General features: G+C 40.4%; 4 pseudogenes; 2 read left to right on the top strand and 2 right to left on the bottom strand.

Moving 5' to 3' along the window:
- The window catches only part of LOC140669605 (uncharacterized), a 2,732-nt pseudogene extending 1,962 nt beyond the window's left edge, over nt 1–770 (bottom strand).
- Nucleotides 1–11,016, top strand: part of LOC140669229 (uncharacterized) — a 22,902-nt pseudogene extending 11,886 nt beyond the window's left edge.
- Nucleotides 11,017–39,140: 28,124 nt separating this feature from the next.
- Nucleotides 39,141–40,514, bottom strand: LOC140669629 (uncharacterized; annotated as a pseudogene).
- A 1,327-nt stretch (nt 40,515–41,841) lies between these two features.
- LOC140669628 (uncharacterized) lies at nt 41,842–51,877 on the top strand (annotated as a pseudogene).
- The last annotated feature ends 20,212 nt before the right edge of the window (nt 51,878–72,089 follow it).

Raw genomic sequence — 72,089 nt, 5'->3', positions numbered from 1 at the left:
CTATTTAATATTTCTAAAACTTCGTGAGGTCCTGTATAGTGGTCTCCGAATTTTCCCGGCTTAGGCCCTTTTAATAGAAATACTTGATCTCCCGGTTTGAAGCTTTGAGGATTGATTTTTCTGTCGTAATAATCTTTGGATCTATTTTTCGCTTTAATCACGTTTCCACAAGCGTTCCCCTGCATGGTATGTAACTGTGTTACTAAATTTATTAAGTATTTGTCGTAACTTGCCAATTTGTCCTCGGAGGCCAAAATTTCGTTCGAAGGTACTCTTGCTATCTTTCCGAAGACCAATTCATAGGGCGTATGTTTAGTAGCTTCATGTACGCTAGTATTATAATTAAACATTGCTAACTCGATCCATCTATCCCACTGTTTTTGCTCATTCACATATTGTTTTAAATATTCGCTTAAGGCGTAATGCGATCTTTCCAAGGATCCGTTAGATTGCGGATGAAAAGCGGTTGTGCGGAATTTTCGAATTTTAAATAATTTAGCAATTTTTCTCATCAGATCACTAATAAAATTTCTTCCTTGATCTGTTAAAATGATTTTCGGCGCTCCTAGTATGCAAATAAATCGATCTACGAAATCTTCTGCGATTGTTTCAGAGGTTTGATCCTGTAACGGTATACCCATGCAAAATTTCGTTAATTAATCTTGTAATGTTAAGATGTACTCGTTGCCTTTTTCTGTTTTTGGTAGAGGACCTACTATGTCCATAGCTACTTTATCGAACGAAGATCCCGGTGTATCCGTAATTACCATGGGTTGTTTTGTTTTTACTCGAATAAGTTTTTTCAACTGACATTGCAAGCACTGTTGTATGTATTTTTGTACATCTAATTTTAAATTTTCCCAATAATAATTATGCTTTATTCTGTTATACATTTTTGTAACTCCTCGGTGTCCGCCTGTGGGTAAACAATGCATTTCACTTATTATGATAGATCTCAAATCCTTCGGAGGATATTTAATCTGCCTGTGACAAATAATTAATTTAGTAAAGGCGTCAATAAATTTTAATTGTAGTTGTGCTTTAATATTGCTCCATGGAACATTGTTAATAAAGTCAGTTTTAACGATGCTAATTGTATCCAATTTCAGGTCGTCGATTATGTATTGTAAATTTTTTATAGTTTCGGTAATTTGTTTAAGAGTAACCATAGGGCCTTCTTGTAGTCTTTCACATGGGCATAGCCACATGGTAACGATGTTTATATTTTATGGCTTTAGCTTTGCCTAAGTCGAGGATGCCCAGGCTCGGGATCTTGTTGCGCTCAAAAAGTTTTAAAGGTCCGGAATCCAGAGGCCTTCCTTGAGTCTCAACAAAATACGCTAAATTATCCTTTCGTAGGAAGAATAATTCTCGAGAGTCTATGATATTAATTTTTACTATTTTGTTTTCTATAATTTTTTATTTAAATTTTCCTTCTTTAAGATTTCTATTAATAATAATTTTTTCCTCTTCATCTTCCGTTTCGGTTTCAAGGTTTTTATTTAATAGATCGATCTTTTCTCCAAGCTTTTCGATTTCTTCCTGATTATTATGAATTTCATGTATTGCTTTAGTCTTATCAATATTCTGTTTAGTAGTTTGGCTCCTAGTTTGAATTTTATTTTGTTGAGGAAGATCATATGATGTAATTTCTGAATTTAATTCTTCCGATGGAAAAATATCGATGTCATTATTGATTGAATTATCAAACTGTAATTTTTCTTCATTTTCAGAGTCAGACAGATATAATTTGAAGTCATCGTCTTCCTCTTCGTCGTCGCTTTCTTTCAACATTTGAGAGATTATTTGTGCGTCTTCAGAATTATTCGGGTTTAAAAATTTTTTATTACATATAATTTTACAGTCTGCTTCATCAATATTTATAGGATTCCTTGAAAGCGCATCCGCGTACGTTAGTTTTTCCTGCTTTATATATAACTTCAGAGTCATATTCTGCTAATTTTAATCTCTAACGAAGAATTCTCATATTTGCATCTTGTGCATTTGTAAACCACATTAAAGGTTTGTGATCAGTAACCATAGTAAATTTTCTTCCATATAAATACAGTCGAAAATGTTTGACACAATAAATAATAGCTAGTGCTTCTTTTTCATATGTGTCATATTTTAATTCGTTATCTGTCAGTGTTCTTGAGGCATATGCTATAGGTCGATCTTTATTTATTTCTTCTTGCGACAATATGCCTCCTACTACTATTCCAGAAGCATCCGTAGTTAAAATGAATGGTTTGGAGAAATCTGGATATTGTATAACAGGTTCTTCACACAATTTTCGTTTTAGGGCATGAAAAGATCCTTCTTGTTCTAAAGTCCATTCGAAACGAGTGTCGTTTTTTAACAAGGTTTAAGTGGTTTAGCTAATTTAGAGAAATTTGGTATAAACCGTCTGTAACCTAACCCGCAAGTCCTAAAAATTGTTTAATATTCTTTGGTGTTTTTGGTCTCGGACATTTTTCTACTGCTTCTAATTTCTTCGAGTCCGGTTTTACTCCATCTTTGCTGATTACATGTCCGAGGTATGTCACTTCTGTCTTTAAAAATTCGCATTTGTCTGGTTGTAATTTTAGATTAGCTTCGCGGAGTCGTTTTGTTAAAACGTTATATTTCCTCTCATGTTCTTCTAAAGAAGTGGCATAAATATCATCCATGTAAACGAATAATTCTTCACCTTGCAATCCGACTAATACTAGATCCATTAATCTTTGAAAAGTAGCAGGAGCATTTTTTAAGCCGAAAGGCATTCGGTCGAATTCATAATGTCCAAATGGAGTGGTGAAAACTGTTTTATGACTGTCCATGGGATTCATCTTAATTTGATGGAATCCAGATGCTAAATCACATACTGAAAAATATCGAGCTCCTTCCAGTTGATCTAATATATCGATGATATTAGGCAAAGGATATGCGTCTCCGATAGTTTTATCGTTTAGCGCTCGAAAATCGAGAACCATCCTCCATTGTTTGTTTCCTTTGGAATCTTCCTTTTTTGGCACGATCCATATGGGAGTATTATATAGTGATTGTTTTACTATTTTTCCTTCCAGAAGTTCTTCTACTTGCTTATTTATTTCTTCTTGTGTATTTGAGGAAATCGATACTGGCGAGTGTTTATAGGTTGGTCATCTATCGTAGATATTCGATGTTGTAAAACATGTATGGCAGTTAATTTTTTTCCAGGAATATGAAATCGGTCCAAACTATTCGTTATTAATTTTACTAAGCTTGTACGTTCGGTTTCATTTAAGTGGTCTAAGCGTAATAATTCGAAAATCGCTGTAGGGCGATCCGTCTCTTCCTCCGCAGACATTATGAAACATTGGCAATATTTTGAATTTACTATTTCAACTTGTTGTTTCTCTTTATATTTTGATTTGCACTCTCGCGTAAATCCATCAAGAAGATTTCTTGAGACTTTTCTAATAATAATTTAAAAATTTTTGATGAAGGTTTACTTTTGAGTTTAGAGCTTTGAAATTTTCCAATTAAATTTTCAATATTTATGTTGTATTTTTGTGCCTCTGTCAAGAGGGTTTTTAATGAAATATGAGAGATTTCTGATTCATTATCATTTTTTCTCTCAGTTAATCTAATCTTTGGAAATTTAATATTTAGGAAGGGTAAAAGACTTTTCCTTTTTTTTGGAAATAAGAGTCGAATGAGGTAGTGAGGTTTAGTAATTTCCCTCCTCGTAATCGACGGAATTAGGATTTTTCTATTGAGGTTTGGAAACTTCCCTCAGAAATCCTGAAATTTTCCTTTCCTTAGGAGTTTTGACAGTTCTTCCCTTTAAGGATTTTTAAATTTTCAGGAGAGGTTTGATAATTTACCTCTCCAAGAATGATTGGATTATTTAAATTTTCAAGAAAGGATGGAAAATTTATCTCTCCAAGGATAATTTGATTATTTAAATTTTTAGGAGAGGATGGAAAATTTACCTCTCCAAGAATAATTGGATTTAAATTTTCAGGAGAGGATGGAGAATTTACCTCTCCAAGAATGATTGGATTATCCATAAGTCTGTCACTTATATTATCTTGGGTCTCCTTTTTGTTTTGGTTCGTTTTTATTTTATTTTCATTTTCTTTTCCATTCCCTAGAGTTAATATTTCCTCTTCGCCTTCACTATCAATTTCTTCAATAATGACATTAATCTGCTCTTCATCATCGGTTTTATTTTCCGTGTAAATTTTGCTTTTATAGTCGTTGAGTATTTTTCTCCCACTTGTTGGTTCTTCCCGGTTTAAGGTCTCGTATTTTGATTCGTAATCACTAAATAGGTCATTTAATGGATTTAAATGTAAAGTTGAAACATGAATTTCTGTCTCTTCATCTAATGTACTTATTACATTCAAATACGCCTTTCCAGATATGTTTTCTACGATAGTACCTCCCAGATAAATTCCATGTGTTATTTTTATACGCGGTATGTATCCTACGTTAACTTCCGGATTTTCTATTCTTACATAAAATAACGATTCGGAGCGCGGAGGTACTATAATCGTTTCTGGCGATAAGAACGGTATCTTGATTGCGGATACATCCAGATGTCCTCGTGCGTAATCTATTTTAGATGAGGTTTGTTTGAAAAAATCATTTCCCAAAATTCCGGATTGCGAGATCGGAAAATCATTCGATACGATATGAAAAGTGACTGGTATTCTGAATTAATATAATTTCTCCTAGTGTATAAACGGGATATATTTGTTAATACCATTTAATTTTAAAATGTTAGAATAATTAATATTTGTTCCTTCAGGTACTAAATTTTCTTTGATTATATTTGGTTCGGATCCTGTATCTAACATAAAGGTTATACGAGTGATTATATTTTTGATGTTGATTTGAATAGTAGGCACGCGACTGTGTTTGTCTAAATTTACCGTGACGAGTCACACTTTTCTTTCAGGGCTGTCTAGCTTAGCGCTTATGGTTTGGACGGGTGCGTTCCCTTTTTGATCCCCTGTGATGTACCCGACGTCGAGGGACCGTTGTAGTTTCCCGAATTATTTTTTCGATTATTAGTAAGGCGTTTTTGACAATCTTCGAGAAGATGCCTTTGTTCTTTACAATAACGGCAGAAAGAAGAATCTTTTGATCCCGCTTGTTGATTCATTTTAGATCGGCAATCTTTGGCGATATGTCCAAAATTATTGCAAATTTGGCAGACAGTTTTGTTTTTATTTTCTGCTCTACGTTCTTTGTTTTGTTTTTTCCAACAATTATTAGCCGTATGATCCGGCTTGTCGCACCACTGACAAGTTATAGTGGTCTTATTGCCTTGATTTTCGAATTTACTTTGTTGACACGATTTTGCGTCGTGATCAGATTTTGAGCATAATTGGCAAATAATTGACTGTTCTTGAATTGCATTTACAGTTTGGCGAGATTGAGGATCTCTTAAATGGCATTTATCGGCACTGTGTCCCCGTTTCTTACAAATTTGACATTAAAATCTCAGTTCCTAGCCCTGATTTATTATAATTTTGCGGGAGGGATTGAGTAAGTTTCCGGCAATTAGTAGCCACATGCCCGTCCTTTAAACAGATTTGACACGACTCTCGTGCTAGGCTAACGGTCTTATTTTTGCTAGTGAGATCTCCTGTTTCTCTTCGCAAGTCGGTCATCTCTCGAAGCTCTCTTTCTATCCTTAGAGCGTCGGCAACGGTACTTTGTATGTCTAGATTTCTCGTTATTTTTTGCTCTATTTCAGGTTTTAGTCCCCTTATAAAGCATTTATTCATGTCTCTTTCTAATGAACTTTTGATATTTTGATCCGGTAGAGTATTTCCGGGGCCTTTATGTCCCTCTAAAATTTGTTTACCGAGAAGTTTAACTCGATTTGCATATGTAATTACATCCTCGTCAATTTTTTGATAAATGCAACCTAATTCCCCTTATAACTGATAAACATTTTTCGATGGCCCATAAATCTGTTTTAAGTATGAGGTTAACTGCAATACGTTATTAAAATCTTGATCTTGTATTGTACGTCGAGCTTCCCCGACAATTCTAGTTCTCAATATCTTTGTAAATTGTGGTTCGACTTCTCTAGGCAACATAGATTTTGCCTCCTCACATCCCTCAATAAAATAACTTAATGTGATAGCATTACTGTCGAAGAAAATAACGGCTTCTACCGCATATTTTAAGGTCGTGAAAGGGTTATAATTTGATGATCCTGAACCACCACCCCCAGAATTACTGGTTGCCATATTAGCTTTATTTAAGGTTTTAATTGGTTTGGTCACCATAACAATCGAAGAATCGTCAGAGTTTGGCTCGGACGTATCAGCAATATCGGCAATTAAAGTACTATTCGATAAAGTTTCATCTAAATCAAAATCAATTTGTCTAGGTATTGTTTTTGAATATGTAATTGGTGTAGATGTATGAGGTTCGGTTAAAGGTAACGTAACTTTAGATTTAGATTTATTCTGTTTTCTATAACAGACTTATACAGAGTATCTATTTTATCTTTATCAGTTTTACTTCTAGTATCGTAACTCATTCCCGTTCGGTAGATTGCACAAATCATTCCGGCTGAGCCTCCAAAATTTATGGATGTTACGTCCAGACTCGGAAAAAGAATGAGATAACAGAAGGACGGAACTTACCTTTGTCGAAACGCGTAAAATCTTAACGCTCTCGACTCGAACGAATCGTGCAAGGCCGGACCTGGTCAAAGACCTCGAAGATCTCTTTTACTGGGTCAGTAGGCCGTTCGTTCGGTGATCTCTTTTCGGTAAGGGAATTTAATCCCTGTTACGCGAGATGGGACCTTGTGCGATCTGGGAGTCAGGGAATGTATTTTTGAAACGGTTAATAAATTAATAATCGATTAAGATTTAAGTTTTATACACTTATTAAAATAAAATGAAAATATATATATGAGATTTAAAAATTTATCAACATTATAATTAGATTAACTTAGCTTATTAATGGGTTGAGTGTGTGTGTGTGTGTGGTGAATGTGTGGGGGTTCGCGGGTGTTACATTAATTCGGAAAGACATCAGTCAGATAAATTGGAAGTAGAGAAAAAAAAGGACTTGTTACCTGACTAGTATTTATACAATAATACTTAAAATTTTAAGGGAAAGGGTAGGGAAGAAATTATAATTCCTCAAAAGTAATCGTGGAAAGGGGAAATTTCTTCCAGAGAACCTCTATTGGAACGGCGAGGGGATATTTATGACCAAGCAGGAACCACGGGATAACGGATCCCGTAGGGTTGTAAGGACGGAGTACAGTGTTTCTAAATCGACAGCGCCAGACCCGATTGTATACGAGCCGTCTGGAAGGGAATGTCAGATCTCTGGGAGGTTGTTGATTAAATATTGGAAAGGATCAAGAGGGGGGGACGAGGAGGTTCTTGATGCTTGGAATTATTGGATTGTTCCCTTTCGGTGGAATTTGCGTTTTCTTTCTCGAGGTCGACGACGACCTCGGCAATCTCACGAAGGGTCTCCCAAATTTAATCTGATTCTTCTTGAAAATCAGGTAAATTGTGGGAGAAAGATGGGGGTGAATCACTCAAGACGATGGTGGAAGCTGCTTAGGGTGGACGTGGAGGAGGTTCAGAGGTAGAGGGAGTTTCGTTGGAAGGGCCCGGTAAATCGAGAGAAGATGGGGAGGATTGCTCGTGAGAGGACGATGCTTTGGGATGTGAAGGGGGAGGAGATCGATGGTGATACGAGGAGATGGCTCAGGTGAGCGAGATGGTTCCGGCTCTCTTGAAGGAGGAAGAGGAGGAGGAATGTTTATTGAAATAGGAGGGAAGGTGTCAGTTTTTGTTTGCGGTTTTGTTCGTTTAGCTATAAGTAAATTAAATAACTATACATTAATTTTTTAAAAGTCTTCAATGAAATTCTTATCCGCTAAGGCCCTAGCCGCGACTCTGACTGTGCGATGGTTACGGCGCTGTTTGTTTACTCTGGCGCCCGACTTAATTCTCTTGAGGGTGGCAGGATCCACTGAACCCCCTCGAGGAAATGTTAATATTTTATTTTGCTGTGGGAAAACAGTTCTTAGTTAATTTATTTGTTAAATTACAAAAACTAGTAAGAATAATGGGACAAACCTAGAACAAAATAATATAGAATACTGTCGATAACAAGTGCAATATTATAAAAAAAATTGACACTAATATTAAAATAATAGGCTTTAAATTAGTTGTAGTAACAGTACGACTGTACAAATAACAAGGTTTTATTATCAGTATTAGGATGAACGAGGAAGGGGTATAGGTTCCCTTAACTATATTTAGTAACCTGAGTGGGAATCCCGGTATACATAAATACAGGTAGGAAGAGAAAAACAGAAGGATTACTTTCAAATAAATTTAGTAACCTGACGTGTGAATGTCGGTGTATATAAATACAGGGGTAAAGAGAAAAAATAAAAAGATTACCTCTAACTGTATTCAGTAATTTGACGTGTGAATGTCGGTGTACATAAATATAGGGGTAAAAAGAGAAATAAAAAAATTACTTTTAACTGTATTTAGTAATTTGACGTGTGAATGTCGGTATACATAAATACAGGGGTAAAAAGAGAAATAAAAAGATTACCTCTAACTGTATTCAGTAACCTGACGTGTGAATGTCGGTGTACATAAATACAGGGGTAAAGAGAAAAATAAAATGAGAGTAAAACAGAAGGGAGGAAGAGGGGACAAGCAAACAAAAATTGAAATATTAATACTTAAATTATTTACTGATGGACCAAGAACTGTTTCAATGATTTTAAGTTTGAGAAAGGTAGCAATCATATAAAATTATTTGTTAGAGACTCACTACTTCTTGAGTGCGTTGGTCGGTTTTAAAAGCTGTAGAGGACCTTGGCAGCGGATTTAGCGGCGTCGGTCTGAATTTGGCAGGAACTCTTGTTAGCGGTCCAATCCTTCGTGTTAGATGGCACAACCACTTACAATGATTGACACTCGTTACCGTCTTGAACTTTTTAATTTGCACGCAATCACTTTACAAAGAGTCTGTATTAATTATGAGCTGAAACGCATATCGCGGATTTGAAAGTATTAATACTCGTAAGTGTTAACACCCGAAGAATTAATAGCTGAGATGGAGTATCAATTCCGCGTCTCGAAGCCGAGGTCGAAGAAAAATAATTGTTACTATGCACGAGAGATCGAACCGTAGTCTGATCGCGGCGCATTTCTTCGCTTTAAATACTAGAATTCGTACCTCCTCTCCATTAGACAATTTGATGAATTAGAATTTTAATTAACGCCCCCATATGCTTAGGGGGTGTTTCTTTCGACTTCGAGTCTCAGAAATTTCTTCTCTATTAGTTCAAGAGATTTTTTTATTTGGCCAATGAGGAGTTTGGTACCGTCAGAGTCGCTTATCGCTATTTAGAAATTTATTATAAACAGCTGTCACTTTAGGTGGTCCGTCAGGCGAGCTCTCTTATCGAATGCTTCTTAAGTTTTCGTCGCCGTTTCAAATTTATGATTGCAGTTTTAAACAACTCCTTCGAGTTACGGTGACTCTGTTTTATTTAAAATTCTTTGAGAGCAGTTAAAGTGTTTATACTTTATTCGATTTCTAAGACTTCTTTGGTTGTCTTATTTAGAGTTGATCTCGCCTTACGGAGATTTGTTAAAAATTTTGTTATCCACGTAACGTAATATTTGTGGAGTGTGACTAAAGTGACAGCTCTCACGGTTTGATATTTCGCCGTAGAGCGTTCTTAGAATCATTATCTCTAAATGTTTATGCGTTCCTCTCGAAAAGAAAGAATCGTGAAGTCTATAGGACGTAACATTGCTTATAACTTAAAAATTACGCTTCAAATCAAATTTTGGTAAAGGAAAAATTGTGTCAGAAATACGTCATTTTACGAACGGAAGGTTGTTCTGGGACACCCTGTATATGAAACCTATTTATGACAGATTATGTTTTCGATATTCATATATTCAATCTTCAATTATCAATAGATATTCAAATAGGTTCGTATTTAGAGTGTGCTAATATCTTTGTAAGCGTGTTCTGAATACGAACCATAATAATAAGAGTACAAGAAATATATCGTGTATTTGAATATAGTTATAAATTTTATGCAAAGTAAAATTTATTTTATTGATATTTTGTGTTTAAAATTTTTTTTCTTGTTATTTATGACAGAGGTGCGCAACAAAATTTCATGGCGGGCTGAATTTGAAATTATTTCGTGAGCTGTACCAGTTACATGTAATAGCTTTTTTTTCTCTCACTACCTCTGCAGTTATGCACTATATACAATTCAGTTATTTTTCATTCTTTGGGCTGGAACGTTATGGGCCGAATTGGAAAGCTTCACGGGCCCGACCTGACCCGTCAACTGCCAATTACGCATCTCTGATTTATTGTATTACAAATTTTAAATAACAAATTTCAAAAAATTTTTTGATATTTTATTAATATTTTACTTATTAATTTTTTTTACACAATATATTTTAAAAGTCTAATTTTTAATCATTTTTTAATCTTGATTTAACGTTACGAAAGTAACAAAAAAAGTAACAAATAGTTATTTTTTTAAGTAACGATAACAGTAACTAGTTACTTTTGATAATAAGTAACAAGTAATAGTAACTAGTTACTATTTCGACTCGGTAACGAGTAACGGTAACTAGTTACTTATTAAAAGTAACTTTCCAATCCCTGATAATGTACCTGAGAATGTAAATAATAGAGTGCAAAATAAGAAAGCTGTAGACATTGTTACTGAGACCAACAACATACTTCAGAAGAAAAAAGTGGTACCAGCTCCAGATTGATTTGCAGTAAAAAAGCAGAAACTATAGATTGTGCCAATTTTCTCATGCTCTCAATATAATGGCAACAGCATACTTAAATCGTGCTACTGTTATGGAGCAGCAACATCCATATATTATAGCAATAGCTGAAGCAATGAAACGAGTAGCAAATAAACAGCAATTGAATTGTTTCATGTCTATAATGGAAGTAATTTCAAATCACTCACGAGACAAATAATTACTAGATAACTAAGATATTATTAATACACTAGGCGTCATTAATGCCTTCCCATTTTTCCCACTATTTTTATATAGTATACGTTATGTATACTGATAAAAATAGAGAAAAATGACGCCTAATGTACAATACAGTTTTTATACGTTTCTGTGCCTCTCAATACAGTAAAAAAAAGATAACTTAGTTTATGTTAGTTTGACACATATTATTCTTTTTTTATTTTAATATCTTTTTATTTCTTTTATTTTAATAATATTTAGAAATGTTTTTTTAAATCAATGTCCATTATATTTGTTTGAAAAAAGTAATAGAAAAGAACTACCCATCCTTCGACCCATCCTTTGTACGTTATCACAAAGAACCGCGTAGGCGCAGCGATCAAGACGCGAGCGAAAAAGTAGTTCCGAATGCGTAGTAATACATAAACAATATAAAGAAGCGACACTATCGCGCAGTAGGCAGTATCGAACGGGATCTCTCTCTGTAAAGTTTGGTAAAAGTCAAGTTCTTAGTGACACATTATTATAACGTTCTTTTGTTTCTATCTCAATTTCTTGGTTTCGGCATCCGATAAACGTTTAAGGGACATAAGAGTCCCAGAACCACAGTACCTTTTTTTCTTTTTAACGCAGGGGAAATCTCCAAGGAGATACCTGGTGTCCGCGGGGACGGAGCACCGGGTTATGTGGGTTTTAGGAGCGCTAGATGTTGTTTGCGCCCCCGACCCACTGAAACCCCTGCGGTGACCTGGCCTGGGCTTGCTCGGGGCCCTCCGGGAACGAGCGATTGCATTACTTCCGGAGAGCCCCCTGCCAAATCTTACCCGCGGGGCCGCATCCGAAGTAGACGTATCGGATGCGGCCCCGTAACCTCTCCCGTGGTGGCTAGGAGAGGCGGCTTTCTTGTACTGTTTCTGCGGCGCAGGGGGGTCACACCCCCACGCTGCACCCTCAGGGGGAGGAATATGATTTCCCCCGGGGGGGGACGAGGATTGGAGTCTCCCGCTCGAATCCCCGTCCCTGCTGGCATCCCCCTAAAAGGGGAGGTGCGGAGTCCTCGGGATATTTGGGGGGGTCGTTTGACCCCTCCCTCTTCCTGTGACTAATGGAGGAGAGACTCCTCCTCCTTTATTGAATGTCGCCAAGGGCGATATCGATCGGATGGCGGCGACAGGATCTGTGACGGGGGCGTCCATCTCTTCTTCTTCTCCTCCTCCCGCCATCGCCATCGTCCTGCTCGTCTTCGCTGCTGCTGCCAATAACAGCACCCCCTCGTGGGCACACCTTGTCGTGGTGAGGGGGCTCTAGTAACCGAAAGGTGAAGCCAACGTGCCCAGACAGCATTGCCACGAGCCGGTGTCAGCTTGCTGAACGAATGGCTCCTATGTGGCAAGCGCACCTCGTGCGTTGTTTAGACGGTCTACGGCCGCCCCCCCCTCCCCTTTTTTTTTTTTTTTTTTTTTTTCCCTCCCAATTTTATGCGGGTGTTCCCGCGGGATGAGGGTGCGGAGCGGTGGGTGCTCCTGCCGTGAAGCGTCCCTCAGTGGGGAAAAGTGGGAGCCGGTCGGGACCTTCGCCCGAAGGACTGGATGGGTGACTTAGTCACCCGCCGGGCCAGAGGCGGGGACCACCCCGATCCCAGTGACTCCCACGTGTGAGTGTGTGTGTGTGTGTACGTGAGCGTGTTCACTAATTCTTTCTTTATTTTCAGGAATTTTATTTTCAGGACTATCGGGTTAACGTCTAAAGACTAAGGTGTTAGGAACCGTGCTTAGGGTCTGCATGATCGCGTAGACGTAAAAAGTTGCGGTCGCGAACGGTCCGTCCCGGGATACCTGCCGTCCTCCCGGTGTATCTAGGCTTGGCGGCGTAAAGGTGGCTCTACGTCGCTCGACCACCCCTTCCACCGTACTCGTAAGAACAGTTATGGCGTGTAAAAATAAAATCTTCGACGTGGTGAGGAGGAGTGCCCGCCTGGCCGACCGCTTCCGGTCTGGCGCGGCTGCGAGTAGGGAAGCGCGGGGTGTCTCCGTCGTTGAGTCGCGGGTCTGCTCGACCGCGTGCTCGGTGGCGGCCTCCGCCTCCTCGAGAGCGCCTCACCGAGCTGTGCGCGGGCGGGCCCGTGACACAATACGCGATGGCGCACAGCCCCGAGATTGCGGCATTCCTGCCGCTAGAACCGCGTTAATGAATCGCGAAGCAATCGGGATTAGAGCCGCGTACGTCGTATTAGAGCGTTGTTTCATCACTACGATTAGGTCGGCGTCGGTCAATTTAGCGCGAGAATCGGAGACCGGCGTCAAACAAATAGCGCGCGAGATAGAAAAGCCCGCGATTAGGCCCGCGATTAGACCCGCGCTTAAGTCCGCGAACATTGCGACAACGGTGCGAAAGACGGTTAGATTCGCGGACCCAACCTCACCCCACACAGCGAGTGGCCCGGCGCCACAGGAATTAGGTAGGATAAGCTCTAGCTTAGGTAGTGCGTCCACGGGTGTTAGGATGCTGCAGCTGAACATGCGACGTTCGGCTGTAGTAACGGGTGAGGTACGTCAACTCGTAGTCGAAAAGCGACTTGACGTTTTGTTATTGCAGGAACCACACGTCGGGAAGCAGGGTTCGGGTTACACAATCGTAGGATTAGGCATAGGGATGAAGGTTGCCGCAGTGCGCTCCCAACGTCCGTGGGCAGCAGTGGCGATTTGCAATCCCAATTTTGATACGGTTTTCGTCTCGCAGCTTAGCACTACGCATTGTGTCTGTGTGGAAGTGCAGGCCCCCAGCTTCTCCTTCTACGTTGTCTCGTGCTACTTTCAGTACAGCGACGAGATTGAGAAGCACCTCAGACACCTCGAAACGGTGCTTCGTTCACTGAGGGGGGAGAGATTTATTATAGGTGTAGACGCCAATGCTCGATCGTCACTCTGGGGTCCCCAAGAGACAGACGATAGAGGTGCCAGATTCGAAGACCTCATCAGGGCATTTGGCATGTCAGTGGTCAACGATGCTGGACAGCCACCCACCTTTTGGACGACAAGGGGTTCGTCATTCATCGACGTAATCCTGACGTCGCCCTCCATGAACAAGTTCATCTGTGACTGGAAGGTAAGATGTGACCGGACCACCAGTGACCACAGGGCCGTGGACATAAGATTGAGATTGCCGAAAGAGTCAGGTGCCGATCGGGGCGCTGGGAACACGAGGTTCGACACAAGTCGGGCCGACTGGGAACGGTTCTCTGTCACCCTGACAGATCTTTCAAGATCGCAACTGGAGGCTATCGATCTATGCTCCACAATAGAAGTAGAGAAAATGGCAGAAACGCTCACAGTGGTGCTCACAAAGACCTGTGTTGCGTCAATGCAGTCCTGGGCAATGCCCAGGAAGCGCAAATTTAGGAAGTCCAACCCGTGGTGGACAAAAAAATTAACTATAGTTAAGAAACAGGTATATAGGTTGCGTCGTGCCCTTCAAGGAGGGCAAGAGGACCCTACTTACCTCCGGGTACTGCTGGAGTATCGTTCTTCACAAAGGCAGTACTGTAGGGGGGTGAGGCGGGCGAAACTCGCGAGCTGGCGGAAGTTCGTCACATTGCACGGCAACCGGGAGCCCTGGGGCTTCGTTTACAAGCAACAGGCGAGCAAACTCCAGGTTGAGAGGGTGCTAAGCACACTCCGGTGTGGCGAATATTCCACAAAGTCACTAGGGGAGACCGCCAGTTACGTCCTGGATGTGCACATCCCAGATGACCGGGAGATAGAAGACACGCTTGAACAGCGTGAAATTAGAAACGCATGCAGGGTCGCTCCCGATACAGCCGACGCCTCTTTCTTCACAGAGGAAATGGCTCGCGCGGTGAAAACTTTTAAAAACAATAAAGCTCCGGGTTTAGATCTAGTCGAGGTCGCCGTACTCAAGGCGGCCTGTAAAATAATCCCCGGTCAGTTAGTTAGGCTTTTTAACGGGTGTCTCCAGTGGGGCGTCTTTCCTTCTGTCTGGAAGGAGGGTTCACTCCGAATCCTCCTGAAAGGCGAAGACAAGGACGAGAGAGACCCGAAATTCTACAGACCCATTTGTCTCCTCTCCGTAGTAGGAAAACTTTTCGAGAAACTTATAAAAGCTCGTCTGCTAGACGCGTCACTGGCACCGGGGAAGGTCTCCGATCGACAATTCGGGTTCATACCCGGAAGGTCGACGGAGGGAGCTGTCGTGGAGTTGCGACGGATGGTCTCTGCCTCCGAAAGGAGGTACGCCATTGCGCTTTTCTTTGACATTTCCGGGGCTTTTGACAATGTCTGGTGGCCCCTTGTGTTAGATAGTCTTAAGAAACGGGATTGTCCGCGTAATATCTTCGAAGTACTCCGGAGTTACTTCAGCGATCGAAGTGTAAAAATTTCTCTTAGCTCCACGGAAGTGTCCAAGCGGCCCGAGAGGGGGTGCCCTCAGGGTTCCGTTCTGGGCCCGGCCTGCTGGAACCTCATGTTTGATGGCCTATTGAGAGTACTGGAAGACGTGATTCCAGATAGATTCGCCGCATACGCGGACGACCTCGTGGTCGTCATAAACGGAAACTCGCGAAGGGAACTCGAGACAGAAGGCCAACGTGTAGTTAACATAATAACAGAATGGTGTAGGTCCGCGAAACTTCAGATTTCCGAGCGTAAAACTGAAGCCATCATTCTGAAATCCGACGGGAACGTGAGAAACCCGATAGGTAGACGGAGAGGAGCACGACCGGATAGGAAGCGAAAAACAAGCAAGAAAACCGTCGACTTCGAGAACAGACCGCCAATTATTAAAATCGGTGAAACGAAAATAGGATTTAAGCGAACGGTTAGGTATCTTGGCGTCTATTTGGATAGAAATTTAAAGGTCAGATCGCACTGCGAATATTTAAACAGCAAAGTCGGGCCGCTGTTCGAGAAATTAGGTAAAGTAGCGAGAGCCCAGTGGGGTCTGCGTTTTAGAACACTCTCCACAATCTACCGGGGCGTGTTCGCACCGACAGTGGCTTTATGCCGCTGCGGGGTGGGCCGACCTGTGTACGGAGAGAGATATTAGAATTCTGAAAGCCTTGCAGCGTCAAGTCTTAATTTCAATGACTGGCGCATACCGCACGGCCTCGTGGGAATCACTTTGCGTCGTCGGAGGAGCGACTCCTGTAGACATAGTTCTTCGCGAAGGCGCCGCGCGTTATAATGTTAGGTCGGGAAAAGACGCCAAGATCGGTAATATTGAGATCTCCGCCGGAACCGAAAAAAAAACAGCGATCGTAGGAATTAAATACGAGGCGATATATATGTGGCAGATCCGATAGAACTCTTCAAATAAGGGTCGTACCACGTTCGCCTTCTTTAGGGACGTGCGAGATAGACTAGCTGCGCGTTCGTTAGAAATAAATCATTGGAGCACACAGGTCCTCACTAGACACGGAGATTTTAGGGAAAGACTCGCGTCGTTAGGTCTCGTGGAAAGTGAAGTGTGCATTTGCGGAGGTGAAGTTGACTCAGTTTAGCACTTCTTGCTGGAATGTCCCCTCTTTGACGCGCAGAGAGAGATCCTGCGAAGCGTCGTACCGGAAGGTGAATGGCAATGATCGGATGTGGCACGCTTCTTCGTGTCAAGCCCAGAGGCCCTTTCCGTGTTCACCGATTTTTGCCAAGAATCTTTCTGGCTAAAGGGATACGAATCGTAGATTATATATTAGGTAGGCGCGTTGTTCAACCGAAGAGGTCGGAGCCTTCGGGTATGGGAGTGTGACCCCGTAATCTTCTCGGGACAACCACGCTCTCGAGCAGCGTTCGCGTCGCGTTAGATGAAATTAGGTAGGACTCCATTTACCTTGATACGCCCACCTATCCCACTATTCCCTCCGCCCGACAGGGTCAGAAGCGTTCACCCAGGTCGGGATGCAAATGGACAGGCCTCCCCATGGTCCCCGTGGGCACGACGGATAAGATAGCGGGGTGAAGGAGTCGGATAGTGGCAAATGCCAGCCGGCGGAGTTTATGTCACCCTAAGGAAGGAAGGATGGGCTTATTCGTCGTGGCCAAACTGTCCATCCTGCACAAACAAACCAGCAGGCGCTACTGGATTTTTCCATCGCCCGTCTCGGGGCGGTTCCGATAGACAGTGGATGTAAAAATGTGGCGTATGCCTGAAAGGGCGAGGTAGCACGGGCCTTTCCCATTCGTGGGAACGGCTCACACATTAATTGCCAATAACAGCAGCAGCAGCCTCTCTCTCTCGTTCGGCCACCTCCTTCTGCGTCATTACATTTCTGCAGAAGGAGGTGACTGCCGTCCAATTCTCCTCGCTCTCGACCATTTTCTGTATTATGGTCGGGAGCGAGAGATCCTCCCCGACTATGCTTTGGAGGACACGGCGCTCGTTTGTCCACGCTGGGCAGTGCTCCAGCGTGTGTTGCGCCGTGTCCCTCTCGTCCTCGCAGTGGTGGCAATGCGTCGTGCTTTCCTTCCCGATTTTACCCAGGTAAGCATCGAAGCAGCCATGCCCGGTGAGTACCTGGGTAAGGTGGAACGACAGTTTGCCGTGAGGTCTCTCTGTCCATTCCTGAAGGACAGGCCTCACGGCCTCGGCGACTCTGTTCCCTGATTCTGTTGGGGGAATGGAGATACGTACATACCCCTCCCACTCCCCCATTATTTGTTGCCAGGCTTGGAGCCTCACGTCACCCCGAATCCTGGCTGTAATTGGCACCTCTAGTCCATCTTTTATCCTTTCATACGTTCGAGCATGTGCTCGAGCAAGAAACTCCATGGGTGGTAGACCCGCCAGGATCGAGGCCGCAGCGTGCGACACCGTCCTATATCCTCGGACGACGTGGATGGCCACTCTGCGCTGTATTCTTCGCAGAATGTCACGAATATGCTTCGTGGCCACCGCCTCGTCTGCCCATACCGGATGCATATAGGGCAACAGAATTGATGGTGTTCACATAAAGGCTGCGCACCCTGTCGTCTGGCCCTCCCAAATTAGGCATGAGGCGGCTCAATGCCCCCGATACCCGATTAACTTCTCGGCCAGACGACCAAAGTGGTCGCGGAAGCTCTACCTCCCGTTCAGTTGTAGCCCCAGGTACTTCAGGCTTTCTTGTATCTGGACGGGAGTGTCGTCCACCTGGACATGGGCCTTGGGCGGTTTTCCCCGGAGACCGTCATGGAAAAAGACGGCCTCCGTTTTATTTGGGGCCACCCTAAGGCCCATGTCTCTTATCGCTCGCACGACGCATGCCACCCCAAAGTCGGCCGTCCTAACGGCCTCCCCCCAGTCATTGCCCCCGGCCAATAGTAATGTATCGTCTGCGTAACATACTGTTTTACAGCCGGGAGGGAGGGCAATTCTTAGCACCCGATCATACACGATGTCCCATAGAAGGGGTCCCAATACCGACTCCTGGGGAACACCGCAATGCATGACCTGTCGGCGTTGAGTACCGTTAATGTCGCGGTACTCCAGGCCCCTTACCTCGAAGTAGGACCTGACGATCTCCACGAGGTATTGGGGAACGCCATAGTGTCTTAAGGCGTCTCCCACCTTTCTCCAGGGCAGGGAGTTAAATGCATTGGTGATGTCCAATGCAATGGCCACTATCACCCTGCCCTGCTTCGTGCCAGATTCCACGAGGGCCCTGACGCGCTTGATTGCGTTGATAGTGAATCGACCCTCGCGGAACCCAAACTGATCCTCGTGGAGATCAGGCCTCACCTCCTTGAGATGCCGGACGAGACGGTTGGCAATGATTCTCTCAAAGAGTTTACCAATCTCGTCCAGCAGACATATGAGCCTGTACGCCGACGGGGTGCCAGCTGGTTTGCCCTCCTTTGGGAGAAGGATCAATTTTGCCCTCTCCCAGACAGGGGGAGATATCTCTAGGTCCTCGCTCCACTCCATGTCTACCCATTTATCCACCATAGGGTTTATTACTCTGGGAAAGAGTGTGGAGATGATATTGTCGAGGACCTCTTGATCCAGCGACTCCGTCACGGGGGGCGCCCAATGTCTCAATTTGTTGAGCACTATCTTGTAAAGGCGCCTCCAAGAGTCTGATTCTAGGGAGAGCAGCTGCTCATCCCATGCTTTCGCCTTGGCCTTCCTGATGATGGCACTGAGGGAGTTTCTCGCTTCCCTATACTCCCCCAGTGCTTCCTCTGCAGCGTCGGAGAGACCGCGCCTTCTGAGTCTGATGAGACGGCGCCTGGCTTGGGCCGAGGTTGCGCACAACTCCACAATTTCCTCGGTCCACCAGTACGCCGCCCTACGCGGTCTGGGTCTGACTCGGGGCATAGCCTGATCGCAGGCTCTAGCCATTATGTCCCCGAGCCAACCCACCTGGTCTTCCACACTCTCAGGTGTTTGAGTGTCGGGCCAGATCTCCGACATCACTGCCGCCATCAGCCTATCCGGATCTAGTTTCCTCAGGGCCCATCCTTCTGGGTGGTGGATCTCCCCCTTCATCTTCTGGGCGGCGATTGTGCACCCTTCGGCGGTTGATGTCGACCTTCATGTGGATGTAACGATAATCCGAGAGGGTCTCTTGCGACATCACCCGCCAACCTCCTACTCTGCCAACCGCAGAGGGAGACGTCCATGTTAGATCTATTATGGACTCCCCCTGTCTGACCAGGGTGTTGCTCGACCCCTGGTTTAATAAAACCAGGCCGAGCACCGCTGCCCAGTTCTCCATAACCCTGCCCTTTTGGTTCGTGAGCTGGGAACCGCACAGCTTATTCTTGGCGTTAAAGTCCCCGGCCACGATAATGGATTAGGGGAGTCTCCTCTGAATTGTTAATGCAATTTCATCTAGGATATCCCTGAATCGGGCAGGGCCTCTTATACTGGGGGGGGGGGGGTAACATCCCACCACCCAAAATGAGCCCCACTCCACCACAACGTGTCCTCTCCCCGCTCCGATTTTACGGCAGGGAGGGGAGCCAGTTTCCTCTTTCCAAGTGATAGCAACAGAGCCGCGATCGTCACCCGCCCAACAAGGATGTTTGGGCGGAACTCTGTACCAGAGATGCCAGGTTGCCCTGGTTGAGTAAGATAATCAAAAAATGAATATTTTATGAGATATCTTGTATTTTATGTCAAAATACTGCAACTTTGAAGCCTTATAATTCAAAAAATACTTAATGAAAAATACTTTGTCATAAGTGTTTTGGAAAGCTCTCGAGATGAGCTATAAGAATATGTAATAAAAAATAGTAAGTTCTATTTAAGAAATTAAAGGTGACTTTCATGTGACCTTCAAATGACTATCCAAGGTCAAACCAATGGTACCATTTTATGACCCCCTCAAAACCATACAACTTTTGTCTGAAACATTTTTCTCTCCCGGGCTTGGTTTTCGAGATATTCGACTGGATGGATTAAAATGGTCCATGTATATATTACATATGTATATATATATCATACATATTAATTTATTTATTATGATTTTAAGATGTATATTTATTAAAAATTTTTATATTATACACGTAGAAAAATGTATATTTCAAATTGATGACTTGAAAGAATAAAGAATATCCATGTGGAAACAACCAAAAAAAATTAATTAATCAAGTAAAAAAGCTCTCTTTAATTAAGAGGGAAATGATGTCAACGCCATACAGTAGTTAAAGTCTATATATGATAAATAACTAGTATCAAGGCTCTCTGTGTAAATAAAATTAAAAAACAATAAAGGCAGTAGAGAGCAAATAACGTATAAACGGAATTAAGTGGCAATTGAGAATAATTAAAACACTGTAGATATAATAGAATATTTTATGTAGTGACCAAATTAGTTTATTAACAATAAACGAAATCTACGCATGTGTTGTAAATTAGTATAATTTAAAAAACATAAAATCGAACGAACGTTTCGAGCTCATTTTGAGTCTTCTTCAGCGTACATTAATAAATATAACTAATAAGTACAATATCGGTCGCAATATAAATTTGTTAAAACTATAATTTAAAAATATAAATAAATAAAATATAAATAAAATTATATAATTGAACAATATAAATAAATAAAATATAAAATATAAATAACATTATATATAATTTAAAAATATAAAATATAAATAAAATTATATAATTTAACAATATAAATAAATAAAATATAAATTATAAATAAAATTATATAATTTAACAATATAAATAAATAAAATATAAAATATAAATAAAATTATATATAATTTAAAAATATAAATATATAATAAATAAATAAGAAATTATTATTACAAAGTATTTAGTCTCTTTTCAACATTATTACTGCGTTGTAGATGAAGAACTGGCAACTTCATCTGCAGCATATAAAGTTAAACTATTTTTTTCTTTTTTAGGACAAGTTGCATATAATTTATCAGACGACATACGAGATAAATGCTGTTCAGTTACTGTCATGCTTACAGCTGTTTCGCCTCTCGTTTTCATTCCTGATTTTATTACGCAAATGGCATTAACACTAGTCGAAGATAGTTTGTTTTGTTTTTTGGTTTTTAAATCAGTTAAAATCGAAAACATTCTCTCCGGGTCTGCATTTGAATTAGGAAGTGCTCGAACAGCGTTCAGAAAATTTCTCAAATTGGGATATTTTTGTAAATATTATTTGACTGACACTGTAAGATTGCTTTCCACATATCATCAAATTTTAATTTAGATATATTTGTTTTTTCTTCCATAGTTAAATCTGTTGACAATGCAAGCCACTCTTTTTTTAAGGATTCTTCATCGAAATCACCAAGACTTTTTGCAATAAAAGAAATATATTGGAATGATGATTCTCTATTACTATTAAATAAAGCTAGATGAGTCAAAAACTAGTAATTTTGTCAAAAAGTTATGTTTAATGGGCAATCTTTTACGTTTTATTTCTTGTGCAGCAGTTATATAAAATTGTAAACAATTCTGTCGAATGGTTATAATTGTATCTATATGACCTTCTATCATTAAATTATTAAGATATTCTTGACATTCTGACCCAACAAAAATTTCATTTATATCCTTCTGAATTTCTTTTTGCAAAAAATCGATACTTGTGGCTATATCTTTTATATATTCTTTTTTAACAAAGTTTTGGCAGACTTAGGAGAGAAAATTAGCTGATTTTAACGGTAGTAAATGGATTCTCGTTTCTGTTGACTGAAAAAATGCGTTGAATACATTAAAGAAATTTAAAATATATTTAAGAAAAAGAAAATAAGCTTTCATTTCTACAGTATCCATCATAGACAATAGATATTCTCCAGATTTTGTTTTATCGCTCACAACCATTTCTTGCAAAAAATTTTTAATTGTATTCCATGATTCAAGAAGTCTTTCGACACATGTGTGATGAGACAACCAGCGCGTTTCACTTAATTTTAAAATTTTGTGATAACTTTCTTGAAAGCAATCGCAAAATTCATGAAAAATTGCCAAACGTTTTGGACTGCTATTAATATAATATGCTATTTTTTTTAAAACTCGTCACAAAATGACAGTATTTTTGCACATGCGGCGTGTGCAGCTAACGCGGCTGAATGGCAAGGACATGGAAATGTTAATACATGTTTGCACATCTCTTCTAACTTAGTTTTAAACGATAAATGTTTCCCTGTCATTACTGATGCATTGTCGCATGACAGGGCAACAATATTTCCAAAAGGAATCTGTAATTTCTACATTTCAGTTTTAAATGCGTAGAATAACTTTTCAGCACTACTGTCTCTTGCATCAATATTTATTAATTTGACTAGTTGTGAGCGAATTTCTAATGTCTCAGGATTAATGTATCTAACGAAAAATGTCATCCATTTTTCATTGCAGATATCTGACGTTTCGTCAACAAAAACAGAGAATTTTGTCATCTGAAGCTTATTAGCAACATTTTCAATTTCAACGGGGCACAAAACATTGGAAATTATATTTTTACATTTAGTTCGACCCATAGTCATTTTTTTTAATACATTAGAGTCTTGTCCTATATGTTGAAAAAAGCTCAAAATTTCTTGTGCAGTTTGATAAGGTATATTTTTTTCTGCAATTAAAACGGCATATTTTACTTCCGCTGATTTTTTACGTTTATCAAACGGCACAAGTAGATCATCATCTATTATCATGTTTAAATCTTTGTCTGTGTTTCTTGTTTCTGTTTCATTTGTTTTAGACATTTTTATATGTGATTCGGATTCTGCGTGACGATAAATGTGTGATAAATCACCAAACATAGATTTATTACAAAATGAGCAGAAAAATGAATTTATGTCATGTGATACTTCACGTAACCATGGTTTAAATAATTCAATTTCCAGCCATTGTAGTTGAAATTTATATTTTTTAGATATATTTTTCTTTGAACTCTCATCATCATTATTTAATGAAGATAAATTATTTTTGTGACACGCAGAATCCGCATGTCTTAAAACATGTGTGTTGCAGGAAATATTTTTATTGCATATGGTGCAATGATATAAGTTATCATTAGAAGATACTTTAGATATCCAAGATTTAATTCTATCATCATTAAACTAAGCTTCTTGGAAGCTTCGCTTAAATTTTTTTCTTAATTGATCAGACATTTTTGTAGAACAAAAAACAGAAACAAAGAATTTAAGAAAAATGAATAAAAGAATGGAAATATACAAATTTAAAACAATCGGGACTTACAAACTGGATTGTTTATAATTTGGATTGCTTCTACTTCTCTCTTTCTCTCTCTCTCTCTTTCTCTCTCTCTCTCCCTCTATCTTTCTCTCTCTGTGCGAGAGTGCGGAAAAGGAATAGACTAGGCGTGAAGAGACGAAAGGCGTCCGTTATTAAAAGTTCAATAGTCAGGTTTATTAAGATATTTATGTACACGACGATTCCGTGGAGTATCCGTAGACGATTCCATGGATTCCGTGAACGACGGAATTAAAGAAGTGCAAGTCTCTTTTCGTGTTTTCTTTATACGTAATATCACACACTATCTCTACTAAAGCTTTCGATCAAGTGTCAGGAAACGGTCGCGCGAGGGGGATTTTATAGCAACAAAGCTTTGAGAAGATTATAGAATTTTCTCGGCTCTTATTTTATTGTTATTTTTAAATTCAAAGTCATTCTTTGTTACAGTAGCTTGTTATTTGTTGTTGTTTGTCACCCCTCGGGCGATCGTTTTTTGAAAAGACGGTTTGATTTTCGAGCGTTTTCATGCGCGTCGTGCGGCATGATCAATACGGCATTATCAAAATAGTAAGAGATCATTGCATTATATATTCGTCAATTGCGCTTGTTCGATACATCTTGTTTTCCGACAATCGATACATTTATATATATAAGGTAAAATGTTATCGTACGATATAGATAATTATAATATATTAGATTGCGCAACGCTATATATATTTCTCTTTTTTTTTATCTATATATATTTCTTATTTTTATGTATATAATTCAAGAAACATTAACATCATTTGTTATATATTTATATTTTATTTATTTATATTTTTAAATTATAGTTTTAACAAATTTATATTGCGACCGATATTGTACTTATTATTAGTTATATTTATTAATGTACGCTGAAGAAGACTCAAAATGAGCTCGAAACGTTCGTTCGATTTTATGTTTTTTAAATTATACTAATTTACAACACATGCGTAGATTTCGTTTATTGTTAATAAACTAATTTGGTCACTACATAAAATATTCTATTATATCTACAGTGTTTTAATTATTCTCAATTGCCACTTAATTCCGTTTATACGTTATTTGCTCTCTACTGCCTTTATTGTTTTTTAATTTTATTTACACAGAGAGCCTTGATACTAGTTATTTATCATATATAGACTTTAACTACTGTATGGCGTTGACATCATTTCCCTCTTAATTAAAGAGAGCTTTTTTACTTGATTAATTAATTTTTTTTGGTTGTTTCCACATGGATATTCTTTATTCTTTCAAGTCATCAATTTGAAATATACATTTTTCTACGTGTATAATATAAAAATTTTTAATAAATATACATCTTAAAATCATAATAAATAAATTAATATGTATGATATATATATATACATATGTAATATATACATGGACCATTTTAATCCATCCAGTCGAATATCTCGAAAACCAAGCCCGGGAGAGAAAAATGTTTCAGACAAAAGTTGTATGGTTTTGAGGGGGTCATAAAATGGTACCATTGGTTTGACCTTGGATAGTCATTTGAAGGTCACATGAAAGTCACCTTTAATTTCTTAAATAGAACTTACTATTTTTTATTACATATTCTTATAGCTCATCTCGAGAGCTTTCCAAAACACTTATGACAAAGTATTTTTCATTAAGTATTTTTTGAATTATAAGGCTTCAAAGTTGCAGTATTTTGACATAAAATACAAGATATCTCATAAAATATTCATTTTTTGATTATCTTACTCTAATACTTTTATGCACAGAATAACGAGACAAATCAATTGGCATAATTAAAACACATAATTATGTTAGAGTAAAAATCTGAATTTGCAACTAACAGTTACACATTTTTACTTTAACAAAATTATGTGTTTTTTTACACCAATTTATTCATCTCATTATTCTGTGCATAAAAGTATTAGAGTAAGATAATCAAAAAATGAATATTTTGCGAGGTATCTTGTATTTTATGTCAAAATACTGCAACTTTGAAGTCTTATAACTCAAAAAATACTTCATGAAAAATACTTTGTCATAAGTGTTTTGGAAAGATCTCGAGATGAGCTATAAGAATATGTAAAAATATATAGAGTGTTCCATTTAAAAAACTTGAAGTGACCTTTACGTGACCTTCAAATGACTTTTCAAGGTCAAACCAATGGTACCACCTTGTAGCCCCCTCGAAACCATACAACTTTTGTCTGAAACATTTTTCTTTCCCGGGCTTGGTTTTCGAGATATTCGACTGGATGGATTAAAATGGTCCACCCTGTATAATAATATATAATAATAAATATAATAATAAACATATAATTTATAATATAACAAAAAGTAAAAAAAACAATGTTTTCACGCGTATCAAGAATCGAGAAGCGAGAATCGAGAAGCGAGAATCGAGAAGCGAGAAGCATCGCTCGTTGCCAGCTTGGTGAGAAGGAGACAGAAAATAATCTATCCATCCTTTTCTATTAGCCAGCCGAAGCTAGCCGAGCATCGAGCTCACACGTACGCGGTACGGCGCTTGTGTGTGTTTCCCTCTCCTACGGTCGCACGCGCATGCGCACACAGCAGATACGGTTGCTGGCGTGGGCAACCTGGCATCTCTGCTCTGTACGGCTCTGATGTTATCCCCAATCCACACTTCTCCTCCGCCAGGGTATGTAGAAACAGGTCTTGAGCCCTGGCGGAGTGGTTAAGATTGGATTGGAGGAGGCCTATTTTAACCATAGCGTTGCTTGATTTAGGCCTCCTCCATGACCACTTTCTCTAATTGGGTGAGGTTCCCGGTGGGAACCTCTTTCATTGTGGTGCCGGCTCCTTCTCCTTCTTCTGCGTAGCCCCCTTCTTCATCTTTTTCGATTTGGGGGCTACTTCCTCTTTTCCCTGCCTTTTAGATGGGACAGCGGCTGGGGGGATGGATTCACCCTTCCCCTTCTTTCCCGCTTGGGGGGCATTTTTCTTGCTGCCCTTCGCCTTCTTTTTTGGGTGGCAGCTTTCACTGCCCACCCTGTGGTTGTCGGGCAGCCCACTCTCCGCGCATAGGACGCATCTCGTCCGCTCGGAGCAGGTGGCCGCCCTGTGGCCTGCCGTGCCACAATTGTAGCATAGGCCACTCCGGTCAATAGTGCTGTTGCATTTTTCCCGGACGTGGCCCCTCTCGAGGCATTTGTGACACTGCAGGGGGCGAGCTTTAAGGTGGTGAGTCCATCCCCACAGTCACCCAACCAATCTGTATTTTCCCGGCTGCCACGATCTTGTTTGCGGTCGGGAGTGGGCACTGTACCCACACAGTGCCTATTGTTTTGGAGGAGAATCTGATTTCCCCTGTTTTCACCTCCTCGACCTTGCAGCCGCCAACCTTTCCTACTTCGGCTGTCACCTCCTCCTTTGTAATGGAGTCGTCCAGGCCGCGGATCCTTATTTCCCCCTTTTTACAGGGGCGCGCGACCCGGACGCTCTCTTTATCGCGGAGGACTTTTTGCAGTTCCTCCGCGAGTCTATCGGCTTTGCTGGGCTTTTCTTCCCCGGGGATTTCGAGGATAATGGCACCAGTGACAGCCCTCCTAGCTTTTAGGCTGCCGATGCCAATATCTCCTATGTTTATGCCCTGACGGGCTAGCCGCAGTGATTCCGCGTATTGCCCTTCAGAGCAGGTGATCGTCACCGCGACTGTCCTCGGAGACCTTTTATTCTCGCCCGACTTGGGGGGCTCCTTCGCCTTCTCCGTTCTCCTGCTGGTAGGAGGGAGAGAGGCTTTCTTGGCCTCTCCAGCCTTTTTGACGGGTTTACTAGAGGGCTCGATTTGTTGTGCCCTCTCCTTTCTCCCCGCTTTTCTGCCGACCCCCTTCGCCCAAGTGTCGGGCAAAAATGGCGGAGTAGCCTTGGAGACTCCTGGTGCTGCTTTACCCTGGGCCTTCTTTTTCCCAGGCTTCGCCTTCTCAACCTCCCTCTTCGGGGGCTTCACGGGGGCCGATATTTTGAGCTTTGTTGCGGCCGCGGCCTTTCACAATCCCCCGGTGGGAAGGATTTTTGCCTGTGTTTGGGAGGGTAATTTTGTTTGAGGGGACTTTCTTTCCCTCCCCAATTTCTCCCTCCTCTCAAGCAGGCGATCGATGCTCGCCGATATATGATCATATGTTCGGCGGGTATCCTCCCCTACAACTCCTGCTGGATAGGTTCTATCCAGCGTCTTCCTCACCCCCTTGATAGGTGGTCCCAAAAGGGGTGGCAGTGCGGCTATCTCCTCATCGCTTCCTTCCATCTCGACCTCCATGGTCTGTATAGAATCGGTCACGTTAGCGGTCGGTCCTCCCAGCTTTCCTGGCTCTTCGTTATCAGTTTCCCCGTTAGTATTTGTACCCACTGAGGTACCTTGCGTGGGAAACCGGTAACTTTTTCCCCTTCTTTTCAGACCTCGTCGACAGTACCTGTATTTGCGAGCTGAGTTTGATGTTCTCCTCCCTCAGCTCGCGTATCTGTTTTTGGAGGTCCTCCATCTGGGTCTCGTTCTTCGCTCTAATGTTAGAGCTCCCAGCAACTGGCGCCCGGATCGCCAGCGTGTGCAATGCCGCAAGGTACAGGCGGCTTTTCCAATCTCTTTTTTTATTGTTCCCTTTATGTTCGGGAAACGGCACTCTATTTTCTTTAGAACCGTCGTGCACTCGAGGGACCTGGAGGATAACTCGCTGAGAGAGGCTTCTCTCATGTTCTCCACCAGTTCCCCCGTGTAGGTCTCAAGATAGTCCCATGCCTTTGACCCAGTGAGGGGAGTAGGCTCGAGCATTTTAAGCTCTTCCTGTCTCTCCCTCTCTTCGGCTTCAGCCGCCTTTCTCGCCTTTATTTTCGCATACTCCCCGGTGGATTCAAGGCGCCCCTGCTTCCGCTTCTTCGGAAACGACTCCTGTCCCTCGTCCGGGAAGTACTCGTCACTGGTGGTTACCCGTTGAGCGTGTGACGTTGATGGTGACGTCGCCTTAAACCCGATCGATGCAGGTTCTTCGGCCCTGCACAGGCGGATCTGCACCTGTGTGCACGCAGTCATCTTCGCCTTTGCGCACCGGGGACCCGGTTTGCTTGGTTTGACGAGTGCGTGCTCTTCCTTCCTCTCCTCCTCCACGTTTTTTATAGGGGTTTGTTCACTATCCATTTTAGTGATTCCACTCCCCGCTGCAGCTCCGTCACCCAGGATGTACCCTCTCCCGCCGCAGAGTGTTCCGAAACATGACCGGCAACACTCCACGACGGGGTTCCCCCGGGGGGATGGCATACGACACGGGCCGGGGGATGGCATCCCCGGCACTGGTCTCTAGCCCCCTACTGACCATAAAGGTTTTTACACCTCCGTGGGCTCTCAGGGGTTCCCGGCCTCCGACCTCCGGGATATCGCAGCGGGTGGTGCCAACCGGGGGGTCTCATGGACGGTTGGGACTGGGTCGCCGCTCCCCGGCCCAGTCTTACCCGCCATGGCAGCCAGCGTACCGTGTTATTGCCCTCCCCGAGATACTCCTCGGAGAGGGCACCGGCGGTGCACCACTTCGGAAAAGGAAACGGTCGCGATACACCGCCGGTGGCACCTACACTCGCTGCCAGACCCTGACCTCAGAGTAAGTCCGAGCGGCCCTGGCAGCTGGACCGATCCGTCGCTGGGCCGTGCTCGTACGACCCGTCCCGACCCCGACCTCGGAATAAGTCCGAACGGCTCGGGACGGTCCAGCCCGGTAGGCCCGGGAGTTCCGGGATCATACCAGCCCGTCCGGCCCGATGGGCCCGGGGGTTCCGGGACCATTGGCCCGCACGGCTCCCCCTCGGGACCGCGCACTAAAGGGCAGACTACCCCTAAGCCGCTTGTCCACGAGCGAAAAGCTTCCCCCATTGTGGGACACCGGTCAGAGCCGGCACCCACATCCCCCCCGAGGGACGCTGAGCGGCGGGAGCACCCACACACTCGGCACCCTCATGGAGCCGGGAGCACCTGGCCGTGTCGTGGGCAGGGAGCAAGCCTCCCTCAACGGTGCCGCGCCACCGGGCGATTGCACTCAGTGCCGCCTACCCCTACCGGCGATTGGGATGACACTTTAAACCACCCTGAAGGGTGGGCGTCATCCCTGAGGGAGTCGCCGGGTCTCCCCTTGTACCTTACTAAGGGTACTGTGCGCTCTTAGTTTCCCCTCCACCCCGGAGGTTTACCCAACTGGCCAAGGCCGTGTGGGTGTTCCATGGAGTTTCAGGGTTAAGCCTCCTCACCACGACAAGGTGGCGCACGATGAGGAGGAGAACCACAGTACCTTACAGAATCAAAGAGAAAAAGGACATTTATATCCATAAGGGATTAACGACGGCCGCCATAAGGCGAGCGATATAAGGACCCCGCACTAGCATTATCATCCCAGATCGTACTAGGCATCTAATTAAAGACCGTACTATGTAAAGTATATTTAATATTATCTATATTTGTGATCTACTGGAGATCGGTGATTTTTTGTAAATATCATTTTATTGTATCCGTCGTATAATTTATACGAGGTGAATTATTATTAATAATATTAGCAATATTATATTCATCTTTTAAGAACTTTCCGTCTAAAGCGATAAATATTCATTTACGGCATCGTCTATTATTCTTTGTCATTTATCTTATTTTTGAACAATTGTATAATTTCTATTATATTCTATTTTCTTCTTGAGCTCTCTTTTCAAAGGTCGGTTCGATGTTCAAATCGGCATTAATATTGTTGTACATATTGTCTATTCCTTTTTTATAACTTACTTTTGCCTTCTTAAATCATTATAATTTCCTTGATTTTATAGTGTCCTCTCACTATAAACATTAATTTTCTTGGTGAGACTATATTCATTTATCTTAGTCTCAATTATTTTTTTCTTTATTATAATTATTTCATTTATGGTTTACTTTTCAAGTAATTTCTGGCCTTATTTACATTATTTTATAATAATAGTGATTGCAATACTTAATGCTTTACCAAAAGCACAGATAAATTACACGATTGATTTGTATCAATCTATTGTTCACTTGTTAATGACGTCATTAACCGGGTGATCCACCAATACAATATTAAATAGTAATTAGTTATAATTTAAGATTATTCATTTGAGTTCTATACATTTGGTATAGTTCTCAGATTTTTTGATATATGTATTGTTCTTATATATATTTCTGTGGTTTTATATATCTTGTATTTTTATATATATGTTTATATTGATTATTCATTGTGTTCATATTATACTATAATCGCACCATTTATGCGATACTATTCATATATGTTATACGGTTTATTGTACACATTTTCTCGCTATATAGATACTTTTATGTATATTTTCTCGCTATTATCAATATTTTTTATTCGATAACATTTATTTGTTCTTAAACATGTATCAAGTATTACTTTTGCATTCAAACATTTATATTGGTTTATTTGTTTACTTATTATTGGAATAAGTATTTGTTTAATTTAAAGTTTCTTTTTCCTTGTTTATGCTACGATACAGTCCAATAAATACTTTTGCATAATATTCTTATATGTTTAAAGAATACTAATTTTTATTCTGAAGTTTCTATTTACTATATCTATTAATTTTACTTGATAACGTATGTTCTTTCATTTAATTAGCTCAGCTGTTTTTATTTATAACAATTGGTTATTTATTTTGACTATTCATATTTTGTCATAATTGTTCAACTTTTTGTGTTTATTATTGAATCGATTAACTAGGTATTCCATTATATCTTATATCCAAAGCCAGCACCTTCGAACCTTTTTATGCAATATTAAACTTTTGTAATCGTTAGTACGACATTTCTAACAAGAAATTTTATTCTCAACAAAATACAAAAAATTTTTGTATGCGAAAGTGATGCGATCTTAAATTGTATATTTTCAGATTTGAAAGAATCGCGCAGCGTCACTTCGCATACGAAAATTTTTCTAGGGTCCAAAATCAAATTTTTTATTTCCGTCTAAAATATTGAGATCAAAATTTTTTGTTTTAAAGATTATAGCTATCGTGCATATTAGTCGTTAAGCATTGCATATATAGTGATTTGCTGTTCAAATTTTAAAAAGGAACTTATATGTTGATAAATTCTTAAGTTTTTTTTTAAATTTTATTTTATATAAATATTGTGATACTATTTTTAAAGTTTATTCTAAACAATTATTTAGTCATTATCAACGTAGTGAATATTACGAAAAAACTATTTTTTAAGTTTTTGATAAAATTTATTTTATTATATGTATTGTTAAAGCCCGAGACTATAACTAATTAACATTAAATAATAATCAAATAATAATTAATAAAGTATAATAAAGAGAACGATTGCGGAATACTAACGAAATAAGCATTGCGGAATAAACAATATCCGCATATCGCAATCAGAGCGTTGGCCGCGCGTACCGCTGACATAGCGAGCCACGCGCGAAACCTGAAACGAAGCCGGAAACACCGCAGGGAGGATTGCGAAAGAGTGCAAGCAAGGAAGTCCGACCCTTGGACCCGCTGCGCTTGCACTCAGCGCGAGTTGAGCAACCTGACCGAATTTTAGGACGATCGCTCAACGATATAAAAAACCCATCCGCGCTCAGACGCGCGCGCAGTCGTAACACCGAATTAAAAGTAATCGTTACTGCAGCGGGCAGTCTTAATATCGAAGTGACAATACACGCTAACACACGCGGACAATCGCCAACCGACGACATCTGGAGCAGTCACGCTCGACAAAGAATTCCATAACAACCGCGTCGAACAACCTCCTAACCGAGCGAGCTCGACATCGATCTCAACAACTAATCGAGGGAAAAGGAACCATTGTAAGAACGACTACTGTAATAAATTAGACCAAATATATTGTACTTCATACACGGCGAGTACAATTTCGAATAAACTCATCCTCCGCCCTGAGTCCTGGCACCTCTGCAGATCTCGAACCCAGTGCCGTTCCGCGGCACAACAGTATATATATTTATATATTTATATATATTTAAATATATATAAATATATACAGGGTGTCCCGTAACTCTCAATTAATATTTTAAGGGAAAGAAGATTGAATTTTGAATAAAAAGTTCCTTTTCTGATTTTGACTCAGACCATTATTTACCGAGTTATTAAGAATTAAAGTTGACTAATCAGACGGCGCGCGGCTGGTGTACTTAGAAGCGTAGCATGCCATGGGACCCTTTGTGCTTACCATACATTTTCTCCATTAAAATTTTATTTAAAATTTTTTTGTTAAATAACGAATAAATAAATAAATCAATAAATTGATAAATAAATAAATAAAGAAGAATAAATACAGTTAGAAATGTATACAAATTTCTGATTGCTTTTTATTCTTATTATTTCTTATTATTTTGTTTATTTAATTATGTATTATTTATTTATACATTTATTGAATTTTTTAATCCATAAATTCTTACGGCTAATCAAGCAGTGATGGGAATAACTACGGGATGTTCGCCGTGAATATTTAGGAAGATTACTGTCAAAAAAGAACATTATTGTGGGCGATTTATTTTATCTCGGACCTTGCTTGGTCAGTTTTGTTGGCCCTTACGGGCCGGGTAAGGCATGCGGTGAACCTTTATGCGGTTCGCTCGCGCCAGTAATTCGTGGTCTGGCTTTGGTACGCCTAACGAGTCCCCAGCGATGTAGACTGTTGTTGGTGGCGTCTACCTTCTTCGTAGATTCTGCAGGAGCTATCGTCTGGGTCCCCTTTATGGCGAATGTGGTTTTCCAGTCGTTGGAATGCTGGGTGCCGGTCGTTCTGGTGCTACTGTCGTGCTGGACCCCTCTTTTGGCGGTGGCCGGTCTGGCTTGGGTTCCTCGGCTTGACGAGCTGATTGCCGTCTGCGTGGCCTTGTCCGTGCCTCGTGGTCGTTCGGATGACGGTGGCAGCAGCAACAATAGTTGAGGTACCCTCCTTGATAGGATGGCGACGTATAACGGCGGACTCGGATGTCCCACTGGTGCAGCAGGGCTCTAGGCGGCCTGGTCCTTGCGTTGCTTGGCAGCTTGACCTCGATGAGTCTCCACGGCAAAAGGGAGAATCCTACTCTCCTTGGTGTCTGTAGCTTCTGGTCGTCCGGCGATTCCGGCTGTCTCCTTGGAGGCCCAGGTGATCGGGGCGTAAGGAGCGGACGTGAAATCCGGCTCGGTCTGTCCGTCAGCGCGTAGCTGGATTGCAAAAGATAGAGCGTCCTCGGCACGCGTACTGGCTCGTTGCTTGTGGAGCTCTAGTTTGCCGGTGCTCGGCGCGCGGCTTTTATACCGCCGGACGCGGAATTCGCGAGGATTGGGTTCCGTGCTTGCGCCGCGTAGCGGCGCACTTCGGAGTTGTGTGTGCGCGTGGGCCGTGTAATGCCGGTTGCGCGTCTTCAGGTGTGGTGACAATGTCGCCACATTATCATAATAAATAAATTGTTTAAACAGTTTCTTAAAAAAATTGTCTTTACATGCGTCATATACATATAATACTTACGTAATTTTTTTCACGAAAACGACGGTGCTCTTAGTTTTTACTTAAATTTCAACTTTACAGTATGGTACGTTATCATTTTATATTATTAAGTACTCATATTTTCTATATCTTCTATTATTCTTTTTTATTACTTCTCTACCTTTTCTATTAAATTGTATGTTTACACTTTTTTCACAGCTTTCTAGCATCAGGAGATAGTTTTGCCTCAATGGCTAGATACTGGCGCATAGGCAAATCAACATCCTATAAAGTTGTCACAGAAACATGCAATGTCATTTGTCAATATCTAAAAGAAATATATTTGAAGTCTCCTTTTCAAGAAGAATGGAAAAATATAGAAAAAGAGTTCTATAATCGATGGGATTTTTCCAATTGTGTTGGAGTTGTGGATGGAAAGCACATTCGTGTGCAATGTCCACCCAACTCCGGTTCAGCATATTATAATTATAAAGGCTATTATAGTGTAATATTATTAGCCACATACGATGCAAATTATGTATTTACTTTTGTAGATGTTGGAGATTATGGTGAGAATGTGTATCATTTAGTATTAGTCAAATTTTTGAAATAATAACATTTTTTTTCAAATATACATATATATGTATACAATTAATAATGTATTTCAGGATCATTATCAGACACAAGCATTCTTAGTGCATTGGCATTTGGATGTTTTTTAGAACGTGACGAATTAAATTTGCCACCACCAAAAGTATTGCCATATTCAACATCACTAGTTCATCATTACTTCGTAGGTGATGAAATTTTTCCATTAAGATTAAACTTATTACGACCATATGCAAGAAAACACTTGTTGGGAGTCACAAAAAGTTTTTAATTATAGACTTTCAAGGCACGACGTATTATTGAAAACGTCTTTGGAATTCTCGTAACCAGGTAAAATCATTGCTTTATTGTAATAAGTTACTTTGATTTCTTAGTATTGAATTATATAAAAATTAATGTATATAATGACAAATAATGTTTTTATATTAGATGGAGAGTGCTGAGAACTACATTAGCTTTATATTCAGATAATGTGGAAGCTATAGTTTGTGCTACAATCGGTCTACACAATTTTATTATGAAAAAAAAAGAACATATTGCTGGATTCCAAACATACTGTCCACCTGGTTATGTAGACTATTATGATGTAAATGGCAATGTTATTCCTGGTTTGTGGCGAAATGAAAATACTCCTGCGAGTATAACACGACGACAATAGAGTGGGATCTAATCGTGCTTCCACAACCGCAATGAAGCAGCAAGAATAAAATAGCTGAATACTTTATCTCAAAGGAAGGAAAAATTCCTTGGCAATGGGAAATTGTGAACAAAGGTCGTAGAATAAATGTTCTTTAATTTGTTAAATTTTATTGTACTGTGTGTAAGAATTATTTTTTTTATTACAGTGTATATTATTTTTGTTTACTATAATGTTACAATTTTCTTTTACTATTACTGTACTTTTTTAGTACTTCAAATAACAATAAAATAAATTTAATTTTATTTGATATTTATTTTATTGTACAAAACATGTACATTGTTATTATACAAAATATACGTATTACTTGAGCATCTCACAATGTTAATTATAATAATTTTTGGTATGTTATTTCATAGTGTTTTAAATATATATAAATATGTATTTATATTTATATATATATATATATATATATATATTTAATTATGTATTATTTATTTATACATTTACTCAATTATTTAATCCAAAAATTCTCACGGCTAATCAAGCAGTGATGGGAATAACTACGGGATGTTCGCCGTAAATATTTAGGAAGATTACTATCAAAAAAGAACACTATCATAATAAATAAATTGTTTAAACAGTTTCTTAAAAAATTGTCTTTACATGCGTCATATACATATGATACGTAATTTTTTTCACGAAAACGACGGTGCTCTTAGTTTTTACTTAAATTTCAACTTTTTGAGAAATTTTTAAAACAATTTGTTTATAAACAATTTAATTTGACAATTTCGTCATTTTGGCGTATCGTACATGATTCTTCATAAAAATCCATCGGATTGTACTAGGTGCGCAACTAAGTTTTCGGGTTTTTTTTATCAATGAAAGATGAAAAATTTCAAGAGAAATACAAAAAATGGTTTATTCAAAGTATCGTCCCTCGCTAGCTACACATTTTTACCATTTGTCTGACAATACATGAATACCGCGACGATAAAACAACGCGTCTTTGGACCGAAACCATTCATCCAACCAATTTTGCACTTGTTCGAAATTGGCCAAGTGTAGCCCAGCCAAGCCATGCGCCATCGACCGGAACAAGTGATAATCGGAAGGGGCCAGGTCTGGCGAATACGGCGGGTGCGGTAGCAGATCCCATTTCAGCGTTTTGATGGTGTCCTGGACGATGGAAGCGCGATGGCACGGAGCGTTGTCGTGCTGCAATATCACTCGTTCGTGTCTCGTGTCCCATTCCGGCCGTTTTTCGAGCAATGCGTGGTTCAGATTGATTAGTTGTTGTCGGTAGCGATGCCCATTAACAGTTTCGCCCGGTTTCAGCAGTTCATAGTAGACGATTCCTTTCTGGTCCCACCAAACGCAGAGCATTGTCTTCTTTCCGAAGCGATTTGGCCGTGCCGTCGATGTTGATGCTTCGCCAGGTGAAAGCCACGATTTTTTGCGTTTGGGATTCTCGAAATATATCCACTTCTCATCGCCAGTAACAATTCGATGCAGGAAACCCTTTCTTTCATGCCGCAAAAGCAAAATTTCGGAAGTGGTTCTTCGATTTTCCATCTGTCTCTCAATCAACTCATGCGGCACCCATTTTCCTTCTTTTTGAATTTTTTCCATGGCATGTAAACGTTTGGAAATACCTTAGCGAGTCATGTTTAATGCCTCCGCAAGTTGATCTTGTGTTTGCGTATCATCTTCATCCAATAACGCTTGCAGATCGGCGTCCTCAATTGCTTTTGGTCTTCCGGAGCGCTCCTTGTCCTCAGTATCGAAATCGCCATTTCTGAAGCGTTTAAACCAATCTTCACAGGTAGTTTTCGATGGTGCATGTTCGCCGTAGGCCTCTTCAAGCAAATAACGTGCTTCGGCTGCATTTTTTTTTCAAATTAAAGCAGAAAAGCAAAGCTTCCCGCAAATGCTGTTTATTTGGCACAAAACTCGACATCTTCGTTATTAGAAAAAATATTTTTGCGTTGCAATATGTGTTGGTATTACGACTGGTTATTGTTAACAGATGTCCAAGCTATAAAAAAACACAACTTCAAACATGTATGTCGACTACATGTGTCGTTAGCGCCACCCATGCGTAAAACCCGGAAACTTAGTTGCGCACCTAGTATGAAAAAAAATATTTTTTCCGTCACAATTCGATGAATTTTTATGTATTACAATTTCGATAGCGCTATTATTTTAATCCGAAATTAATCAGTACGTAAGTATTTCATCATTAATCATCGTCAATTTTTCAAATAATTTTTTTATCTTTTAGTTATTTAGAAGATTTTATACAGCGCTTTATAAATCCCAAACGCAAAAAATCGTGTCTTTCACCTGGCGAAGCATCAACATCGACGGCACGGCCAAATCGCTTCGGAAAGAAGACAATGCTCTGCGTTTGGTGGGACCAGAAAGGAATCGTCTACTATGAACTGCTGAAACCGGGCGAAACTGTTAATGGGCATCGCTACCGACAACAACTAATCAATCTGAACCACGCATTGCTCGAAAAACGGCCGGAATGGGACACGAGACACGAACGAGTGATATTGCAGCACGACAACGCTCCGTGCCATCGCGCTTCCATCGTCCAGGACACCATCAAAACGCTGAAATGGGATCTGCTACCGCACCCGCCGTATTCGCCAGACCTGGCCCCTTCCGATTATCACTTGTTCCGGTCGATGGCGCATGGCTTGGCTGGGCTACACTTGGCCAATTTCGAACAAGTGCAAAATTGGTTGGATGAATGGTTTCGGTCCAAAGACGCGTTGTTTTATCGTCGCGGTATTCATGTATTGTCAGACAAATGGTAAAAATGTGTAGCTAGCGAGGGACGATACTTTGAATAAACCATTTTTTGTATTTCTCTTGAAATTTTTCATCTTTCATTGATAAAAAAAATCCGAAAACTTAGTTGCGCACCTAGTACAATCCGATGGATTTTTATGAAGAATCATGTACGATACGCCAAAATGACGAAATTGTCAAATTAAATTGTTTATAAACAAATTGTTTTAAAAATTTCTCAAAAAGTTGAAATTTAAGTAAAAACTAAGAGCACCGTCGTTTTCGTGAAAAAAATTACGTATCATATGTATATGACGCATGTAAAGACAATTTTTTAAGAAACTGTTTAAACAATTTATTTATTATGATAGTGTTCTTTTTTGATAGTAATCTTCCTAAATATTTACGGCGAACATCCCGTAGTTATTCCCATCACTGCTTGATTAGCCGTGAGAATTTTTGGATTAAATAATTGAGTAAATGTATAAATAAATAATACATAATTAAATATATATATATATATATATATATATAAATATAAATACATATTTATATATATTTAAAACACTATGAAATAACATACCAAAAATTATTATAATTAACATTGTGAGATGCTCAAGTAATACGTATATTTTGTATAATAACAATGTACATGTTTTGTACAATAAAATAAATATCAAATAAAATTAAATTTATTTTATTGTTATTTGAAGTACTAAAAAAGTACAGTAATAGTAAAAGAAAATTGTAACATTATAGTAAACAAAAATAATATACACTGTAATAAAAAAAATAATTCTTACACACAGTACAATAAAATTTAACAAATTAAAGAACATTTATTCTACGACCTTTGTTCACAATTTCCCATTGCCAAGGAATTTTTCCTTCCTTTGAGATAAAGTATTCAGCTATTTTATCTTGCTGCTTCATTGCGGTTGTGGAAGCACGATTAGATCCCACTCTATTGTCGTCGTGTTATACTCGCAGGAGTATTTTCATTTCGCCACAAACCAGGAATAACATTGCCATTTACATCATAATAGTCTACATAACCAGGTGGACAGTATGTTTGGAATCCAGCAATATGTTCTTTTTTTTTCATAATAAAATTGTGTAGACCGATTGTAGCACAAACTATAGCTTCCACATTATCTGAATATAAAGCTAATGTAGTTCTCAGCACTCTCCATCTAATATAAAAACATTATTTGTCATTATATACATTAATTTTTATATAATTCAATACTAAGAAATCAAAGTAACTTATTACAATAAAGCAATGATTTTACCTGGTTACGAGAATTCCAAAGACGTTTTCAATAATACGTCGTGCCTTGAAAGTCTATAATTAAAAACTTTTTGTGACTCCCAACAAGTGTTTTCTTGCATATGGTCGTAATAAGTTTAATCTTAATGGAAAAATTTCATCACCTACGAAGTAATGATGAACTAGTGATGTTGAATATGGCAATACTTTTGGTGGTGGCAAATTTAATTCGTCACGTTCTAAAAAACATCCAAATGCCAATGCACTAAGAATGCTTGTGTCTGATAATGATCCTGAAATACATTATTAATTGTATACATATATATGTATATTTGAAAAAAAATGTTATTATTTCAAAAATTTGACTAATACTAAATGATACACATTCTCACCATAATCTCCAACATCTACAAAAGTAAATACATAATTTGCATCGTATGTGGCTAATAATATTACACTATAATAGCCTTTATAATTATAATATGCTGAACCGGAGTTGGGTGGACATTGCACACGAATGTGCTTTCCATCCACAACTCCAACACAATTGGAAAAATCCCATCGATTATAGAACTCTTTTTCTATATTTTTCCATTCTTCTTGAAAAGGAGACTTCAAATATATTTCTTTTAGATATTGACAAATGACATTGCATGTTTCTGTGACAACTTTATAGGATGTTGATTTGCCTATGCGCCAGTATCTAGCCATTGAGGCAAAACTATCTCCTGATGCTAGAAAGCTGTGAAAAAAGTGTAAACATACAATTTAATAGAAAAGGTAGAGAAGTAATAAAAAAGAAAAATAGAAGATATACAAAATATGAGTACTTAATAATATAAAATGATAACGTACCATACTGTAAATGCTAGACGGAATTCAGGGGTCAAAGATTCTCGAATGCTAGTTTTTATTAAGGCAGTTTGAAGAACTGCTCAACTTGATTAACCCTGTTAATCTTGTTAGTCATTTTAAAAAATTCTTCATGGTTTGTTTGTTTATTCTTTAAAAATAACGTAGTGTATGCTCCCAAATAAAGTCTCTCGTTTGTCTGGTAGCATCCACCATCTCCGATTGTAGTGTTGTTTTAACAGTAAACAAATAGTTTGCACCCATACAATTGCCACAAGAAAAAATGCTACATCATCTTCTTCTTCTTCCATTATGCACAGCTGTTTAAAAATACGCGCTTTTTACACTGGCCACGTTCCGAAATTCACTGCCAGCACTGAAAATCTATAATATATGTAACGTGAATTATATATTTTCAGTACTGACAATTAATTTCAGAACACAGCCCTGATTGACTTTTTGTGATTGTTAAGGCTTAAATATGGTTTGCGACGTTTATATTGTAGACACTACAACTTAATATCTTACATCTTAAGTTTATGGCTTAAAACTTAAAGCTAAAGTCTTAAATCTTAAGATCTCATTGTAGACGCCGCTTTACTAACAAGGAGAGGGCGCGAACTTCGGGTCACCGATTTTGATGGGAACTTTTTTTAGTATAGTACTCTATTAGAAAAGTACTTGAGTAAAGGGATAGGGCGTAACCCTCAGCCGTTTTCGAGAAAATTTATTTTAAAAAAATACGATATTCCTTGTCTACCCGTGACTTTATACTACTAAACGTGAAGGCTGCGTAGCTCGAGTAGTTCGGTCCGTACGTATCGAAAGCAGTCTCGCCCCTGATCTCGTAGAGAGCAGATGCGTGCACCTGACCTATCGCGATTGCAAATAGTTTAGTAACGATACAACAATCTAATCTAACAGTAACTAAACTCTTACAGTTTAGAAAAGTAAGATATACTGAAACATATAAAAGTCATTAAAACTAAATACGAATAGTAACCTATAAATCTATAAAGTGCAAGATAACCTAGAAAATCAACCAGAGGGCCCCTCGGCGGGCACATCCACGATTGATTTTGAGAGAGTCATCGTCAAAGCCAGGAAAAGGAAGTCTAATGTTAACATAACTCAGACAACCATGAAGAAAAAAACTAAATGCACACAGCTGACAAATAGTAATAGATTCCAACCTCTTGCTGACATGAATAATGATGATGATGATATGGAAACAGAAGAAGACCCAAATGAGGAAGCACAGAAATGTGATGAAAATCCAAATAAGAATGAAAGTGTAAAAACCAAAAGACCACCTCCGCTGGTTATACATGGAAAAATTAAAACTCATGCTGAATTTATGCAAGCATTAAAAGATACAATTAACGAACAATTTTATGTTAAGTATCACGACGATTTCACAGAAGTCTTCACGACAAATCATGAACAATATTCTAAGCTAAAAGATGGTTAATAAACAAAACCAATTTTCATACATACACGGATAGACCAGAAAAAAGAAGAACATATGTTATCAGAGGACTACATGCAGAATGTAGATGTAAACGAAATCAAACAAGATTTAGAGGTGAAGAGTTATAAAATTATAAATGTTAATACAATGAAAAACACGAAACAAATCAAACATATGGTTACTTTTAAAGGTAACATACAAATAAATCAACTAAATCATCAAACTAAGTATATTTGTAGCACCAAAGTATCATGGGAACAATATATCAGTAAGAAAAGGATTACCCAGTGTCGAAGATGCCAAGGATGGGGACATGCTACGGTCAACTGCTTTGCTGATCCTGCATGCCTAAAATGTGCTGAAAATCATCTTACAAAGGATTGTACAAAACCAAAAGAAATACCAGCTAGATGCGTAAACTGTGGATTAGATCATTCAGCCAATGCAACTATATGCCAGGAATACTACAGAAGATTAAAAATAGTAGAACAAAGAAATAACACTCTTCAACATAATCATAACCCAGGGAAACCAGGAATCGACAAACCAGTACCGAATCTTAATGATAACAATCAATTTCCAAATCTACGTAACTCGTGCAAACTCCAAGGTGCAGAAAGCAACACATATTGTAGAACACCACAGGAACCAGAAAGATTGATAAACAACACTCAACATGACAACCATAATAATCACAGCAACAGAAAACCGGAAGGTATCAACAAGAAGGGAATATCAAGAGTAACAACTGATAAAATATCCTATAGCAATATTGGCAAACCTTTTAATATGATAGGAACTACATCAGGTAGACACACAAATACAACAATCCCCAATCAAAATAATTCTAATGACCTCACAGATCTCTTATCACTGTCAAGTGAAATTAGAGAATTAACCAAAGTCTTTAATATTAAAAAGATGCTATTAGCTGTAAGAGAATTTAAAAGACAAATACAACAATGTAACTCACCTTCAGAACAATTTCAATTATTAATACAATTTTGTGACAAACTTGATAATGAATAGCTTAAAAATCTGTAGCTGGAACGCAAATGGACTTAGAAACAGAATTTCAGAATTGATAAATTTTCTACATTGTAATAACATTGAAATAATGATGATAAATGGAACAAGATTTAACTCACATAACAAATTAAAAATTAGAGGCTATAATTTAATTAGAAATGATAACAGCAGTTCTTCAGGTGGAATACTAATACTTGTTAAAAACAACATCCCTTATAAAGAAATTAAACCAATCACAGACATACCTATAGAAAACTTATGCATTAAACTTGCTAGAGGCATTCATCTAATAGCAACTTACAACAGCCCTAACAAAGATTACGCTGCCAAAGATATAGATAGACTATTAAACATAGGCAATAAAGTCCTCTTGGTTGGAGATCTAAATGCAAGACATCATGCATGGAATTGTCATAGAAATAATAAAAGAGGCAGAATTCTTTATAATTACACACTTAGAAACAATTGCACAGTTATTTTTCCAGACGAACCGACTCATTACCCGGAGAATGGATCCACACCTACAACAATAGACATAGGGATTAATAAAAATGTAACAGATATCTCATACATTAAAGTAATAAACAAATTATCGTCAGATCATAACCCTGTTATAATTGCAGTAGGATCTCAGACTAAGAACTCTCATACTAAACTAGCTTATGATTATGATATGGCTGATTGGGATAAATTAGAACAACTGTTAAACAACAAAGTAATACTATCTCCTAATATTAAAACTGCACAGGAACTAGAACTCGAGGTACAGAAATTTACAACAATATTAAATAATTGCATAAAGAAAACTATACCTGTCAAGACAGCACAACAGCTACAAGATAAACTCCCTCCTAGGATTCTGCAAATGATATCGCATAGGAACAAAATGCGAAAAAAATGGCAAAATACTAGAAACCCAGAATATAAAATAATAATTAAAAATATAAGTAAAACAATAAGGAAGGACATAGTTAAATATAAGAATGATATTTGGACTAAAAAACTTGAAAAAATTAACCCCCGTGATAATTCTCTTTGGCGTATGACTAAAATCTTCAAAAATGAGTATAATACACTACCAGCTCTTGTAAATAACGGAAAAGAGGCAATTACTAATATTAACAAAGCAAATATGTTAGCTAAACAATTCGGACAAATACATAATATTAACTTAACAAATAATACACATAAACAAAATAAAATAATAGAACAGGTAAATCAATTCTTAGAAACTCCCACCAATAATGAATGGGCTAAATTCATGACTTCCCCAACAGAACTTCATAATATCATAAGAAAACTACCGGCCAAGAGGGCCCCAGGTATGGACAATATACAGAATATAATACTAAAAAAACTATCTAGGAAACCACTAGTACAGCTAACTTACATTATTAATGCAGCAATAAAACTCTCTCACTATCCTTCTCACTGGAAAACAGGCATTATAATACCCATTTTAAAAAAAGGAAAAAATAAATCAGAGCCAAGCAGTTACAGACCAATCAGTCTTCTCCCAACAATGAGCAAAATTACAAAGAAAGTCATTCTTAAAAGAATAAATGATTTTGAAATAAAAGAAAAAATTCTAGTAGATCATCAATTTGGCTTTAGGAAAAATCACAGTACTGTCCAACAAATAGTTAGAATCATAAACGACATTAGTATTAACTTTAATAAAAACATGGTTACAGTAATGCTCAATATAGAAAAAGCATTTGATAAGGTATCATTAGACGGACTTATATACAAAATAATACACTACAATTATCCTACTACACTAATTAAATTCATAAACGCCTACCTAAGAAACAGACACCTAAAAGTAACAGTCAGTGACACACATTCAACTAAACACAAAATTAACGCAGGTGTACCTCAAGGCTCTGTTTTAGGACCCAAGTTATTCAATTTATACTTAAATGATATTCCTATTTTTGAAAAAACCAAAACAGCCTTATTTGCTGATGATACTGCAATCTATGCACATTCGTTTAGCGCAGTTGTAGCTGCCAAGCAAATACAGATACATTTAGATTTCCTAGAAAAATTCTATGAACTATGGAAGATAACGCTGAATCCAATCAAAATTGAAGTCATAACATTCACTAAAAAACAAAAAGATACAAAAATCTTTCAACCAATTAAAGTATTTGGACATGCAAATCATCCTGTAAATGTTGTCAAATACCTCGGAGTCTTTCTTGATTCAAAATTAACCTTTAAAAAGCACATAAAAAAAACTTTACGAAAAGCATATTCTATACAAAAAAAAGTTGTATCCTCTAATGGCCAAGGGCTCTAGTCTGACACAAAAAAATAAAAAACTAGTTTACACAATGATCATAAGACCTATCATAACTTATGCTGCTCCTGCCTGGCGCAGTGCAGCTCCAACTAATCTAAAACCATTACAAATATACCAAAATAAATGTCTAAGATTAATACTGTCAGAAGGAAGGTATGCAAATATAAAAAATATGTATGAACTAACAAAAATTAAATATATAACAGAGTATATCAAAGAAATATCGAACCACTTTTATGATAATAAATTGGGATCTAACGAACTGACTAAAAATATAACCAGTATTAAGAGCTATAATCTACCTTTTAAAAACAAACACAAGTTACCTTACCAAAATCTCGACATATTTCATGAGTAGACTGAGACATATAATACTCGCTAATCTAATTTAACATTCAATTAATTATATTTAAGCCATACCATAGTTCTATTATTATTATTATTATTATTATTATTATTATCATTATTATTATTATCATTATTACTCTTACTATTTATATATTTGTTACTATTATTAATATCATTACTATATCAGTATACTTATTATACTTAAAGACAAATACACAAATTTATATAATGTGCTAATACTCAAATATTACATACACTAATACTCACCTATTATGTATTAATTGCAGGTTTTTTACTTAACATTGCTTCCAGCAAAAAGTTTTTCCTGTACCTGACACACAATAATATATAGAGCACAAATACTATTGTTAACTAACACATATAGAATTATCATAGCTCTTAGAAAGAGAAAATAAGTGCCAATATTAGGTTAAGCTTTTAAGTAAGTAGGTACTAAGTCATAACATTTATATTTGTTAATTACTTTTATATCTGTAGATTAGTCTATACGTGTAATTGTAAAAATATACTATGATAATAAAATTATCACGCTGCGAACTAGGGTTCGATTCCCGTCTCTCCAATTTTTTTCTCGTTTTTTAAATTATTTTTTTATGTATAATTTTACCGTTTTACCTACCACAAATATTTATTTATCATTTGTGATAAGATATTGTAAAAAAGATTGTCGATATATACAATTTTCGTATTATACATATGTCATCTTACTATAAAATATAAAATTTTTTTATTAGGTATTTTATCGGTTTGAAAATAATTTTAATGAGATTTGTGTGATTAAAATGATACCAAACACAACATAAATCGGATATTTAATTAGAAAGATAATCTTAATTATGACTATTGATTAATTAAAAATCATCCGATTCATGTCGTGTTTGGTGTCATTTTAATTAGAAAAATCTCATTAATCCATTAAAATTATTTTCAAACCGATGAGATGTAAAATTAAAGTTTTATTTTTTATTCAATAAGATGCTTATATTATAGATAAGATAAGATCTCGAGACTGGTGAGTTGTCGAAAGCGAGGGAGAGAGAATGAGGAATAAGCGAGATGAACGACATCAAAGGGTTCCGAAGTCTTGTTCCCGAGCAATCCTTTATCCATTGTTTTTCCTACATATATCATCTTACTATAGAAAATAAAACTTTTTTATTTCGCATTTTGTCGATTTGAAAATAATTTTAATGGATTAATGAGATTTTTCCGATTAAAATGACACTAAACACGACATAATCAATTTTTAATTAATCAATAATCGTAATTATGAATATCTTTCTAATTAAATATTGGATTTATATTGTGTTTGGTATCATTTTAATTACAAAAATCTCATTAAAGTTATTTTCAAACCGATAAAATACCCAATAAAAAATTTTATTTTTTATAGTAAGATAACATATGTATAATACAAAAATTGTAGTATATATCGATAATCTTTTTTACAACAAATTAATTTGTTTTTAGATAAATAAAATTTGTGGTAGATAAAACGGTAAAATTATACATAGAAAAAAATAATTAAAAAAACGAGAAAAAAATTGGAGAGACAGGAATCGAACCCTAGTTCGCAGCGTGATACGTACAGACCGAACTATCCGAGCTACGCCGCCTTCACGTTTAGTAGTATAAAGTCACGGGTAGACAAGGAATATCGTATTTTTTTAAAATAAATTTTTTCGAAAACGGCTGAGGGTTGCGCCCTATCTTTTTACTCAAGTACTTTTCTAATAGAGTATTATACTAAAAAAAATCCCCATCAAAATCGGTGACCCGAAGTTTGCGCCCTCTCCTTGTAAGACTTTTTGGTATATAATTCTATGATGAAAATAAAATCCAGAACTTTTTGCTAATTTTTTACATTTTTATCAATATCCTTAGATTGCTCAGCAAAAGCCTGTCCATAGTAGAGAAATAATTTTGCAAGGAAAACGGCTTTCATCTCAATTCAGCTTAATAAAGAGCTGAAAGAAAATATAAACTATAATCAAGGTTGTACACAAATGCTTCATATTCTAATAAGGAACAGTACAACAGAAGTTCCAACTCCAATCTCATCAACATTAGTTGTAGAAAATATGCCAGTTTTATCAGTGCTTCAACCCACTTGTGATCAAAGTTCAGATCAGATTGAATCGTTTTCAACTAAAAATTTTCAATTTCTTGCTAGTAACACTGAAGATAAAGATAAGGGAAGTGAAGATTTCAATTTTGAAAGTGCTATTGGAACTAAAGATGAATCTGAAAGTGCAGCTACAGATGAATCTCATTTGAAAGAGATTGTAGATTATTCTAGAAACGAATCCATGGTGAAAAATGTCGAACCTTGTCTTGTAGAAGATGAAAATAATTCCATCTTTCACGATGAAGAATTCATGAGAGTCGAATTTTGAACAAAAAACCCTCTGCTCATGTACCAAAACAACTGTTGCAGATGCTATGTTCATGTGTTTAGTATTAGGGCTGAGACATAACTTATCATGGGAGGCTCAAACTGATATTTTAAAAATGTTCAATGCTATTTATGGAGATAATACAATTAAAGTAACAAAGTATAGCTATTTCAAATTATTAGATACAGAGAGAGATAATATATCTTTTCATATTCATTGTCCCGACTGTGAGAGTTATCTTGGAAAAAAGAAAGAATTAAAAAGGAATGAGATATGCACAAGCTGTGATGCTGATATCAATATTACAAATTCATTAAATTTCTTTGTCTCACAAGAAGATGCCATCAATTGGAAAATCGCTTTTCGAACGAGTCATAGTGCGTTCGATAGCTTGTATGTAGGTGATGAAAACCCTAGAGCCGTTTGTGCTAATGCGCCTTTGTTTAGGAGAAATTGCAAAACAAAGTTAGAGTCACGCAACTACGCCGCACTTAAGCGGAACATTACAATCTCTTTCGAGTAAGCGGCGTAGCTGAAAGGACTGAGGCTCCCGCACATTCATTTTTGCGCCGGCGGCGAGCGTTCGGATCCCGTCGACAACTGCTTCAATTTATGTTTTTTTCTTTTTTTTTTAATATTGGATATATAATACGTTAATAATAATTATTAATTTTTTAAAAATTTATTTCGTTTTTATATGTGAAATTAAGGATATTTCGGGATATTTGAACGCAATACAAAATAAAAAATAAAAGTCGTATGAACTGATTATATTTTTCATGCAACGTATAAATGTTATACATGTCAAAATAAAATACAAATTTTCTTTTACAAACGTCTACATATTATAAAATGTTTGTGATGCGATAAAGTTTTATGTTTCCAATGTTTTTACGTGAATTTTCATCCACAACATTGCGAAGCAATGGAAACATTTTATAATATGTAGACGTTTGTAGAAAAAAGTTTGTATTTTATTTTGACATGTATAACATTTATACGTTGCATGAAAAATATAATCAGTTCATACGACTTCTATTTTTTATTTTGTATTGCGTTCAAATATCCCGAAATATCTTTACTTTCACATATTAATAACATTATTACATGTCCAATATTAAAAAAAAAACATGAAGTGAAGCAGTTGTCGACGGGATCCGAACGCTCGCCGCCGGCGCAAAAATGAATGTGCGGGAGCCTCAGTCCTTTCAGCTACGTCGCTTACTCGAAAGAGATTGTAATGTTCCGCTTAAGTACGGCGTAGTTGCGTGACTCTAACTTTGTTTTGCAATTTCTCCTAAACAAAGACGCATTGGCACAAACGGCTCTAGGGTTTTCATCACCTACACACAAGATATCGAACGCACTATGACTCGTTCGAAAAACGATTTTCCAATTGGTGGCATCTCCTTGTCAGTATCTTTAGAATCTTAGCTTCAAAAACTGACTAAAGATAATGATTTTGTCCATGCTCTGATGAATCATAGGTTTGATCGAAATAAGATAAAAGAAAGATGCTTTGGAAGATTTTTATGATGAAGAGGAATACAAAAAGCATTTTGAGAAAGAAGGTGTATTATCTTCATCATTCAATTTTTCTTATTTTTTTTTACTGATAATATTCACACAGATAAATCGAATAACAAGATACTTTGGCCAATTTATCTCACTATAAATGAATTACCAGTTTCAAAATGAAACAAATATGTTTTGTTTGCTGGATTATACATAGGCAACAAAGATCCTAATCAAAAAGTTTTTTTACAACCATTTATTAATGAAGCTAATAAACTTTCTACATAAGGATTCAGATGGTTTTACAATGGTAAAGAAACTATTAGTAAAGTTATTCCACTTTGTTGCATTGCTGATTCTATTGCAAGATATCAATTACTTAATTTTTAATCATTTGCTACTTACTACGGTTATACATTCTGTTACCAGAAGTCAAAACGTACACGGAAAGGACAAAGATTTACAATTTCAATTCATCCTGCTAAAGAAAGAACATTGGAGTCTACGAAAAAAGATCTGCTTCAAGTATATCAGAGGAAAGATAAAACAAATAAAAGCAAAAGACAATATAGAGGAGTAAACAATTTCTCACCGTTAATGTCATTGTACTTCTTTAACTTTATGACTGGATTTGTAGTTGATTACATGCATAATATTCTACTTGAAGTAACTAATTATACAGAACTTTCTACAATCTATTCTACAATCTACTAGCAAAAAATTTTGGTACATCTCAGAAAGTGTAGGAATGAATCATTTACTCAGCACAATTGATGAACGGCTTTTAATGATATATCCTCCTTCTTCTATAACAAGAACTCCTCACTCTATCAAAGACATAAGTAGGTGAAAAGCGTCCGAATGGAGAGCGTTGTTATTATTTTATTCTGTGCCATGTTTGAAAGGTTTGTTGAAAAAGAAGTATATGAATCATTTTGCTATGTTATCTGTAGCAACTAATATTTTACTTCAAAAATCAATGACACGTGAAAAAGTACTTCAAGCTCATAAACTTTTTCTGATCTATATGTATTTATTTCAAAAGTATTTCAATAAAGAAAATATGGTATACAATATTCATCTTTTGTCACACATTTGCAAAGGTGTTCTCAACTTCCATTATGGGGTCCATTATGGGGCTCATAATTCCTTTTTACACGAAGGTCAAAATCGTCATCTTATGCAATTATACCATAGTCCCTCAAATATTATTTTACAAATTGCGCGTAAGTTTCTAATTTATACTTCAATACCTTATTTATGTTCAAAGCTCGTTTTATCAGAAAAGATTATTGACTTTTCTCAGAGAATTAAAAAAAAAACTTTATTCGTTTTATGCGTTGTGGAGAAGAAATTATACTTTTAGGAAAAAGTGAAAATGTTTATTATCAGCTGAAGAAGAGCAATTACTTGCGATAAATAGTATGTCAACTGAAAATTATTTAGCTTATCGAAGAATGATTTATAAGCGAATCAGATATACATATAGTAGATATTGTAACAACAAACTTAATAATGACTCATATATATTAATTAATTTTGGCGTTGTGATTAGATTAATTTTAAGATTTTTAGATAGTGTTAAACTGATTGTGCAGCAGTTTACTATTTACAATAAATCTGTTATTAGAAATGAAAGGTAAATATGCATAAGTACTACTCCAAAGAAAACTCAAAATTTTTTTATTGTACTCAAGAAAACTAGTGCGAAGATAGAACGTACAAGTGTTTTTACGAAGGCGCAAGTCTTTCTAAAGAAGTTATGACGATGGAAAATACTAAATACGATGTATTAAATGGACACATAAAACTATGCATACTCGGTCCTTTACCTTTGTTTACAAACATATAGTTTTATAACACACACACACACACACACACACACACACACACACACACGGGGAAGGGGGTGCAAGGAGAGCCTGCGGCCTTTCCCCGCCCGTACCCATCCCGTCCACCTTGCTTCACGTAAAAAGTTGCAAACCCATATAAAACTTTGCTTTGTCTTGCAACGTACATACGAAGCAAAGTGGACGGGGTGGGTGCGGAAGGGGAGCCAAAGGCCCTCCTTACACCCCCCTCCCCGTGTGTGTGTGTGTGCTGTATTATGAAACTAACTAATATACATGTTTTTTTATAGGTTATCGTCATTTCACTGTAAATCAATGTTATGAATGATGATGAATAAATTTATTTATGTAATTTTTTCATTTAAAACTTATAAAAAGACTTACGCCTTCGTAAAAACACTTGTACGTACTATCTTCGCACTAGTTTCTTGATTACAATAAAAAATTTGAGTTTTCTTTGGAGTAGTACTTATGCATATTTACCAAATGAAAATATAACAAATTTTCATTTTCAAAAAATAGGTAGCTATAACAGTTTAAAATGTATCGACGTAAATCAGATAAGACAATATATTTTTATAAGTGTGTCATGTACTAACTATGTGTGTCAAATGCCATTTGGTTGTTATAATCGAGATTGATAGTTAAGAGTTATCTCACTGTAATGCGTGTCCTGTTTTTCATTTTTTGTGCTTACTGAATTTACTTGAGCTTTCTCAACAATGACAGTAACATAATAACAATAAAAATTAAAATTGTGTATTTATTACGTTTAGTTAATAAATTTACAAGACATGATATAATTCTATGATATATTTCTTATAATTTAAAACCTATATGTGAAACGAACATCTGATTAATCTTTAACCAATAATAACATTTTACAAATATTTAGAAAATTCTAAGAGAATCATTGGAGAGAAACTGCCATTAAACGATACTTAAACATTTTATTAAAAACGTCTTGAAAACAATTACATCACATCGATTTCAGCATCCATTCAAACAATCTCACAACATCTTCCAAACATTCTATTCATAAGAAGTTAATAAACATCTTTACAACATTAAGAAGATACAATCTTTTAAATACAAATTAAATGTAAGTAAAACACTTATCAAAAATATTAGTATTACACAAATACTTCCAAATCATTTACGAAACACTGCAAACTCTTGAGAAAACTGTAATTAATGTTTTGTTAAACTACTATTTGAAAAATGTTCTACTTATGTTTGATTGTATTTGAAAGATTATATCTTTATGTTGTAAAGATGTTTAATAACTTCTTGTGAACAGAATGTTTGGAAGATGTAAGATTATTTTGATGCATGCTGAAATCGATGTTACATAACTGTTTCTAAGACGTTTTTAATAAAATGTTTCAATATTGTTTAATGATATAGTCTTCAATGTTTCTATTACACTTTTTAAAATGTTTGTAAAATGTCATTGTTGGCAAAAGATTAACCAGGTGCAATGTACTTCCAAACAGTTTTTCCAACAATAAATATTAACAAAACTCTTCATAAACAATGTAACTATCGATAAAACTCTTCATAAACAGATATAAATACAATCTTACGATAAAAATTTTCGCCAGGGCTATCGAGTCGGGGATGTCCCGTTTGATCACGTTAATATTGACCATGGTCCCGATTCACCACGTTGATATTGACTACGTTAATATTGATCATGTTAATATTGACCACGGTCCCGATTGACCATCATCCCGATTGACCACGGTCCCGATTGATCACGGTCCCGATTGACCACCGTCCCGATTGACCACAGACCCAATTGACTACGCAAATATTGATCATGGTCCCGATTGACTACGTTAATATTGACCTACGTGCAATGTACGTTGCAAGACAAAGCAAAGTTCACATGGGTTTGCAACTTTCTACGCGAAGCGAGGTGGACGGGGTGGGTGCGGGAGGGGAAGGGCCGGAGGCCCCCCTTGCACCCACCCTCTCATGTGTGTGTGTGTGTGTGTGGTCAATATTTACGTGGTCAATCGGGACCGTGGTCAATATTTACGTGGTCAATTGGGACCGAGATCAATATTTACGTGGTCAATCGGGACGGTGGTCAATCGGGATCGTGGTCAATCGGGACGGTGGTCAATCGGGATGGTGGTCAATCGGGACTATGGTCAATCGCAACGTGATCAATATTAAAGTGGTCAATATTAACGTGGTTAATCGGGACGGTGGTCAATTGGGATGGTGGTCAATCGGGACCGTGGTCAATCGGGATGGTGGTCAATCGGGACTATGGTCAATCGCAACGTGGTCAATATTAACGTGGTCAATATCAACGTGGTCAATCGGGACCGTGGTCAATATTAACGTGGCCAAACGGGCGCCACTCATCGAGTCGACATCGAATTGACGTCGAATTGATGTAAATTGCATCAATTTAATGTTGATTTGATGGTCATTTCTCACTAGATAGCTATGATTTTATTGCAGAATTTTAACTAAATATATCATTAAATTATTAGCATATTAGTGTGCCATATTTTACTCACTGATCTACTTTCTAATCTTTCTATCTCCAGTTCCTGCATTTCATCGTCCGTCATTATTTAAAATGATGTAATAAGATAGCGATTTCGGACGCCAGAAACTTCAATGTCCAAATTATGCACAATAATACAAATTAAAATCCAACAGATTTTACTAAAATTTATGCTCAAGACCGTACACAATAAAATTTTTTAGTCAAGTGCACGCTGATAACACTGTTGCACAATACCAAAATGGCGTCCAGTGGCGGGATTCTCTAACGTCTTATGGCTTCTGTATGTGTACAGGACGCGGCAACGTTTGCCACGCGGCAAAAAGCGACGTGATAGCCAATCAACGTGTTGTTGTCCTATTGGCTACTGCGCCGTCTTTTGCCACGCGACAAACAAAACAATTTTTAAAATCAGTATACTTGGCAATTCAATACTACCATCGCATTCACATCCATGCCCACATGTTTACAGTTACACATATATTGGGATTGTAAACCCGATTTCGTCGTTCACTTGTTTACATGTAAAATGCTAAAAATCGAACTTTTGAAGCTTGGTATCTCGAAAACCATTGATTTTTGGACCTTGTATCCATTGAGACTTTTGATCAGGAGGTCATAATGAATAACATACTACAGTTTCAGCAAATTTGGCCGAGGACCAAAATTCCATTGATTGGGTGCGGGGTCCTTTCTTTGTCCTGGTTGGTCAAATTTCAATCATCAATCTTGAATCTTAATCTTCAATACGTAGTCTTATATGGACTTTAGTCTTTACATAAAGGTTATGTTCGTTTCCGATTATATTAAATCGATTCTTAAAGAAATCGATTCTAAAAAATTAAATCGGAAACGATATATTACAAAAAATATAATCGAATCGGAATCGTGAATGCCTAGGTAAGACTGGGCCGAGGAGCGGCGACTCAGTCCCAACCGTCCATGGGGTCCTTCTGGGATATACAAGCTTGGCAAGTTGTAGTGCGGTGCCCGCGGGGTTGAAGCCGTGGGAGCCCCAAAAACCCGGCACTTTCCGTAAGGGGAAGTAAGAACCTGGAGCCCAGCGGGAGGGATGCATATCCCTTCTCCAGAGGCATAGTCCACCCCCCGGAGGAACTTGGGGACTAGGGCGAAGCATGACTAAGGTCATGTCTTAGGTCCTGTCTTGGCCGGGTAGGGTACACCCTGGTGGACGGAGCCGCACTGCACCCGGGACAAAACAAAGATGAGTCAAACCAATTTAATTAATTTTGAAAAAGCTAAGAAAGATCGCACCGCGGAGTCTGCGGAAAATGCAATGAAGACGTCTGGGACTGAGATTCCCAATGGTACTATTGGAAAATCTGGTCCTAAAATCAAGAAACATATTGTGCTCCAAGGGAAGGAACGGTTCCTTGTAACAGACTGGCCTAAGATCCCCATAACTAGAATGAAGGAGAACTTGGATTCTTTCTCCTCTCGCGTCACTGCTAAGTGCAGAGGTAAGGGGAGAAGTAGAACCGACCACGACCCCAAGACGATAATGGCAGCAACAACAGCGCTGCCACAAAACGACGACAGTAAGACACTGATGTCGGGTACCGACAGTATAGTGTTTGATCGCTCCTGTGTGTCAGATATCCTGCTGGAGTCATACAGCAAACGGGGAAGAGGCAGGCCACCTACCACCTGCGAGTCATATCGCAGGGAGGCGCTTGCTGAAATTAACAAAGTGAAGGATGAATGGTCCTTACTGAAATATGTTATCGACAAGCACTCTCCACTTGAATGGAAAATGTTTTATGCCGACATAAAGGATCAGAGGGCATTACAGAGCATAATAAAACGCTGCCACGAGGGACATGATGGTGAGGATGTTGGAAGCCACCCAAGCTGTGGAAAAGATGCAAAAAGGGAAATATCAAGGAAGACCTTTTCCACCGATTGAAAGAAGCATCGTGGATTCTCACTGCCGCGGTCAATACATACTTAGTGTAAAAAATTAGAGGGGCAGTGAGGATAACGAAACTAAGGAGCAGCTCAAACCCGCTAGCAGCTAGAGGGTGTAACTAAGGAGAACATCGAGCTACGTAAAGACGTGGAACAGATAAAGAAAGAGCTGAACTCTCTCAAGGCCTCTTCTTTCAAGGGAACGGAAAGGATAAGGACGAGATCGCCCTCACTTCCACTTATTGAAACCAACAGGAATAGAAGATGCCGAATTGCCTCCATAGCATACCTCACAAGCGACGAGGAGCCGGAGCCGGAGAATGTTATGGGGGCAATCGACTGGCAGATGGAGCCTACCGATCAAATCGATAACTTGATCGGTAAATAGGAAAGGACTGCAATGGTAGACACGTTAACTCCACAATCTCCCACAATGAGTAAAGCTACCAAATCCTTACCTCGGCGGGGAGTATTTGAACCTTCTCCCTTTTCTCCCACCTTTCACGAGGAAAAGAAAAAGAGGAAGAAACGAAAGAAGGAGAAGAATGCACAAAGCGGCCAGAAAGTGATCGATGCCGCTACTGTTCACCTCAGTACGTCGAACACAAAGACGGAATCACTTCACCCCCCTGACTATAACCTCATCAAGGCAGTGGTCAGGAGGGTGATGAAGGAAATGCGAGAAATGAGTCAGCAAAGGAGGAAGAACTCCTCTACTACTGATAAACCTGCTCTTCGAGCAACACAACCGAAGCCCTCAACGAAAGCCGTCGAGAAAACCCCGGTAGTGAAGGAGAAAACCCCTCTCGCCAAAAAGGCGAAAGTTACCGCCACGCGGGGGGCAAAGAAAGATAAGAAAGAAGATAAGGGAGAAGAAAAAGGGGGGCAGACCTTAAGTCTCTCTTCTCCCCCGCCGCCTCACCGATTCTCCAGCGGCCCGCGGCTTCGGGTGTGGTCGACACCGTGGTCTGAGGTCGTGGACCGCAAGAAGAGAAGGAAAAAAACCGGCGGCACTCCTGCTACAGGAAACACTGCCGGAAAGGATGGGGCAGGGGACGTAAAGACCCCTGCTTTAGACCGGAAAAACGGGCAAAGGAATGGCAAAGGGACTCACTTGAATCTCCCCGGCCATCCAGCAGCCCCCCTCCTAGGGTAAAAAGATTAAGCTCCCTAGGATCCCTGGAATGGCAGCGGTTGTAATTACTTGCCCTCCGGGCAAGTACAAAGGGACCGTCCGTCAGGCCAGGGGTTGTATTCAGCTGGAAGAGCCAGGAATCTTGGAGTTGCGCACAAAACGTGCGATTACAGGCGCACTCCTATACGAGATTGGCGTGGAAACTCGCATGAAAAGGCGGTAAGATTTGCCGCAGATCTGGGACCTGGATGATAGTGTCCAAGTCTCAGATATCAAAAAGGCAATATCTTGTGTGGGACAATGTCTTGGGGCCGACATTAAAGTTGGCCCCATCAGGAAGGCCCCCAGAGGTTTGTACAGTGCGTGGGTGCAGTGCCCCCTGGTGGTGGTAAAAAAAATCTTATAGAGTGCCACACTCAGAGTGGACTTGCGCACGGACCTCACTTTTAGAAATGTACCCTTTTTTTACGTAGGAGAAATGCATTACGCATCCCCCGGGGATCGGGAACTCCCCGGAGTATGTGAGACTTTCCCTATTTAACGGGCATATCCACTAAAACCCCTACGAGTGTCCTAACCTCGTGATTATTAGGGAAGGCGGTCCTCGCCATCGGCACTATCCCGCACCGCCCTTCGCTCAAGCCCTGGTTGGGCTTTCTTCACACTGGCAAACAGTTAGCCTGCCAGTAATGGCTTTACATGCGGGGGACGATGTATTTACCCCCTCTGCGACGAAACGGGGACACCAGCCATTCCGTTCTACTTCTCCGCTTATTGTGGAAGCGGGGGAGCATCGGAGGGAAGCACGGGTTTCTTGCCTGTGTCCCCTCGCTTTTCCTTGGGAGAGGAGTCGGGGAGGTCTATGCGGCAATTGATGCCGCGCCTCCCCGACCTCTCCTCTCGTCTCTTGCCGCCGGGATTTAGAGTGGTGGAGGCCAGAGGGATAAACGGGGAAGGAAAGTCTCTCCCATCTCATCCGGTCTTTCCTTGACGGCTTTCTGTCGAAGCGAGGGGTTACCAGAGTGGTAAGCTCCTATATGGCGGGGGAGAGGAGGCTTAATGGGGAAAGGGGAAGGGGGACTGAGGACGACGCACCAGAGAAGAATATGGGAGGGGAGTTACTCCCCTCCCTTTCAGCGTCATCCGTTCTCTTCCCTTCCCCGCCTCCTCCCCGCCACTTTTGTCACTGAACCATGGGAGGAGGGATCCACGGGGGGGTAGAAATCCACCCTCTCCAATGCTATTGATGCTTGGAGAGGGGCATGTTGCGGGCAACGGCGGCACGGATCGTACGGACCTGTGTCGCCATTGCGGCAAACTGGGACATCGGTCAGCGGGATATGTGGCAGCGGCACATTGCCCGATTTGCGCGGGACTCAAACGGCTCTTCGTCCACAAGGCCGGGGCCGAGCCTGCGCGCCGACAGGTAATTCAAACAAAGGAAAAGGGAGGAGAAAATAAAATACCCTCTATCCTCACCCCCTCTTACACCAGGAAGGCGGAAAAGAGAGGGAAGGCCCCGTCCGGCCCCTCGTCCTCCCCCGTCCCGCTCCCGGCGTCACCACTGACGACCGAAGGTGGGGGAAAAGAAATGGAGGTTAACAACTGGACGGGAAAGGAAAAAAGGAAGAGAGATGCAGAGACAAACTCTGAATCCCTCGAAGCAGGAGACCCCGGTGAAATCGTCCCCTCCCTTCCAAACAAGGTAAAGGTGGTGGAGGGCTCGCGGGAGAGTAATAGAGAGGATGAAGTATCCCCTCTCGTATCAATAATGGCAGAAAGTGCGGTGTTACCCGGTCGCCCTCCTCTTCTCCCCCTTCCCTACTCCAGCCCAGGAATATCCCCAAGATGGGGGGAGATATTAAGGAAGGGTGAAGGGTCCGACAAGGAGGTTCTCAAAGGACATCGGTCTATGCGCCAACCTCACCTCCTCGTGGTGAGAGCTGGTAACTTCGGGGGTTTCCCTCGAAGGCTGACGGGGTTCTGGCTTCAGGCAGGGTGCATGTACCGTTACGCATACCTGGGTGTCGGATGTGTACGACCTGGTCTCCACTACGGGCGCAACGGTCGCGGCCGAAATATTGGTGACGCCATAAGAGTACGCCGGGGGCGGAACCCTTAAGCCGGATCGTGGCTGGGCGAAGACAGGGGAATCCTAAAGACACTTCGCGAAGGCCTTAGCGTGCCCGCTTGGAGTGTCCTCTTCAGAAGAGCCGATCGGATGGAGAGGGACTCATAGCTTAAGGCTTTCTGAGTCCCAATCTTGAAGTGAAACTTGCGTGCTGTCCAAACCCAACAAAACGAGAGGCAGACGCTCGGGGGCACGGCCTCTTGGCGGGAGGCAGATCTTTGGGTACCGACGAGCCTCGTAGGACGATCGTTGTCACCGGGCCGCCCGGTGGTGGTGAAGTCTGTCCGTCTTTCGGGGGCGGCGGATTTCACCGGCGCTGTACGGTCGTTTAGGTTAGATTACATACCGTACGATGCAGGATTCGAGTAGGACCTCGACCTGTTGGCTTGACAGCAGGGCGAGGCATTAGGAGTCCGTTCCCCTTGATTCGGAACCTGATGGTGAGTGATGGAGAGGTTTTCGGCTGAATTCGAGTCTCAAAGTCACTCAACACCGCAACAGGAGTGCCTTTCCTCTGTATAAATAAATCAAAAGGTCGGTGGCAGGACGTCTATGTGGACTGACGGACAATGGTTCCGACGCTGCACATAGTACGCACAGAGGTCCGCCTTCCCCCTTGTAAAAACGCAGAGGCGAGGACACGGGCAGGAAGGATGGATGGACTAAGATCCTGAAGCCACACATCTTACAAACAGGGGTGCGCCTTTCTCCTCGTATAAAAACGCAGAGGCGTTTGGTACAGGATGTTGATCAGCATGCGATAACGTCCTGGAAATGGTATGGCCTGACCAGCAGGACCGGCACGTGCTAGATCGAGGCGTTGTGGCACAGAAAACCCATGGGGCCAGCTCCCCTTGGGCCAGTATGTGTCTCGACTCCTTCCCTCGAAACTCGTCTAGGCGGAAGGGCCCTGCGGAGACTTTGCGATAGCGGGGTTTTGTGAAGGCGGGGACCTGTGAAGTTGGCGACCGGACTGTCAACACAGGCGTCCGTCTAGTGGGGCTCGTCTCACCCCACTATAATAATCGGAAGACGCACAGGTAGGTGGCTTACTCTCCGAGGGTGTTTCACTCGGAGGATGCCAAGAAGTTGTGCCCGGACGAGCCAGGGGCAAAGAAATGGGGTCCTGTTCAGTCGGCGGCGCGAGTCGCCCAATCGTGGCGGACTCATCTATCGGCCCTCTTTGAGGGTGCACTTCCTCATCGTGCGCCACTTTGTCGTGGTAAGGAGGCTTAACCCTGAAACCATAAGGAACACCCATTCGACACTTGTGCCTTATTGGATGAATCACCGGGGTGGAAGGGGAACTAAGAGCATACAGTACCTTCTTTGAATGTATAAAGGGAGCCCAGCGACTCTTTTAAAGACGGCGGCCACCCTTCTGAGTGGTAGCGTAGTCCTAATCGCTGGTAGGGATTGGTGGCTATGGCTTCAATCGCCCAGTGGCACGGCACTGTAGGGGGACCATGATGTGGTCGACCCTGCTCCCTACCCGTGACACAAGGCTGGGTGCTCTTGGCCATGAGGGTTTCCGCACGTATGGATGCTCCCGCCGTGCGGCGTCCCTCGGGAGGGATATGGGTGCCGACTTTCCCTGTAATGGGGTGTTCGGCGTCTCATAATGGATTGGACAGGCTGATGGTGTCCCCGAACTCCCGAGCCCATCGGGCTGGGCCTTTCCCGAGCCGCTCGGACATATTCCGAAGTCGGGGTCGGGAAAGCGGAGGGGACCGGCGCGAATCGTAGCGGGCATAGTCCGGTGACTCCGGGTCGGCCCGGCTGCTGGAACCGCTCGAACGTATTCCGAGGTCAAGGCCTGGCAGCAAGTTTAGGCGCCCTGACGGTGCACCGTGACCGTTTCCCCTTCCGAAACGGTGCATCGCCGGGTCCCCTCAGAGGCTTCTCTCGGAGGGAATGTAACACGGTACGCTGGCTGCCATGGCAGGTAAAGCTGGGCCGGGGAGTGGCGACCCAGTTCCAACCGTCCATGGGGCCCCCCGGGTGGCGCCACCCGCTGCGATGCCCGAGAGGTCGGAGGCTTGGGACGCCTGAAAACCCATGGAGACGTCAAAACCTTCATGGGTGAGTAGGGGGCTGCAGACCTGTGCCGGGGATGACTATCCCCCGGCCCATGTCATATGCTACCTCCCCAGGGGAACTTGGGGCCCGGTCGTTGGCGTGTTTGCCGGTCATGTTTCGGGACACCCCGCGGCCGGTGAGGGTATATCCTGGGTGGCGGAGCCGCAGTGGGCAGCGGAATTCTTTCAAAATGGATCTCAATATTATTGAATACGTAACCACACAGACTGAGGAGAGGGAGAAGGAGCGCATCCCACTCTCTAGTGAGGAGGCCGACTGATGGCGACGGAAATGTGTGTCAGAGGAAGTAATTCCTCTGACATCACAGATGTGGTCAACCCTGCATGTAATCAGGGTAAAAAGGAAGGGCAGTCCTCATTGAGGGACAGAAATAAGGCTGTTCCCATCATCAAAGACATCTCAGTGGTCATAAGACCTATTGAGATGGAGAACAAGCGCTCAGGCTCTGCATGCAAAACAGGGCTCAGGCCCATAGGTGACTCAGTCAGGGGAAAAGGCCTGGAAAAGCTTTCTAGGACCGATGAGTCTTCTCTGGACCGTAAGGCACAGAAGAGATCGACCACCTTGAAAAGATGGAAGCCCAGAAAGAGGGCAACTGGGGTCCCACCTCCACCTCCATCTGGAAGTGAGACGGAAATAGATGAGGAATCTCCACCACATAGCTCAAACAAGCCGCCTCAAAAGACCTTCTCCCAGAAGAACAAGGCGAAAAGGGCACAAAGAGGGCCGCCTACTACCGGGCGGCACTTCGGCCTGGCAAAGGCCAAGCAGAAGCTTGCAAAGGCTGAAGAAAGAGATATAGAGACCCTAGCGGAAAAACAACTCGTAGAAGACAGGGCTCAAAGAAGAGAGTCTCAGCGCCTATTAGAGAGAAAGTTGGCCCAGAGATTAGATCTAAACACTGACGAAGAGACTTAACCTCAACCCCGTAGGAAGCTCCTCCTACAAGAAGCCTCAGACAGTGCCCGGACGGTTTTGGAGGTTGCCAAAAAATCTGGCAACCTCAAAGGGACGTTCATTAAGCTCATACAACAGTCAGCGGAAAATTTCCTATCTGCCACCAGGAAGTTAGCAGTCTTGTCTGCAACCGCCGAAATGAGAGCCTTGGAGAAAGAAAACAAGGCCCTCAAAGATAGGCTCCCCAATTTAGAGAAGAACAGGAGGACATGATCGCAGAGATGAGACAAAAGCTATATGTCTGACCCTATGTACGCGGAACTTCTGTGGATATTTCACCTGACCTATCACAGGACGGCCCTCCACTTCCTCGGTAACGTATGAGAAAGAAACGAGAGGAGCCATCCTATCTCTCCTTGCGGGGACGTGAAGCTCCAAGAAGAAGGACGGAAAGACAACGCAAGCATGCGCTGAAACTCCTCTGACCCCCTCCCTTTCTCTTTATATGAAGAAGAAAAGAGAAGACAGATGATATGGAAGACGACGTGATGGACACCTCGAAAGGCCTGTCACCAGCGATGAGCCAGCCCTCAACAAATCATCCCTCTTCTTCTGGGCTCATCCCCGAGATAGAGGCGCTTCTGGGAAGCCTTCTCCGATGGGTAGGAGACATAGTGGACGCGAGGATTGCGGCCATTGAAGGTCGCCTCCTGCCGGAGGAAACACTGAGACCGCTTCTCACGACGGACCAAGAGGAAGAGCGTCCGAGAAGGAAAAGATGAGCTAAACACAGCTAGCTCAACCCAACGCCTCCTTCACCTGTATCGGCCCCCAAACAAAAGACTAAGAGAGCCAAGGGAAAAGGGGAGAGACAGAAGGCCTGTGCAAAAGCCCCCCCCCCACCAAAGATGACAAGCCCTCCCAGAAAGAGAGGAAAGAGTATTACAGATGCTGAGGGCGGGATGGTCCCTATATCCCCGTCTCCGGTTCTAATCCCTCTGACCTCCTAAGCTTCATATGCTGAAGCAACGAAAAAGAAAAAAGGAAGCAGTCATGCAAAAAACGACCAATCCTCCAAAGAAAGAGGTCTCCCCTACGGCCGCCGGAACCTTATCTATCCCTAAAAAGAGTTAAACCCCTTCTCCAAGCGAGAGGAGCCCTTCCAAAAAGAAGAAAAGTGGCGGTAGGTCAAAAAAACGGCCGCAGTGACGGTGATGCGGTCCGTAGCACTATACGGAGCCTCCGCATGGTATGATTGCGTCAGCGCCAGTCGCGTACCTTTAAAAATCTTGGAGGCTACGTAAAGAAGACTAGCGCTGCGAGTCATGCGAGGGTACCGCACCGTCTCTTTCGGAACGACGTGCACGGTGTTCAGGAGCCTTCCGTGGATCCTCTCCGCGGGCATTTCTGCTGATCTTTATCAGTATAGGATGGCTCTGCTAAGAGATCCAAACGATGAGGCTGGCCCCCGGGCACCAATCCCAGCGGGAAGGCTGCGGCGTGCGCTCCACGCCCAAAGGACCCGGTTTTGACAGCGCTTCGACAGCAGAAAATTATCGAATGGAAGGAGATCCTGGCCGAAGTTAGAACCGGGCTCTACGCTGTCGGGGCACTGCGCCCAGTGTTAGAGGAATGGGTAGGGCGCAGACACGGATTCCTGGGTTATAGACTCGTGCAGATGTTCACTGGGCACGGATGCTTCGGTGAGTATCTGCACCGCATCCAGAGGGAAGAGGACGCGCGATGTCATCACTGTGAGTGTCCGACGGACACGCCACATCACATCTTAGTGGCGTGTCCGGCGTGGAACGAGGCCAGGCAAATGCTTAAGGATGTTGTCGGGGAAGATGAAGCATTGGCGAAAGCTATGCTGGAGGGGGAGACAGAATAGCAGGCGGCTGTTTCCTTCTGCAAACATGTTATGTTGCAAAAGGAGGCAACCGAAAGACAGCGGAAAGAGGACGCAAATGCCCTTTCCGCTAAGAGAAGGAGGGGTGGCAGGTTGAAGAAGATTTACGTTCGATTCGAACCCTAGCCGTCCTATGTCATCCCTTCTCCAGGGTCGTGGGGGTGCAAGTGCAGGAGATACTTACGCCCCATTACATTACAACCCAAGGTAGAGGCGGCGTTGCGTGGTGATCCCTCAACACCGCCATCGATGCGACATTGAGCGTCTTTGGACGCCCAATGTTCGCCCACGTGATGAGAGTCCTCTCTCTTTCACCCCTTCACGAGGTTGACGGACGGGGGACTCTGCGGGGACGAGTGCCGATCGAATGCGAAAGCGACTCCGGAGCTCGTCCATAACCGCAGTGAGGATCACCGTTGGGTTTTAGTGGGTATTCCCAACTATAACTAATTAGTCGGGTGAGTCCCACATACCCTCTGGGAGTCACCGCTCCTAGAGGGATGCGTAACGCATTTTCCAACGTTAAAAAAATGGTCCGACAAGGACGGCTGGGTCGACATTGGTCAGTAATGTTGGCCCGCATCCTCCAGACCAACATTAACCACTTCCGTGGGGCACAGGACTCGTTTGTCCATAACCGGCGGGTGGTTATGGCCTGGGAGTAGTAGCGGAGCCCTCCCCAATTATCCATGCTGGGCAGGGGACAACTTGAGCTCCGTAGTCATAACGTGGAGGCCGAAGACGGAAAATTCCACTTCGGCCTCCGTGTTAGAAAAAAAAGACGGCCTAGTGGCCGTACTGTGGGGAACCACGATGGTAGTAGGGGTTTACCAGCCGTCTCGTCGTCCCTGGGGGAGTTTCGGGAGCGGCTGGACACCATAGCGGATCATCCGTTACGGCCGCCCTCGATCGATCTTCATCGCCGGGGACTTTAATGCTTGGTCTTCAGCGTGAGGATCCATTAGGACAGACCCCCGGGGACGTCTAGTAGAAGAGTGGCCGGCAGCGAACGACCTCCGGTTAATAAATACCGAAAGCGTGAGTACCTGCTTCCGCGAGCGGGGGGAGTCAATCGTTGATTTAATGTAAGCTTCTCCCTCCGCTACGAGGAATGTAAGTAATTGGAGGATTATTGTCAAGCGTGAGTCTTTGTCCGACCATCGGTATATAGAGCTCCGCTTGGCGGTGGTCCCTCCGCGAGTGCTCACTCGTCGCCAGGCCTCCCCCACGGTGGTCCCTCCACAAAATAGACGAGGACCTCCCGATGGCGGTGATTCTCTCGGCCACCTGGCCCGAGAGAATGGCCGAGGAGCGAAACATCGATACAGAGGTGGGACGACTCCGGGGCATATTAACAGATGCATGCGATACGTCCATGCCCCGGGTCAAAGCCGGTTCCGAGGCCAAAAGACCCGCCTATTGGTAGACCGAGGAGATTGGGTGTTTACCACTTCTCGGTCCACACCAGGCGGGAATTCTCTTGGGCCAAAAGAAGGCAAAGGCCGAAAGAAGTTCAGGCTCACTGTTTGAAAAAGTAATCGAAAGAACTACCCATCCTTCAACCCATCCTTTGTAGATTGATAACAAAGAACCGCGTAGGCGCAGCGATCGAGACATGAGCGAAAAAAGTTCCGTCCGCGTAGTAATACAAAAACTAATATAAGGAAGCGACGCTGTCGCGCAGTAAACAGTATCAAACGGGATCTCTCCCTGAAGTATATCAAAAGTCGAGTTCGTAGTGACGCGTAATTATAACGTTCTTTTGTTTATATCTCGATTTCTGAGTTACGGCATAAGATCCGATAAAAGTTTAAGGGGCATAAGAGTCCCAGACGCACACAGTACCTTACAGAATCACACCGGAACGATACTTCTATCCATAAGGGATTAATGGCGGCCGCCATAAGAGCGGGCGATATAAGGACCCCACACCCGTATTATCATCCCAGAGCGTATTAGGCATCTACAACAGGACCTTACTATGTAAAGTATTTATAATATATTAACCATATTTGTGAGATCTACAGGAGATCGGTGAGTTTTTTATGTATTTATTATTTAATTGATTATCCGTTGCATAATTTATACGATGTGAATTATTATTAATAATATTAGTATATTATATTCATCTTTCAAGGACTTGACGTCTAAAGCGATAAAGTCATTTAAGACATATCGTCTATTCTTTTTTGTTATTTACTTTACTTTTAACAATTGCATAATTTCCATTATAATTTCATTAGTCTGATAGCGTCCTCGCACTGTGATCATTAACTTTCTTGGTGAGACTACATTATTTATGTTAGTCTCAATTATTTCTCTTTTAATTATATGGTCTTTAATAATAATATTTTATAACAATAGCGGTTGCAATACGTAGTGCACTTTGACCAAAGCACAGATAGATTACACGATTGATTTGTATTTTTACAATCTATTGGTCACTCGTTAATGACGTCATTATCCGGGTGATCCACCAGTACAATATTAAATATTAATTTAGTTATTATAGTTTAAGATTTTTCATTTGAATTCTATGCATTTGGTATAGTTCTCAGATTTTGATATATGTATGTATTGTTCTTTTTATATATTTCTGTGTTTATATATTCTCGTATTTTTATATGTATGTTATATTGATTATTCATTGTGTTTTATGTTATACTATAATCGCACCATTTCTGCGATTCTTTACATGTGTTATATATGTTTTTATGTACATTTTCTTGCTATTATAAATATTTTCTGTTCGATAACATTTATTTGTTCGTAAACATATGTATCAAATATTATTTTTGCATTCAAGCATTTATATTGATTTATTTGATTACTTATTATTGGAATAAGTATTTGCTTAATTTAAAGTTTCTTTATATTTTTTCATGCTAACGATACAGTTTAATAAATACTTTTGAGCAATATTCTTATATGTTTCAAGAAAAATAACTTTTATTCTGAAGTTTCTATTTACCATATCTATTATTTTTACTTGATAACGCATGTTCTTTTATTTTTAATTAGCTCAGCTGTATTTGTTTATAACAATTGGTTATTTATATTGCCTATATTCATATTTTGTCATAATTGTTTAACGTTTTGTGTTTATTATTAAATCGATTAACTAGATATCCGATTATACCTTATATCCAAAGCGAGCAACCTTCGAACCTTTTTATACATCCGCAAATACAAGATATATCGCGCTAAGCATGACCTCTTGCAGGCCGCCATCAGGAAGTCCAAGGCCAGGGCCTGGGATGAGCTCCTCGCTCAGCTAGATGAGGATCCCTGGGGGCGCCCCTACCAAATAGTGATGAAGAAACTTCGTCATGGGGCGCCCTCAGCGACAGTCGCTCTGGATCCGGACTCTCCAGAACACGTCGGCACCTTATTCTCGAGTAGTTTGGAAGCGCGTGCCGGCGACATTCCTCCCACAATGTGCCAGAGGGGGGGAATTAGCTCTGGAATGGAATTCGAATCTAGAAGTGACGAGTGAGGAGTTGAGGAAATGTCACAAAAGTCTACGGGCAATAAAGCCCCAGGCGGTATTCCCCGTAAGGTCTGGCCCCTGGCCTTAAAGGTGTTAGCATCGCATTTGGCCTCGTAATCAACGAGGTCATGCGTACGGGTGTGTTCCCCCCACAGTAAAGGAGAGCCAATCTGATTTTCTTTCACAAAGAGGGTAAGGACACCGAGTCACCCTCGTCCTTCTGGCCAATATTCCTGCTGGACGAGGCGAGAAAGATCCTTGAGAGAATCATCGTCAACCGCCTCGTCTGGCATTTGAGAAGGCACGGGCCGAATCTGGACAATCGATAATACAGGTTCCGCGAGAGCCGATCTACGATCGACGCGATCTTGAGCCTTCGGGCTTTCGTGGAACTCGCCGCAATGGAGGGCAGGGTAGTTATTGGGATGTTTTAGACATCTCAAATGTCTTTAATTCCCTGCCCTGGAGGTACATCCGGGAATCGCTGATGCGATTTCGTGTCTGTGGGTACCTCCAAGTCATCCAGAGTTACCTCAGCGGTCACTCCCTGTTGTACACCAATAGGGATGCGGTGGAGGTAACGCGGCGAGTGGAGTGTGGAGTCCCACAGGGGTCGATCCTCGGCCCCTTTCTGTGATATCTCGCTTATGATGGTATCTTAAAGGTCTCCTTCTTCCCCGGATGCATCGTGGTCTGCTACGCAGATGACACTATGGTGTAGCCGAAGGGGAGGAGTGAGGGGAAACAGCGGTTCTGGCCACAGTAGCTACTGGGCGTGTGGTTCGGGCTATTAACCTGGGACTCCGGGTGGCTGCCCACAAAACCGAGGCCATCAGTTTTTATGATAGTCTTCGGGTAGGCAGATTACCTCCGGACAGCTGGGTCCGAGTGGAGGACGTGCCTGTCCGGATGGAGCCCCAGATCAAGTATCTGGGCCTCACCCTAGATGGAAACTAGCGCTTCACCGCGCATTTCAATCGTCTGGCCCCGAGGCTTGACGGGGCGGTGCCCGCGTTGGGCCGTCTCTCCCCAATCTCGGTAGTCCAGACAGACACGTAAGAAAGTTGTATCGATGGACGGTCCTGTCCATCGCTCTTTACGGGGCGCCTATATGGGCGGCCGACATTCGCGGGAACCGTAAGGTTCTCGCGATACTGCGCAGGGTCCAGCATAAGCTGCTCGGGCATATAAGACCGTGGCCCATACGGCAGCCATCGCTCTGGCCGGGATTCCGCCTGCGGAACTCCTCGCTGAGATATACGCCGAGAATTATTGGCGTACGCGGGAACTCCGCGAAAAGGCGGGAACTGGACCCTTCCCCTCCAGATAGGGTTGCCAGATGCGAAATGATTATTTCCGACATTTTTTAGGCGACGAAGAAATATTAGATTTATTATTGCACACAACTGCATTTTTTAAAAACTTAACTATAATTCGGACAATATTTAAAAATTATAATCAAACTTAATTTTTTATAATTATATATTATATTTAGCATTTTTCGTAGCTAACTTTATCAATTCTTTTCCCTCGGAGCTGGAGCTATTTAGAAGAGACAAAATTTCTGAACACGATTCTTTGTAATTTATGCAGGTCTGTAATTCAGATCTTATCAAATCGATGGACATTCTATTTCTTTCTTTTGTCCACAAGCTGTTAAGTTGACTAAATATTTTTTCGCAAAACGCGTTACTAGTAAGAATAAAGAGCACAAAGAAAACAATTTTCTTAAGATTTATAAAATCTTTGAATGTGTCTTTTCTAAAAAAATGCGCCCAAATTTGATCATTCGGCAAATCTTTAGGGAGAGCTTCAAACACAGCTCTTAGATTTGTAAACTCTAAATACAAGGAATCGCAATCAATTGCACTCTCAATTTTCAATAAAGCAGAAAATTCAGTTAGCTAGTTCCATGTCAATTTCAGTTCCTCTGATTTAAGTGACAATAACTCGAATTTTTTGTAGATTGTATCTGGGCCAAAATCGTATCTATCTTTCACGTATTTGATTGCTCTTTGCAGAAATATATGCACTTGTGATGTAAATTTTTTCTTTTTATCTTCAGTAAAATTTTTTAGAATGCATCTGACTTTATTGCCGAAAAAATTATCAGCCAATCGACATTTTAATTGGTTATTATAAAAATTTCGCATTATTTGATCAATATCAAGAATGGTGCAGCTATCACTTTCTAATAATAATATTATTATTTTGCTGAATTCAGGCAACAAGTTTTTGAAGGAAGAAAAGAGAGTACTCATTTATGCTTTCCTTCATTTGCACTTTTCTTCATTACTGAAGTTATTATTGTCGCAATCTTCAGAAATAAATTCCCATAACATTCTATGACAGTTTTCTGGACCTTTAACTAGAAAATAATATTTTACTGCAAGCCAGCTATACACTAATCTGTCGATATCTAACATAAGTGAGAGCCATCTTGTAGGGACATGGCGAAGAAGCTCTTTAAATTCAATTTGAGCGAACTCAAAACATTCTTTTGATTTGCTTGTTTTCAAAGCTGAAGAACTAAATACATTGTATATTTTGATTACAATGCTTTCCACGTCAACATCTAATCCTTTTAATGCATACTTCACACAATTGTTTATTACATGATAATAACAGTTTGCTTTAAAAACATGGTCATTTTCGGCCTTTATCTTTTGATATACAGAATTACTGTGATCAAAAAGTACCGGGACTGGCCCAATAAAACATAAACAATTAATTTATTAATCAAAATTTATTTGGTCGCCTTCAAAGTAATCTCTTGTATCCTCTTCGGATACAATACACTTATGCCAACGTTTTTTCCAGTCTTCGAAACAGTTGTTATACTCGATTTCCGGTATGGCCTTCAGTTCCTTCAGCGATGCGGTTTTTATCTCTTCAATCGTGTCAAAACCGTGTCCACGGAGTGGCCGCTTGAGTTTGAGGAATAGCCAGAAGTCAGACGGAGCCAAATCAGGCGAATAAGCATGTTGCGGAACGATATGAGTCGAATTTTTGGCAAAAAAATCTCTAAGAAGATGTGCAGTATGAGAAGGTGCATTATCGTGATGAAAAAACCATGAATTGTCTGCCCACAATTCTGGCCTCTTCTTGCGAATTGATTCACGTAAACGACGCATAATGCTTAAATAATATTCCTTGTTAACAGTTTGGCCCGGCGGAAGGAATTCATGATGCACTAGACTACGATAATCGAAGAAAACTGTTAACATCACCTTGATTTTTGACTGACTTTGGCGTGGTTTTTTCGGTCTCGGTTCACTTCTGGCACGATATTCACTCGATTGGTCGGCTGTTTCCGGATCGTATGCGTAGATCCATGTCTCATCTCCCGTAATAATGCGTTTGATGACGGTCTGTTAGTTGGAAATCATTTCTTTACACACTTTAACGCGACGCTCTTTTTCGAAAAAAATTGAGTAATTTTGGTACCAAACGAGATGCGACGCGTCTGAGACCCAAATGGTCTTTCAAAATCGTTTGCATCGAGCCAAATGATACGTTGGTCATGTCAACAAGGTCTCTAATTGTTAATCGATGATTTTTGAGCACGAGCTTTTTGATTTCATTGACGTGGGCCTCGTCAGTTAATGTTGATGGACGACCCGGCCGTTCTTCGTCTTCCACGCGTTCTCGGCCCTCTCGGAACTGTTTGTACCAATCAAATGCTCTGGTTCTCGACATGCATTGGTCGCCGTAAGCCTTCTGCAACATTCTAAAGGTGTCTGTTGCTGAAATTTCATTTCGCAAACAAAATTTAATCGCTGAACGTTGCTCAACACTTTCACTCATTTTTAAAAATCGCCGAATGAACTTTCTTTGTTTACAAAAACACGCGTAACGCATCAACTAACAGAGATAATGACATGAAATTTGGCCCAGATGTCAGAAATAGTCCTACCAATATAAAAATAATTGGTGTTGCCCGATTGGATTACCCCGCGTCTTTTAAATCCACCAGTCCCGGTACTTTTGATCACAGTAGTATGTTTTTCATAATTTACAGAAGCATTATCTGCACTATAAGCACTGATTTTATTTATATCCAAGCCGGCATCAACAATGATTTTTTTATACAATTAAATATATCTTTAGATGTCTCGTCAGAATCTTCGTAAAAATCTAATAATTTTTGACATTCCACTACTTTCGTGAAAGTATTGTACGGTAAATGGAAATGTTTTTATGTTACCAACGCTTGATGCATCTGAACTTACTGCAAAATAATGAGAGTCTTTCAAATCTGATATAATTTTTCCGCGTGAAAAGGGTCCTAAAACACCTTTTGTAATTGCAGCCGCTTTAGTTCGACCACACGCTATTGTGGCAGCAACAGAGTTATCTGGAATAATTTTGCTGATATTTTCAGTAAGATAATTCAAACTATTATAACTTAAACTATGCTTCACGTTATGGTAGATAAAAGCTATTTCTGCATTTGTGATTAAAGTTTTCTCCTTTGAAGCTTTTTGTATGAAAAAATTATTGATGGATCTTGCAGTCTTTCTGGACGATTCCCATTTCTTGTGTTTAGCCGAACTAGCATGAATCTAAATATTTCAATAAACAACACAACATTATTGTTTTTAATTTGATATAAATTTGATTATCTTTTAACGAAGCAAGACAATATCAAAGAAAGGAAGTAAAGATACTGTCAATGCACGACCTTCGTACTGAATGGCAATATCAGAATTACATGTTTTACACACTGCAGTAA

This window comes from Anoplolepis gracilipes, chromosome 9, assembly GCF_047496725.1.
Source record: "Anoplolepis gracilipes chromosome 9, ASM4749672v1, whole genome shotgun sequence".
Classification (NCBI taxonomy): domain Eukaryota; kingdom Metazoa; phylum Arthropoda; class Insecta; order Hymenoptera; family Formicidae; genus Anoplolepis; species Anoplolepis gracilipes.
This window is presented reverse-complemented; position numbering and strand designations above follow the sequence as displayed.